We start from the raw sequence: 60,948 nt of genomic DNA, 5'->3' as shown, positions 1-60,948 counted from the left end.
TCCAGAGTAGTGATGCTGGTCGGTTGAAGAGCATGCATTTCGTTTTACTAGCATGCTAGCATAAGAGAAGTTGGATGCCACGTAAGGAGTGTTGTATGGCATTGAAGCTCATTTGGAGGTTTGTTAAAAGTGTCCAAAGGGGAAAATGTATACAGAATGGTGTCGTCTGTGTTGACGTGGATCAAAGATTCACCCGCAGCAAATAAATGGTATAATTGATGTTATAAACTGGGTGGTTTGAGCCCTGAATGCAAGTTGTCTGACAGCCGTGGTATATCAGACCGTATACCATGGGTATGACAAAACATTTATTTTTACTGCTTTAATTACGTTGGTAACCAGTTTATAATAGCAATAAGGCACCTTGGGGATTTGTGTTATATGGCCAATATACCACGGTTAAGGACTGTGTCCATGCACTCCGCGATGCATCGTGCTTAAGAACAGCCCTTAGCCATGGTATATTGGCCATATTCCACACCCCCTCGTGCCTTATTGCTTAAATACTGTATATTACTTTAGTATGGTTACATTTAATTTGCTCTGTTTACGCAGTGTCTAGTCATTGTGCAAACGCACGGCAGCTTTATATTGCTATAGAATGTTTACAAATCAAATTTATTTATATAGCCCTTCGTACATCAGCTGAAATCTCAAAGTGCTGTATAGAAACCCAGCCTAAAACCCCAAACAGCAAGCAATGCAGGTGTAGAAGCACGGTGGCTAGGAAAAACTCCCTAGAAAGGCCAAAACCTAGGAAGAAACCTAGAGAGGAACCAGGCTATGTGGGGTGGCCAGTCCTCTTCTGGCTGTGCCTTACAATACGTCATTCCCAAACATTTTATGAATTTATGATCACTAAGATATGGTCATTTTCAAGTTCTCACTTGTCAGAAGATATAAACGAAAAAGGGGTCACTCTTCCTGGGGGTGTATATCAACAGATTTTAATACCAAGGCTAATCAGAAGCCTGCGTCTTAGCTTATTTATCTTTGGGGTGTAATCAAGCTTAGCAGAGTCAATCATCTAGCTGTTATCAATAACAGACACTGTTAGTGTTATATACCTTTGGTTGGCCCGTTTGAATAGGACAAGAAAGCTTAAAGGTGCAATAAGTTAGATTTTCATGCCCAAATCTTCCAATATATTATATGTAAGTAGTCACTAGTAGCTAATGTGGCTCAAGCTAACCACTAGCTAAGGTCAATGGAGAAAGAGTACCTTAAACTAGCCACCAGCTACCGCACAGTTTGTAAACACATTTTTGTGAGACCTTTTGGCTGCTTTTACACAGGCAGCCCAATTCTGGTCTTTTGTCCAATTGTAGGCAAAATAGCTGATCTGGTTGGTCAAAATACTAAACAGTGGAAAACGATCCAAATTGGGTTTCCTGTGTAAATGCAGTCTTGTTGTTTCAAATTTCATTCAACAACTGGAACCACTAATGGAGGGAAGTAGGCAGTCAAACTTCCACTCCTGCTGGAGCTAGCTACTTAGTGGTAGTTATTTGTTCTAGCTAGCAGATGGTTGCTAAGTATGCTTACTAGTCATATAAAAACATATCCACAAGGGTATATATTAGTGTCAACTACTGATAACATTAGCTAGAAAACTGATTGACTTTGCTAAGCTTGGCAACAGCTGTCCATTCCCAGACAAGGTAGGACAGCAAGCAAAAACAACAAGCATTCTGTACATACATAATAGCAGTGCTTTGTATCAATCAATTACATTGTTGGATTGTAGAGCAATCAAATTAAACCAAACCATTGAGGGACTGGGTTCATCTCAGACCTGGCTCACAGTACAGCCGGTGAGGTAACCCATTTCAGCATGTTTGTCTAAAGTGGAGCATTTGTTCTAAGTCGTGCATAACATACATTAGGCCCAGACTCATTTCAGAGCCGGCTGACAGCACACAGCTGGTGAGGTAAGCTATTTCAGCATGTTTGTCTAAAGTGGAGCATTTGTTCATTTATAATAAGTCATGTATAATATACATTAGGCCCAGACTCATCTCAGACCCGGCTCACAGCACACAGCTGGTGAGGTGAAGGGTTGAGGGTGAACCCCACGGATGGTGTGAGGTCCAGATCATCCTCTGTTACTCCAGGAGGAGGAGAGAAATGAAAGCGCTGCAGGAGGGAGGTGAAGAAGAGGAAGAGCTCCATCCTGGCCAGACTCTGCCCCAGACACACCCTACGACCTGGAAGAAGATAAAATGAGGAAGACAACATATAACAATTAGGTCTACATAGATTTCCTACAGTTGACATAAATTGTACACACATTTCCATACCATAAACTCTCCCTGGGTCAAAGTAATTTCCCAAACTCTTAATTTTAGAGTATCATAGAAGGATTCACTTACCCAGTCAGTATGGATACAGAAACAGTGGAACTCACCTGCAGAGAAGGGCATGAAGGCATCCCTCTTGGTGAATCGACCTTCCTCATCCAGAAAGTGGGCGGGGTTAAAGGTGTGTGGGCTCTCCCATTCGCTTCCGTCTTGTAGGACAGACGTCAGTAGAGGAAACACAAGCGTCCCCTTCTTGATGAAATATCCCTGGAAGGTGATGTCTCGGCTGGTGGTGTGGGGGATGGCAATGGGTAAAATGTTGGCCAGTCTCTGGGTCTCATGGATCACTGCATCAGTGTAGGGCAGGTTCTTCCTGTCCTCTGCTAAGGGCTGACGACTTCCTATGACGCTGTTGATCTCCTCCAGGACCCGGTCTGAGATCGAAAGGAGGGAGGACCAAAGTTACTACCCTCAGAGAAAATGTCATCTTAATAATCTTTACCCTGGAGATTTTATAATTTAAACAAGATGGCTTGATAACTTCAACGGGGCTCCATGTGAACGATACCTTAACCTACGTACCAAAGCAGTCAACTTTTCTGTACAGTTCAAAGTTTTCACACTTAATGTATAACACCTTTTGTAAAACAGTAGTCCCACTTGTACTCAAGACACTTTTTGCCAAACAGTAGACAATAAGACAAAGTAAATTGTATACATCACGTCCAACAACACTGTTAATGGTAAAAGATATGGGAGTACTTGTTATTGACTGTGATATTAATTTAGTTTTGTTTGACATTCTGTACACAATAGGTTTGTGTCCTGTGCAGAGAGTTGTGTCTAGTGTTTTGCCAAACAGTGCTTATCAATTGCATTTAATGTGAAACAATGATAAATGACATACTGTTGTGTATAAAAGGGGATTGTTTTGGCCACGTGGATCCCAGTTTTTGCAGGTAGTCTTGTTATTTTGATGGTTGTATTTTAATTTTTAGGGTATCTTTAGTTCTGATGGCGCCGACAGAGATGGCAGCATCGCAACTAGCTCTTAGGAAACTGCAGTATTTTGTTTGTTTATGTACTATTTTTTTTACAGAATTAGCTCTAGAATTGTTTTCTGCCATTACATACAGCTGGGAAGAACTATTGGATATTAGAGCAGCGGTAACTCACCAGAACTACCAGCATCACGAGGATTACGACCTGGAGCAGATCCTTTGTTTGCTCTCCCTAGAGCAGTTGAACTTATTCCAGAGGCTGACCCAAAACAATGCGGATGGAGGAGAGGTACTCAGGGTGGTCTTCTGGTCCAACTTAGGAAGCATGCACATCACCCACCACTCCTGAGTATTTTACTCGTTAATGTCCAATCGCTGGATAATTAAGTTGACAAGCTCAAGGCGAGAGTTGCTTTTCAGAGAGACGCCAGGGATTGTAACATACTCTGCTTCACGGAAATACGGCTCTCAAGATATTCTGTCTGACTCCATAAAGCCAGTTGGGTTCTCAAAGCATCGTGCCGACAGGAATAAACATCTCTCCGGGAAGCAGAAGGGTGGAGGTATATATTTTATGACTAACGACTTACGGTGTAACTGTGATAACATACAGGAACTCAAGTCCTTCCAAACTAGAATATCTCACAATCAAATGCCGACCGTCTATATCCTCCACTCAAGCAAATACCACGACGGCCCTTAAAGAACTTCAATGGACTTTATGCAAACTGGAAACCACATATCCTGAGGCTGCATTGTTTGTAGCTGTGGATCTTAACAAAGCAAACTTGAAGAAAAGGCTTCCGAAAGTCTATCAACTCTATGTACTCGCACGGCTAAAACTCTCAACCACTGTTACATTACCTTACGGAATGCATAAGGCCCTCCCCCGCCCTCCATTCGGCAAATCGGACCATGATTCCATCTTGCTCCTCTCTTCGTATAGGCAGAAACTCAAACAGAAAGCACCCATGGTAAGGACTATTCAATCGGTATCCACGCTTCCAGATTGTTTTGATCACGCAGACTGGGATATGTTCAGAATAGCTTCAGATAATAATAAAACTCATTCACCGTATTGGTAAATGTGTCTATCGGGAAGTGAATAGAAGAGGTTGTACCCACTGACTATTAAAACCAACCCCAACCAGAAACCGTGGATAGATGGGAGCATTCGCTCAAAACTGAAAGTGCGAACCACCGCATTTAACCAGGGAAAGACTGGGAAAATGGAAAAATACAAACAGTGTAGTTATTCCCTCAGCATAGCAATCAAGCAGGTTAAACGTCGGTATTGGGACAAAGTTGAGTCTCAGTTCAACAGCTCAGACACAAGACATATGTGGCATGGTCTACAGACAATCACGGAAAACCAGCCACGTCGCGGACACCGACGTCTTGCTTCCGGACAGACTGAACACCTTCACTCGCTTTGAGGATAATACAGTGCCACTGACACAGCCCACCACCAAGGACTGTGGGCTCTCCTTCTCCGTTGCCGATGTGAGTAAGACATTTAATCGTGTTAACCCTCGCAAAGCTGCCAGCCCGGATGGTATCCCTAGCCGCGTCCTCAGAGCATGCACAGACCAGCTGGCTGGTGTGTGTACACAGATATATTCAATCAATCCCTATCCCAGTCTGTTGTCCCCACATGCTTCAAGAAGGCCACCATCTCTTTCTTAGGTACAGGGACAAAGGTAATTTAACTAACTTTTGCAGCGTAGCACTCACCTCTGTCATCATGAAGTGCTTTGAGAGACTAGTCAAGGATCATATCACCTCCACCCTACCGGCCACCCGAGACGCACTTCAATTTGCTTACCACCCCAATAGATCCACAGACGATGTAATCGCCACCACACTGAACACCTCCCTAACCCATCTGGACAAGAGGCAAACCTATGTAAAAATGCTTTTCATTGACTATAGCTTAGCATTCAACACCATAGTACCCTCCAAGCTCATCATCAAGCTCAAGGCCCTGAGTCTGAACTCAGCCCTGTGCAACTGGGTCCTGGACTTCCTGACGGGTCGCCCCCAGGTGATGAAAGTAGGAAACAACACCTCTTCGCTGATGCTCAACACTGGAGCCCCACAAGGGTGTGTGCTCAGCCCTCTACTGTACTCCCTGTTCACCCATGACTGCTTGGCCAAACATGCCTCCAACTCAATCATCAAGTTTGCAGATGACACAACAGTGGTAGGCTTTATTATCAACAATGATGAGACAGCCTACAGGGAGGAGGTGAGGGCTCTGGGAGTGTGGTGCCAGGAAAATAACCTCTCACTCAACATCAATAAAACTAAGGAGATGATCATGGACTTCAGGAAACAGCAGAGGGAGCAACCCCCTATCCACATCGACGGGACCTCAGTGGAGAAGGTGGAAAGATTTAAGTTCCTCGGCATACACATCACTGACAAACTGAAATGGTCCACCCACACAGACAGTGTGGTGAAGGCAGTGCAACAGCGCCTCTTCAACCTCAGGGAGGCTAAATAAATTTGACTTAACACCTAAAGCCCTCAAACTTATACAGATGCACAATTGAGAGCATCCTGTCGGGCTGTATCACCGCATGGAATGGCAAGTGCACCGCCCACAACTGCTCCAGAGAGGTGGTGCTGTCTGCCCAACGCCTTACCGGGGGCAATCGTCCCGCCCTCCTGGACACCTACAGCACCCGATGTCACAGGAATGCCAAAAAGAACATCAAGGACATAAACCACCCGAGCCACTGCCTGTTCACTCCGCTATCAGCCAAAAGGCGAGGTTAGTACAGGTGAATCAAAGCTGTGACCGAGAGACTGGAAAAACCACTTCTATCCCAAGGCCATCAGACTGCTGTCATGACGTTAGCCTCTTTGAGTATAGCAACCCCATCCCTCTCTCCCTGCCTCCCCCCTTTCCTCCTTCAACTAGGCTGCTGTGGTCAGAGGTCGTAAATTCCTGAGAAGACCTCATGGACACACAGTTATAGAGAGTAGTTTTTCATGGAGACAAAGGAAATCCTTCCACCTCACAGAACTTGAGGTACGAACAAAGTTCATGTTCCGGAGAAAATGTAAAAGATCGGTGAAGAATCCAGCTACGAACTAGTCCATTTGTCACAACTTGGGAAGGTCATGGGAGACAGTGTGGCCACATTACCATAATGCTGTTTATATAATAGCCCCAGATATAAGGTTTACATCTAATTGTTGTATAAGATGAATGAGTGAGTATGATACTGTTTACACAATTTTACAATGTGATTTTGGACTGTTTAATGAAGAAAAACTCAAAAAGGGAATTGGATTTGAACTAAGTCAGAGGACCGCCCCTGAGCCCAGTTAGGGTCAGACATCCTGGGACAGCCCTTTTCTCCCTTTCCGAATAAAACCCAACTTTGAGAAATTATCACCAGACCATGTTTTTCTCCATTAGGGGAGGACAAAGGTTGTAGACCATTGCTGAATATTTTAACCATACCACATGGTTAAACTCTTAGACTATCGATACCGACAGAATGAGAACAAGTCTTTGATATTAATTACTAGTCTGCAGCTAGGAATTCGGTGTCATTGAACGCGAAGAACGACAACAGCCGAAACATCCATTCTATAACGACTGTCACGTTGAGGGAGACGGACAATTCTACGAAAGAGACAAACTTTTAACCAGCGATCAAGACGACACACTGAGCGTAAATATATATATTGATTGCAATTGTTCCCGAATGAGTGAGCGTTCATGTGTAAAGTATTAGCATTTTAGTTGTTGTAATTATCACTCTGTAGTGACTTCTTGGTCGACCCCCCCCCCCCCCCCCATTTCCCCTTTGTCTAACAAGCCGCCATGCTGGTTCAGCCCACTAGGGCACATTTTCCTATCATTACATTTACCTTTGTTTGTTTGTTTATGCATTTCTGTGAATGACTTAGTAATAAATAAATTATTTAAGACAGTTGATGTATGGATGACTCATAGTGAAGACTGGGTTCGTGCAGATAACCAACCATTTACAACGTTTGGAATGAGACTAACTTGTGGTAAAGTAAATAATTCATTAATTCGAAGACTAATTGATCAGATAAAATACTTATTTTCCACCATAATTTGCAAATAAATTCATAAAAAATCCTACAATGTGATTTTTCTCATTTTGACTGTCATAGTTGAAGTGTACCTATGATGAAAATTACAGGCCTCTCTCACCTTATTAAGTGGGAGAACTTGCACAATTGGTGGCTGACTAAATACTTTTTGCCCCACTGTACACCTCTAGGAGACAGAACGCGTCTCCTTCCTGGGCGGTATGACGGATAAGTGGTCCCATGGTGTTTAAACTTGTGTACTATTGTTTGTGCAGATGAACGTGGTACCTTCAGGCGTTTGGAAATTACTCTCAAGGATGAACCAGACTTGTGGAGGTCTACAATTTTTTTTCTAAGGTCTTGACTGATTTCATTTGATTTTCCCATGATTTCAAGCAAAGAGGTACGTAGTTTGAAGATAGGCCTTGATATACATCCACAAATGCACCTACAATTGACTCAAATGATGTCAATTAGCCTATCAGAAGCTTCCAGAGCCATGACATCATTTTCTGGAATTTTCCAAGCTGTTTAAAGGCACAGTCAACTTAATGTATGTACAATTTTGACCCACTGGAATTGTGATACAGTGAATACTAAGTGAAATAATCTGTCTGTAAAGACTTGTTGGAAAAATTACTTTGTCATGCACAAAGTAGACGTCCTAACCGATTTGCCAAGACTCTAGTTTGTTAACAAAACATGTCTGTCGTGGTTGAAAAACTAGTTTTAATGACTCCAACCTAAGTGTATGTAAACTTCTGACTTCAAATGTATGTTATGAAACTGTTAGATATCACTTGTTAGATATTACTGCACTGTTTGAGCTAGAAGCACAAGCATTTCTCTACACCCACAATAACATCTGCTAAACACGCGTATGTAACCAATAACATTTTATTTGAATTAATGTATTGGCTCTTTTGAGAAGGCAACTACACTGAACAAAAATGCACCTTCGATGGCCACTGGTACGCTGGAGAAGTGTGCTCTTCACGGGTGAATCCCGGTTTCAACTGTACCGGTCAGATGGCAGATAGTGTGGGCTTCATGTGGGTGAGCAGTTTGCAGATGTCAACATTGTGAACAGAGAACCCCACCGCCACCATGGGGCAATGGTATGGACAGGTATAAGCTACGGACAACGAACACAATTGCATTTTCTTGATGGCAATTTGAATGCACAGAGATACCATGACGAGATCCTGAGACCATTGTCGTGCCATTCATCTGCCGCCATCACCTCACGTTTCAGCATGACAATGCACGGCCCCATGCCGCAAAGATCTGTACACAATTCCCGGAAGCTGAAAATGCCCCAGTTCTTCCATGGCCTGCATACTCCCCAGACATGTCACACTTTGAGCATGTTTGGGATTCTCTGGATCAACGTGTACGACAGCGTGTTCCAGTTCCCGCTAAAATCCAGCAGCTTTGCACAGCCATTGAAGAGGAGTGGGACAACATTCCACAGGCCACAATCAGCCGCTTGTTCAACTGTCACACTGCATGAGGCAAATAGTGGTCACACCAGATACTGACTGGTTTTCTGATCCACACCCCTACCTTTTTTAAATGTCTCTCTGACCAACAGATGCATATCTGTATTCCCAGTCATGTGAACTCCATAGATTAGGCCCTAATGAATTTATTTCAATTGACTTATTTCCTTATATGAACTGTACTTCAGTAAAATCTTTGAAATTGTTGCATTTATATTTTTGGTCTGTGTAAATTTTTAAAATGCATTTAAAAAAGCAACTGAGTTCTGTGTCTTGAAAATCTAAAACGATGTTCCAAAAAATGCTTAAAATAAGGAAAAGCTGCACACACAAAAATATACATCTGTCGAAGCTGGAGGCTGGGGAAGTCAAGATGGAGGCTGGGGAAGTCAAGATGGAGGCTGGGGAAGTCAAGATGGAGGCTGGGGAAGTCAAGATGGAGGCTGGGGAAGTCAAGATGGAGGCTGGGGGAAGTGCATTATTTGTTCGACATTGAAGGATGTTTTTGCAAGTGTCATTTTCTGAGAATCTTTCTGAAGACTTTTTGCAGACAATTTCTGGAGTCGTTTTTTTATTTGCCTTTCTGTTCTAATAATAAATATTTGTATTGTGTATTCTACTCCAATCACTGTCTCCTTCCAGGTATTTGCGCCACTCTTCTCCCTCCCAAGTTAAGAACCTGTTGTCCTCTATGGCTACGGTATCCTTTATTGCCACAAATACCACACCATAGTACAACTCCATTATATATCTATCACTCTGCTGCCTTACACATGTAGATTATCCCAATGAGAAAATCTGGTTGAAATGTCATCATTTATTTACATTCATGTAGATTACAGCTTAATTCACAGTGTTCAAGCATTTGAAACAAACTATAAACTGGTCTGTGGTTCAAGTGGGCAATTTGGAAATGTTTACAGCAAGTAACACCTTGATTGTCTTGCATTACTACAATCACTTGCAATGTCTGTACAAAGGTGTGTGTCTGTGTGCTCATTGATGCTTACCCTGTATAAGGGGGTACTTGACCATTAGCATCAACAACCAGCGTAGGGTTGTCCCTGTGGTCTCTGTACCAGCAGAAAACAGGTTGGCCACAGAGGATATCAGGTTGTTGTCATGGTAGTGAGAGTTCTTGTTGCCAGATTCCTTATACATACAGAAAAAGCATTTTAAAAGGGGAGAAAATATTTGTTTTCCCCTCAAAAGTCTTGGTCTAGCAGTCTTTGCATTCTTTTTCGAAGGTCAAAAATGTGCTTTCAAAAATGTGTTTTTACATATAACTTCTACACACATTTTACATACAAGGTGTAGCAGTCTTAGCTGCAGCCTCCAGAACACATACTCTGAGTGTACAGAACATTAAGAACAAATGCTGTTTCCATGGATTAGACCAGGGTGCAACTCAATATTAGGAAGATGTTCCTAGTGTTTTGTACACTCAGTGTATACCGCAGCAGCCTGGGCCCAATGCCATTTCAACATAATCTCTCCTATATTTTCTCCATTCTCTATCACATGGGCCATTTACCCATTCTCAATGCCCACTAAATTCCTAGGTGTTATTCATTCAAAGAATTAAAATGTTTTATTATTGGGGGAATAGATCAGCTTTAATATTGCAGATGGAAGCTACAATCTATCAATGTAAATGTCAGCATAATTTCCAATCCCCCATATTGTTTTTGTAAATATGAACAGTGCATTCGGAAAGTATTCAGATCCCTTGACTTTCTCCACATTTTGTTTATTTATAGCATAATTGTAAAATTGATTACAGAATTTTTTTCCCTCAATCTACACACAATACCCCATAATGACAAAGCAAAAACAGGTTTAGACATTTTTACACATTTATAATGAAATAGAAAATGGAAATATCACATTTACAGGGCTGAGATTCATTCCTACTACACCGGCTTCGATGCGCGTCTTATTTGGCAGGGCTTGCAAACTATTACAGACTACAAAGGGAAGCAGAGCCGCAAGCTGCCCAGTGACACGAGCCGACCAGACGAGCTAAATAACTTCTATGCTCGCTTCGAGGTAAGCAACACTGGGGCATGCATGAGAGCATCAGCTGTTCCGGACGACTGTGTGATCAAGCTCTCCGTAGCTGACGTGAGTAAGACCTTTAAACAGGTCAACATTCACAAGGCTGCGGGGCTAGATGAATTACCAGGACGTATGCTCTGGGCATGTGCTGACCAACTGGCAGATCTCTTCACTGACATTTTCAACATGTCCCCGATTGAGTCTGTAATACTAACAGGTTTCAAGCAGACCACCATAGTCCCTGTGCCCAAGAACACTAAGGCAACCTGCCTAAATGACTACAGACACATAGCCTTTTCCCATCTGGACAAAAGGAACACCTACGTGAGAATGCTATTCATTGACTACAGCTCAGTGTTCAACACAATAGCAGCCTCAAAGATCATCACGAAGCCAAGGATCCTGGGACTAAACACCTCCCTCCACAACTGGATCCTGGACTAACTGATGGGTCGCTCCCAGGTGGTGAGGGTAGGTAGCAACACATCTGCCACGCTGATCCTCAACACTGGAGCCCCTCAGGGGTGCGTGCTCAGTCCCCTCCTGTACTCTGTTCACCCACGACTGGTGGCCTGGCATGAATCTAACACCATCATTAAGTTTGCAGATGACAACAGTAGTAGGCCTGATCACCGACAACGACGAGACATCCTATAGGGAGGAGGTCAGAGACTTGGCCAGGTGGTGCCAGAATAACAACCTATCCCTCAACGTAACCAAGACTAAGAAGATTATTGTGGACTACAGGAAAAGGAGGACCGAGCATGCCCCCATTCTCACATCAACGGGGCTGTAGTGGAGCATGTTGAGAGCTTCAAGTTCCTTACTGTCCACATCACCAACAAACTAGAATGGTCCACACATACCAAGACAGTCATGAAGAGGGCACGACAAAGCCTATTCCCCCTCAGGAAACTAAAAAGATTTGGCATGGGTCCTGAGATCCTCAAAAGGTTTGACAGCTGCAACATCGAGAGCATCCTGACTGGTTGCATCACTGCCTGGTACGGCAATTGCTCGGCCTCTGACCGCAAGGCACTACAGAAGTTAGTGCGTACGGCCCAGTACATCACTGGGGCTAAGCTGCCTTGATTTGATTTGATTTACAGTGGCTTGGAAAAGTATTCACCCCCTTGGTAGTTTTCCTAATTTGTTGCTTTAAAACTTGGGACGAAAATATATTTTTTGGGAGGGTTTGTATAATTGAATTTACACAAGATCTATCACTTTGAAGATGCAAAATATTTTTTGTGAAACAAACAAGAATTATTACAAAAAAAAAGAACTAGAGCGTGCCTAACTATTCTTCAAGGCGAAACTGCTCCAGCTCTTTCAAGTTGGATGGGTTCCGCTGGTGTACAGCAATCTTTAAGTCATACCACAGATTCACAATTGGATTGAGGTCTGAGCTTTGACTAGGCCATTCCAAAACCTTTAAATGTTTTCTCTTAAACCACTCGAGTGTTGCTTTAGCAGTAGTTCTAAACTAGAAAACAGGCATTGTAGACAGGACAGGAGCAAGAGGGAAAACTCTGGTAGGTATGAATAAAACAAACTGGCAATAGACAAACAGAACACAGGTATAAATACACAGGGGATATTAGGGAAGATGGGCGACACCTGGAGTGGGGGTGAAAAATCAGGTGAAAGACAGGTGAAAGATCAGGGTGTGACAGAAGCTGGTTGAGAAAATGCAAAGCTGTCATCAAAGGCAAAGAGTGGCTTTTTGAAGAATCTCAAATATGAAATATATTTAGATTTGTTTAACACATGATTCCATATGTGGTAGTGGTAGTGTATATGAGAGAGAGCAAGTGAGCGAGAGAGCTTTTTGAAATACATTTTCTTTTATTGTTTCCCCTAACCCTACCACCCCTCCCCTAATTGAAGTAAATTAATGGACAACAACACTCGAGTGTTGTAAACACAAACACTCTATCATTTTGTTTCCTTGATAGCTACCTACACAAATAGCTAGCTAGAACAAAGTGTTAATAATACTTCCAGCTTATACAGTACATAATATCTACATTTTATGGACACAATGTATTTTAAAAATAGTCATATTTTGTTTGTTTTTAATCCTCTCCTTCAGCTACCCTCAAACCCACCCATCTATCCCTGAAGACCATTCAGTTTGATTTATATTTGCCATATATTTCTAACTGTGCTGTTTCACAAACGTTCTGAACCTATATACATTTTACCAACACAGTATATTTTACATGAGTTATCTTGTTTTTAACTGTAGTGAGATTTCATACCTCCAGGGTTTGCTTTCGGACGAGGAACGAGTCCACAAAGCCTCTACACATGTGAGGGTTGAGAGTCTCCTTCAGCCCCCGCACCAGCTCCTCCATCTCCTTCTTGTTGTTCTCAATATTCTTCAACAAAAGCTTCTTGCTTTTCAGCCAAGGGCCCAGCCAGGGGAACATGTTGTACAACTATCTCCCCGTAAACATAAAGTTAAGCATGAATTACCCTCTTTTAGTCTAGTACAAATTTGAATAATTATTTAATTAAGTGTGACCAGTTTGCCATTATTCTCTGAGTGAGAAACAAATTAAACATAATGTACCTGTATTGAAACGGAGCCACTAATTCGGAGGTTGTCGTTGGCTCGTTTTACAGTGGCTTTGAACTTGGGGTCAGAGTATTCAAACCTGCTGCCGTACACAATGTTGGAGATTATGTTGGAGACAGCATAATTCAATGGCTGGGACGTGTCGAATGCTTTACCTGTTACAAAGGACATCAGAAATTGAATTAGCAAACCTAGGGGGGGGGGGGAATTATGTAACCTGTTTTTTGGTTTTCAAATCAGAACTACAAATTCTTACCCTTGTGATTTTCAAACACTTCAATCAGGTAGTGAGATTCCTCTAAGATTTTCTCTTCAATTCTTTTTTTGCCCATCCCAAAGTCTCTAAGGTTTGCCAGGGCAAAGCGCCTCATCTCTGTCCATGATTCGCCATTGGCAAACAGAATACCTACCAGTATTGAAAAATAATATTGTTCAGGTGTCAGGAATGAATCATGTAAGGAGAAAATAAATTTGTCAACTATTTGGGTCTGTTGTTGTAGCACCAAATATACTTGCTTGACAGAATATTGTCTAGAATGCAACCGTTAATCAGATTACAAGTTTCACATATACTACATTACCATGTCCATTGGTGAAGTCATAGAACACAGGAAGCATGCCCCTGTCCCCAAACTCCTCTGCATGGTTGACCAGCGCCTGATTGACCGTCTTGTATCCTGCCAGGATGACCACTTTTGTGGGTCCAAAATGAACCGTGAAAACAGACCCATATTTCTTGGACAGCTGTAGAACATAAAATAAGACTAAATGCATGGTTTATTAAAGGTCCAGGACAGTGAAAATCATGTTGTTGGTCAAATTGGATGATATTTGGATGTAACTAGTTCATAGCAGTTTGACCCAAGAATGAAAAAGTATTGTAGCTGGTACATTGGAAAAGCTGATAAAGTTACTGGTCCCTTCCCCCCATGTCAAACACTTAGATTCATGAGGCAGGCATTACCTCTGGCTTTATGCCATGTCACGTAAAGCCGGAGATGTTAAACACCAATGGTAGAGTCTTATAATATTAACTAATTTAAATATGTTACACCTTAAAACCATCATCACATGTACGCATCATGCGGCTTTGTTTACAAACAGTAACATAGCTTAAGCGGAACTTGGCAGAACTAAACTGGTAACTAAGCCCTTTTTACCTGCGTTGTGACTTTTAGCTAGCAAACTACTTACCAGAATTCCAAGTCAGTGTTAATTTAACTACACTGATTTCCAGAAAATGAAGACAAACAGCATTGGCTGCACCGAAAGTTATGACCATGTCAAGCGAGTGCAGTGCACATTTTGAGCTAAGTTGCTTTATCAATTGGGGAGAACATTCAATGGGTCTTGTCAGGATGCTACTCCTGAAGACAGATGCTATACCATCATTGACAGTGGATCTTTCAAGTGCAGTCCATAATGTAGTCTGATGCGGTTGCTGTAACTGTTTTGACTTGTGAACGGTATATTTTCTGTTACACACCTGATAGGGATGGAAGAACAAAAACCATATAGACTAAGACTGAGAACTGCCAACATACAGCTGACATGAAGGAATGTTGTCTTCAAAAGGAGTATAGTCAGGAGAGCAACTTTGGTTAGGCTACTATGGTGACCATAGGTTAGGCTACTATGGTGAGCGAGCCTTTTCATTTTCAATACGTATCGATTACCCATTTGTCTCTGCCTGCAAATTGTTCTCCTAAAAAGGTAGACTGTAACTTATAGGACTATGCAAAACGTAGCAAGTGTCGCTGTCATTGTTGCTGCTTCCAGTTCAGTAGCCATACCTGTGAGATCAGGTGCGCATGTGGTATCAATTAAATAGAGTAGGCTATAGCCGGTGATTGTCACACAAGTAAATGTAGGTCTCATGGTAATGGAGGTTCATTAAGATAAACCCATTTACCATATCCTGCCTTCCACACAGCCTATAATTCACTGATGCAGACCTTTGGAACATCTACATTTTGAAAAAGTCTAATAAATCCATGTAATATAGCCTACACCTTCACAATAAATCCATTATCTATTTTAAAACAGGTCTAAAGAAACATGAATAAAATGTAGTCTATTTCAGAAGAACAGATTAGCATACTCTGAGTTGTCCTTATGTTAGGCCCTGTTATGGCTATGCCATATGGCTGTGGGCTCACTAGTTCATTTAGCAGACAAGATTTACTTAGAATTCCAAGGCATTATTTTATAATATGTTATAGTATAAAGAATACAACTGAACAAAGCTATATTCTCCAAACGATTTGAGGTAGTGCACACGTGGATATTCTGTGTTGAGCGGTTAACATAGAAATAGCTACTCCTATATGCTTCATTTAGATGTTCTTTAGTTGTTCTACAAAACGTTGTGCTATATGTTTTGATTTTTAATACGGTAAGGCTGCATGATGACTGATGATTTGAAAAAAGGTGCTTGAAGGGCATGACCTCTGCTTTGTGCACATTTCATTAATCTCTCATTCACAATTTGACAAGCACTTGATAATGCCTTGAATTTCACAGCGGCATCCCCTTTGTGGCTGTAAAGCACCCTAAAAATTATCCATGCCTTTGTTGTGCCCTTCTGAGTGCTGCATGCTCTCCATCCCATCACGTGTTCGTTCGGGTCTTTCTCACAGGCTAGATGTTGGAAGAACTGTCCACATTTACTTTTCGTCAGCCAACAAGATGAGTAGGCCTAACGAACAGCAAAAGCACTAGCCTATGTCAATCTACTATCCCCCATATTACAAAAGTAAACCTATTCTATATACGAGAAATAAGTATTCCGGACAGTTGTGGGATGCAATAGATCCCAAATTAATACAACCACTAACATTAAACTTTTTTTTTTTACGCAATGTGGCTGACGCAACAGATCAGAATGTTTACCTTGAAATGTTAAACCATTAGGCTATTTCTTCACATTAGAAGCACAGCAATGCTGTTCCTCCTTCACTCACACTGTCAAACATACCCTCGTAAAACTGCCTATTCTACCGATCCTCGACTTCGGCGATGTAATTTTCAAAATAGCCTCCAACACTCTACTACGCAAACTAGATGCAGTCTATCACAGTGCCATCCGTTTTGTCACCAAAGCCCCATATACCACCCACCACTGCGACCTGTATGCTCTAGTCGGCTGGCCCTCGCTACATATTCCCACTGACCCTCGCTACATAGCTACATAGCTACTGGCTCCAGGTCATCTATAAGTCATCTATAAGTCTTTGCTAGGTAAAGCCCCGCCTTATCTCAGCTCACTGGTCACCATAACAACACCCATCCGTAGCACGCGCTCCAGCAGGTATATCTCACTGGTCATCCCCAAAGCCAACATCCACTTTGGCCGCCATTCCTTCTAGTTCTCTGCTTCCAATGACTGGAACGAATTGCAATTTTTTTTTATATATAATAATAAAAAATATATATATATAATAATTAAAAAAAAATATATATATATATATATATATATAAAAATGAATTGCTGAAGTTGGGGAATTATCTCCCTCACTAACTTTAAACATCAGCTATCTGAGCAGCTTACCCATCGCTGCAGCTGTACATAGCCCATCTGTAAAAAGCCCACCCAACTACCTACCTCATCCTCACATTGTTTTAATTTCCTTTTTTGCACACCTGTATTTCTACTTGCACATCATCATCTGCACATCTATCACTTCAGTGTTAATTTGCTAAATTGCAGTGTCAAGTGTGATGCAGTGTCAAGTGTGCTCCCTCTCTCGCCTCTAGGTCATCAGGCTGCTCATTATCCCTCACACCTGTCACCATCGTTGGTTTTCCAGGACCAGATAGGCTACACAAGTGGCACACATTGAGTTGTAATGACTCCAGTGATATCGCCATTTCCACATATTTATTGTATCAAAATGGTAGCCTATAATGGCATATACTTGAATAGGCTGAATGGCCAACAGAGGCAAATGTATCATTCTCCATATTTAATGTCAGTTTCATTGAGGATTTCTCTAAGCAGTCAACATTAGAATGCAGTTTAAACCCCCTCTGAGTCGTTTTCCAGTGCTTCGTCTCCATTATTTCTTGATGTATCCAGGCTGTATCACAACCAGCTGTGATTGTGTGTCCCATAGGGTGCTGTCATGTATTGTCATGTTGTGTCTTGTTTCTGTCCTTTCCCTTCACCCTGTCTCCCTCTGCTGGTCGTACTAGGTTACCGTTTCTTCCCCTCTTTCCCCCAGCTGTTCCTTGTCTTCTCTGACTACCTCATTCACCCCTTTTCCCACCTGTTCCCTTTTTCCCTCTGATTAGGTCTCTATATCTCTCTCTGTTTCTGCTCCTGTCTTTGTCGGATTCTTGTTTGTGTTTCATGCCTGAACCAGACTATCGTCATGTTTGCTGCAACCTTGTCCTGTCCTGTCGGAATCTGCCGGTCCATCTGAGCCTACGTTTGTTTTGTTATTAAAGAAGCTCTGTTTACGTTAATTCGCTTTTGGGTCCTCATTCACGCACCTTAACAGAAGAATCCGACCAAGAATGGACCCAGCGACTTCGGATCCTCTCCACTCAGCCGTCGAGATCCAGGGAGCGATGCTAGGCAGACACAAGCAGGAATTGTCTGCTGCTCGACATGCCGTTGAGACCCTGGCCACCCAAGTCTCCAACCTCACAGAACAGGTTCACCATCTCCGCCTCGATCCACCGGCCACTTCCAGGGCTTTCGAATCTCCGGAGCCCAGAATCAATAACCCGCCGTGTTACTCTGGGGAGCCCACTGAATGCCGCTCGTTCCTCACCCAGTGTGATATTGTGTTTTCTCTCCAGCCCAACACTTACTCCAGGAGCACTGCTCGTGTCGCCTACGTCATATTTCTCCTTACTGGACGGGCTCGTGAGTGGGGCACGGCAATCTGGGAGGCAAGGGCTGAGTGTACTAACCAGTATCAGGACTTTAAGGAGGAGATGATACGGGTTTTTGATCGATCTGTTTTTGGGGAGGAGGCTTCCAGGGCCCTGTCTTCCCTATGTCAAGGTAATCGATCCATAACAGACTACTCTATTGAGTTTCGCACTCTTGCTGCCTCCAGTGGCTGGAACGAGCCGGCTTTGCTCGCTCGTTTTCTGGAGGGTCTCCGCGCAGAGGTAAAGGATGAGATTCTCTCCCGGGAGGTTCCTTCCAGCGTGGATTCCTTGATTGAACTCGCTATTCGCATTGAGCGACGGGTTGATCTTCGTCACCGAGCTCGTGGAAAGGAGCTCGCGTTCTCCGTTGCCCCCCTCTCCGCATCACTACCATCTTCCTCTGCCGGCTCGGGTGCTGAGCCTATGCAGCTGGGAGGTATCCGCATCTCGACTAAGGAGAGGGAACGGAGAATCACCAACCGCCTCTGTCTCTATTGCGGTTCTGCTGGTCATTTTGTCACTTCATGTCCAGTAAAAGCCAGAGCTCATCAGTAAGCAGAGGGCTACTGGTGAGCGCTACTACTCCTGTCTCTCCTTCAAGATCCTGCACTACCTTGTCGGTCCATCTACGCTGGACCGGTTCGTCAGCTTCCTGCAGTGCCTTAATAGACTCTGGGGCGGAGGGCTGTTTTATGGACGAGACCTGGGCTCGGGAACATGACATTCCTCTCAGACAGTTAAGGGAGTCCACGGCCTTGTTCGCCCTGGATGGTAGTCCTCTCCCCAGGATTCAGCGTGAGACGCTACCTTAAACCCTCACTGTTTCTGGTAATCATAGCGAAACCATTTCTTTTTTAATTTTTCGTTCACCTTTTACACCTGTTGTTTTGGGCCATCCCTGGCTAGTTTGTCATAATCCTTCCATTAATTGGTCTAGTAATTCAATCCTCTCCTGGAACGTCTCTTGTCATGTGAAATGTTTAATGTCTGCTATCCCTCCTGTTTCCTCTGTCTCTTCTTCACAGGAGGAGCCTGGTGATTTGACAGGGGTGCCGGAGGAATATCACGATCTGCGCACGGTGTTCAGTCGGTCCAGGGCCACCTCTCTTCCTCCACACCGGTCGTATGATTGTAGTATTGATCTCCTTCCGGGAACCACTCCCCCCCGGGGTAGACTATACTCTCTGTCGGCTCCCGAACGTAAGGCTCTCGAAGATTATTTGTCTGTAGCTCTTGCCGCCGGTACCATAGTCCCCTCCTCCTCTCCCGCCGGAGCGGGGTTTTTTTTTGTTAAGAAGAAGGACGGGTCCCTGCGCCCCTGCATAGATTATCGAGGGCTGAATGACATAACAGTGAAGAATCGTTATCCGCTTCCTCTTATGTCTTCAGCCTTCGAGATCCTGCAGGGAGCCAGGTTTTTCACTAAGTTGGACCTTCGTAACGCTTACCATCTCGTGCGCATCAGGGAGGGGGACGAGTGGAAGACGGCGTTTAACACTCCGTTAGGGCACTTTGAATACCGGGTTCTTCCTTTCGGCCTCGCTAACGCTCCAGCTGTCTTTCAGGCATTAGTCAATGATGTCCTGAGAGACATGCTGAACATCTTTGTTTTCGTTTACCTTGACGATATCCTGATTTTTTCACCGTCACTCCAGATTCATGTTCAGCACGTTCGACGTGTCCTCCAGCGCCTTTTAGAGAATTGTCTTTTTGTGAAGGCTGAGAAGTGCTCTTTTCATGCCTCCTCCGTCACATTTCTCGGTTCTGTTATTTCCGCTGAAGGCATTAAGATGGATCCCGCTAAGGTCCAAGCTGTCATTGATTGGCCCGTCCCTAGGTCACGCGTCGAGCTGCAGCGCTTTCTCGGCTTCGCGAACTTCTATCGTCGTTTCATCCGTAATTTCGGTCAGGTGGCAGCCCCTCTCACAGCCCTTACTTCTGTCAAGACGTGCTTTAAGTGGTCCGTTTCCGCCCAGGGAGCTTTTGATCTCCTCAAGAATCGTTTTACATCCGCACCTATCCTTGTTACACCTGACGTCACTAGACAGTTCGTTGTCGAGGTTGACGCGTCAGAGGTGGGCGTGGGAGCCATTCTTTCTCAGCGCTCCCTCTCTGACGACAAGGTCCACCCTTGCGCGTATTTTTCTCATCGCCTGTCGCCGTCGGAACATAACTATGATGTGGGAAACCGCGAACTGCTCGCCATCCGCTTAGCCCTAGGCGAATGGCGACAGTGGTTGGAGGGGGCGACCGTTCCTTTTGTCGTTTGGACTGACCATAGGAACCTTGAGTACATCCGTTCTGCCAAACGACTTAATGCGCGTCAGGCGCGCTGGGCGCTGTTTTTCGCTCGTTTCGAGTTCGTGATTTCTTATCGTCCGGGCTCTAAGAACACCAAGCCTGATGCTTTATCTCGTCTCTTCAGTTCTTCAGTAGCCTCCACTGACCCCGAGGGGATTCTCCCTGAGGGGCGTGTTGTCGGGTTGACTGTCTGGGGAATTGAGAGGCAGGTAAAGCAAGCACTCACTCAAACTCCGTCGCCGCGCGCTTGTCCTAGGAACCTTCTTTTCGTTCCCGTTCCTACTCGTCTGGCCGTTCTTCAGTGGGCTCACTCTGCCAAGTTAGCCGGCCACCCTGGCGTTCGGGGTACGCTTGCTTCCATTCGCCAGCGTTTTTGGTGGCCCACCCGGGAGCATGACACGCGTCGCTTCGTGGCTGCTTGTTCGGTCTGCGCGCAGACTAAGTCCGGTAACTCCCCTCCTGCCGGCCGTCTCAGGCCGCTTCCCATTCCCTCTCGACCGTGGTCTCACATCGCCTTAGATTTTGTCACCGGACTGCCTTCGTCAGCGGGGAAGACTGTTATTCTTACGGTTGTCGACAGGTTCTCTAAGGCGGCTCATTTTATTCCCCTTGCTAAAGAGACGGCACAAATCATCATCGAGAATGTTTTCAGAATTCATGGCCTTCCGTCAGACGTCGTTTCGGTCAGAGGTCCGCAATTCACGTCTCAATTTTGGAGGGAGTTTTGCCGTTTGATTGGGGCTTCCGTCAGTCTCTCTTCCGGCTTTCACCCCCAGTCTAACGGTCAAGCAGAACGGGCCAATCAGACTATTGGTCGCATCTTACGCAGTCTTTCTTTTCGCAACCCTGCGTCTTGGTCAGAACAGCTCCCCTGGGCAGAATACGCCCACAACTCGCTTCCTTCGTCTGCGACCGGGCTATCTCCTTTTCAGAGTAGCCTCGGGTACCAGCCTCCGCTGTTCTCATCTCAGTTCGCCGAGTCCAGCGTCCCCTCCGCTCAGGCTTTTGTCCAACGTTGCGAGCGCACCTGGAAGAGGGTCAGGTCTGCACTTTGCCGTTATAGGGCGCAGACTGTGAGGGCTGCTAATAAGCGTAGAACTAAGAGTCCTAGATATTGTCGCGGTCAGAGAGTTTGGCTCTCCACTCAGAACCTTCCCCTTAAGACCGCAGCTCGCAAGTTGACCCCGCGGTTCATTGGTCCGTTCCGTATTTCTCGGATCATTAATCCTGTCGCAGTTCGACTTCTTCTTCCGCGATATCTTCGTCGCGTCCACCCGGTCTTCCATGTCTCCTGTGTCAAGCCGGTTCTTCGCGCCCCCGCTCGTCTTCCCCCCCCCCCCCCCCCCCCCCATCCTGGTCGAGGGCGCACCCATCTACAGGGTCCGTAGGATTCTGGACATGCGTCCTCGGGGCCGTGGTCATCAGTACCTAGTAGATTGGGAGGGGTACGGTCCTGAGGAGAGGAGTTGGGTTCCCTCTCGGGACGTGCTGGACCGTGCGCTGATCGATGATTTCCTCCGTTGCCGCCAGGTCTCCTCCTCGAGTGCGCCAGGAGGCGCTCGGTGAGTGGGGGGGTACTGTCATGTATTGTCATGTTGTGTCTTGTTTCTGTCCTTTCCCTTCACCCTGTCTCCCTCTGCTGGTCGTACTAGGTTACCGTTTCTTCCCCTCTTTCCCCCAGCTGTTCCTTGTCTTCTCTGACTACCTCATTCACCCCTTTTCCCACCTGTTCCCTTTTTCCCTCTGATTAGGTCTCTATATCTCTCTCTGTTTCTGCTCCTGTCTTTGTCGGATTCTTGTTTGTGTTTCATGCCTGAACCAGACTATCGTCATGTTTGCTGCAACCTTGTCCTGTCCTGTCGGAATCTGCCGGTCCATCTGAGCCTACGTTTGTTTTGTTATTAAAGAAGCTCTGTTTACGTTAATTCGCTTTTGGGTCCTCATTCACGCACCTTAACAGGTGCGGCGCACAATTGGTCCAGCGTTGACCAGGTTTGGCCAGTGTAGGCCGTCATTGTAAATAAGAATTTGTTCTTAAATACTGGTAGGTATTCAACTGACTTGCCTAGTTAAAAACGTATTAACACGTTTTATGGACAAAAAGGGTTGGAAATAGGTGTCTCCATAATGACTATTTAAATAGCTTTCCTACAACTGGTAAAAAGATGTCAACGTGCACTGCTCTCTTAGCTCAGACAATAACTGCAGTGCTCTCTCAACATCCCTCTGGCCCTCCCTTTGGGGGCAGGAGGGGGGGGTGGTAAGTGACAGAATTAAGTGTGGCTGTGTGGCGACAGACATAATAAAAAAAATACAAGCGACAGATGGGATTTTCTAGAGTGCCTGCCCCAGATACTTTCATTAGAGACAATGTTTGTTTTTTCGCATTGTTGGTAATTTTGTACATAATGTCCTGCTCCCGTCTCTTATGCCTGAAAAGAGCTTAGGTATATCAGAACAGCGATTTCTCACCTCGAACCGGACGCAGATTTTAGTGAAGAGAGCACGACAACATCTTTCCCTCTCAGGAGACTGAAAATATTTGGCATGGGTCCCTAGATCCTCAAAAGGTTCTACAGCTGCACCATCGAGAGCATCCTGAATGGTTGCGTCACCGCCTGGTATAGCAACTGCTCGGCATCTGACCATAAGGTGCTACAGAGGGTAGAGAGTACGGCCCAGTACGTCACTGGGGCCAAGCTTCCTGCCATCCAGGACCTATATACTAGGCGGTGTCAGAGGAAGGCCCAAAAAATTGTCAAAGACTCCAGACACCCAAGTCATAGACTGTTCTCTCTGCTACCGCACGGCAAGCAGTATCCGAGCGCCAAGTCTAGGAACAAAAGGCTCATTAACAGCTTCTATTTACATTACCCCCCCCCCCCCCCCCTTGTTTTTACACTGCTGCTAATCACTGTTTATTATCTATGCATAGTCACTTTACCCCTACCTACATGTAAAAATGACCTCGACTAACCTGTACATTGCGTCGGTACCAGTATCCCCTGTATAATGCCTCGTTTTTGTTATTTTGTTGTGTTACTTTTGTTTATTTAGTAAATATTTTCTTTACTCTATTTCTTGAACTGCATTATTGGTTAAGGGATTGTAAGTAAGCATTTCACAGTAAGGTGAATGAATGAAGAGGAGGGAGTAAAATGTAGGCAAGTAATAAACATTTCAGAACTACTAGTCGAATAGGACATGGGAGAGATGACGAATTTTGTTTGAACTGCTGATTGTCCCTTTAACTAAGCTCTAAAAGCATCTAGAAGTTATTCAAAATAAATCCACCAAACAGACTGTGGAGATCAGTGTGTGACTTAAAACAATGCAGGTTCTACGAAACGCCCTGTGAAGTAAACTATGCATGAAATGAAAATACAAAAACCTGAGCTAAAGGTTGTTGGAAGCAGTTCTGTAACAAATAAAGTATAATTCTATGTTGACACATATCTTCAGGAGTGATATTGTTGCAATATAAGTTGGATTAAAGTATGTGTGAGCTATTTTGGTGAGTTGTTTGGTCTGTGACAAGAAAACTATTAAGATAGGGGTAAAAACACACACAACAATCCCTTTTAACATTTATGACAGATACGATTTTCAAGCCAAATGCCTCTATTATGTGAGTGAATGCACGGTGGTCATCATTTCACCTGTATTATTTGACAACACTTAACATTTAAAAACAACTGAAATGGAACATTAATGGAGGAACATTCTCTGAAAACATTCATGAACTCAGAGCGAGTGTGGAAAGTAGGGCCACATCAAAATAAAAACATTTTAGAGGGCTCCTGTGTTGACAAAAGCTATTGCTAACTGGTTGAAACACCATGTACTCAACATATTGCTTTGACAATACATGCCTATTGAAACTAACTGGAAGTTTTATACCTGCTAAAATACCAACATTTTGAAAATATTTAGCCAGATAAAACAATGTCACAGATCATATCAACAACCACAACATAGTTTAATCTCAGGACTTCCTCTCACCTCACAGAGGCTGCGATAGGGCCTCTTGAGATCCAGCTGGAGCATGTTACCAAGCAGGGGCAGAGGCCTGGGTCCTGGAGGCTGCTTCCCCTGTTCCTCAGAGTTGGAACCAGAGGAGAGGCGGTAAAGGGCCAGCAGAAACAGCAGAGCCCCCAGCAGTGTCACTGTGCTCGATGTCTGTAGAAGACATTCTAAAAGAGACATCTTCAAACAGCTCTAACAGGGCTAAAAATAGTGACTACTTCCTGCTCATTGATCTGCCTGCCAATGGAGGCTCACCTTTTATAGAGCATGGAACAGCCTCAGGGGAGGGACTAAACATTCTGAAAAAAATTTGCTCTTATCTATGCGAAGGTTACTCGTCCTATGAGGAATTCCCATAGTTTATTAGACCATGATCAACACTAGATACAAGAAGGCAAGTGTAAAAATAAACATTTACAGACCTTTGAGGTTTGACTCTGTTAACCACCATCTTTTGAATATCATTTAGCAACTATTAGATGCATATTTCCAAATCTTTTTTCACAAATGCACACATTTTGGGGGCTTTCACATTTGACACTTTAGTGGGGTGTAAAAATATAAATGGCATGGAAACAACGTTGATTCAACCAGTGTGTGTGCCCAGTGGATTGATAGATCACGGTGATGTGCCGACATAGACATAACCTGAACGACCGCTCAGCAAGAAAGAAGCCACTGCTCCAAAACCACTATAAAAAAAGCCAGACTACGGTTTGCAACTGCACATGGGGACAAAGATTGTACTTTTTGGAGAAATGTCCTCTGGTCTGATGAAACAAAAATAGAACAGTGTTTCCATAATGACCATCGTTGTGTTTGGAGGAAAAGGGCGAGGCTCGCAAATGGGTCTTCCAAATGGACAATGACCCCAAGCATACGTCCAAAGTTGTGGAAAAATGGCATAAGGACAACAAAGTCAAGGTATTGGAGTGGTCATCACAAAGCCGTGACCTCATTCCTATAGAACATTTGTGGGCAGAACTGAAAAAGTGTGTGCGAGCAAGGAGTCCTAAAAACCTGACTCAGTTACACCAGCTCTGTCAGGAGGAATTGGCCAAAATTCACCCAACTTATTGTGGGAAGCTTGTGGAAGGCTAGTTTACTTTTGAGGTAGAAGAACACAAGTCATGTTTAGTGCATAAACTGTGTCAGAGGTCTTTTCTGTCGACAAACATTTATTTGTAAAACTGTAGCAAACGGAACACTATGTACTTGGCGCTTGAGTCATGACGTCCATTGGGAAAAAAACATTAGCCAACTAAATGCAGGCATAATGTGCTGAAATCCATTCTATAATTTTAGTTACTGAATGTTTGAAAACTGAAAACATTAGCCAGATAAAACAATCTTACAAATCACATCAACAACCTAGGACTGGGTGGTATGGCCAAAATATATATGATTATTTATTATTATAATAATTATTATTATAATAAAAGTTCTACATTTGCTGTATGACTTGTGCATTACTCTAGGGAAGCCACATACATTCTAATTGATTTCAGTGGGGCTTTTCCATTTGGATTATTTTATACTCTTCAACTAAACTTCAACCAGAAGTTGAACTCATTTGAGATCATTCCCACTCTGCCACATAGTGCTGCACGATACAGGCAAAAAATCTAGGCCTTATTTTTTCAAAAACTTTGCAACTGTGATTTGACTTGCAATTTAGATCAAAACACTTGGTTGAACTGTTGGTACATGTTCTAATTCTATATTTAGAATGTGATAGTGGGCAAAGAGCCAAGAGGTGTTCAAAGAATTAGAATACTAACAGGATCTCTATGGAGGAAGTACACTAAATATGCAAAAGTATGTGGACACCCCTTCCAATTAGTGGTCTCGGCTCTTTCAGCTACACCCATTGCCGATAGGTGTAAAAATCAAGCACACAGCCATGCAATCTCCATAGACAAACATTGGCAGTAGAATGGCCTCACTGAAGAGCTCAGTAACTTTCAATGTGAACCGTAATAGGATGCCACCTTTCTAACAAGTAAGTTTGTCAAATTTCTCCTAGAGCTGCCCCGGTCAACTGTAAGTGCTGTTATTGTGAAGTAGAAATGTCTAGGAACAACAACAGCTCAGCCTCGAAGTGGTAAACCACACGGGACTGCCGAGTGCTGAAGCGTAAAAACTGGTTGCAGCACTTACTACCGAGTTCCAAACTGTCTCTGGAAGCAACTTCAGCACATTAACTGTTTGTCGGGAGCTTCATGAAATGGGTTTCCATGGCCGAGCAGATGCACACAAGCCTAAGATTGCCATGGTGTAAAGCTTGCCGCCATTGGAGTCTGGAGCAGTGGAAACGTGTTCTCTGGAGTGATGAATCACGCTTCACCATCTGGCAGACCGACGGACGAATCTGGGTTTGGCGGATGCCAGTAGAACGCTACCTGCCCGAATGCATGGTGCCAACTGTACATTTTGGTGGAGGAGGAATAACGGTCTGGGGCTGTTTTTCATAGTTTGGGCTAGCTAGGTCCCTTAGTTCCAGTGAAGGGAAATCTTAACGCTACAGCATACAATGACATTCGAGACGATTCTGTGCTTCCAACTTTGTGGCAACCGTTTGGGGAAGGTCCTTTCCTGTTTCAGCATGACAATACCTCATTGCACAGATGCAGAAGAGTAGGGAGGTAAGGCAATAAATAGGCCATAGAGGCGAAATAATTACAATTTAGCGTTAACACTGGAGTGATAGATATGCAGATGATGATGTGCAAGTAGAAATACTGGGGTGCCAAAGAGCAAATGGATAAGTAACAATATGGGGATGAGGTAGTGGGGTGTGCTGTTTACAGATTGGCTGTGTACGTTCAGGTACAGTGATCGGTAAAGGAAGTGTTGGCTTTGGGGATGACCAGTGAAATATACCTGCTGGAGCGCTTGCTACCGGTGGGTGTTGCATACACACCCACACACAGGTCCAGAGGAAGAGAGACAGAGAGCGCCTGAGATTTCATTAAAGGTCAATTACATTTTAAAACCCTTCATTTTCCTCAAAAATGTTACTACTATTTCTCAATACCCACTGAACCCCTAGACCACAGGTGTCAAACTCATTCCACAGAGGTCCGAGTGTCTGCAGGTTTTTGCTTCTCCCTTGTACTTAATTGATGAATAATTTAGATCACTAATTAGAAAGGAACTCTCCACACCTGGTTGTTTAGGGCTTACTTGAAAGGAAAAAACAAAAACCTGCAGACAGTAGGCCCTCCAATGAATGAGTTTGACACCCCTGCCTTAGATGCAAGTTATTCATTTCAAGAATTTTAACCCTTGTATTATCAAAAAGGTTGGACACGGTTGAAGTTCTGGGTGTCCTTCAGCCCACACACCAGCTCCCTCATTTCCTTCTTGTTGTCAATATTCTTTAACAAAAGCTTATTGGTTTTCAGCCAAGGCCCCAGCCATGGGAACATGTTGTACCACTATCTCCCCATAAACAAAAAGTAAAGCATGAATGTAGCCTACAAATGGAATATTTATTTTATTTTCCTGGTTTAGTCAAGTGTGAACAGTTTGGCATTATTCTCTAAGAGTGAGAAACAAAGTAAACATCATGTACCTGCATTGAAACAGAGCCACTAATTCTGAGGTTCTCATTGGCTTGGATCTTGGGGTCAGAGTATTCAAACCTGCTGCCATACACAATGTTGGAGATTACATTGGAGACATCATAATTCATTGGCTGGGTTGTGTCAAATGCTTTACCTGTCACAAAGCCCAACAGGAAGAGAATTAGCAAAACTAAGAACATGTATATATTTGTTATCTTATTTGGGTATTCAAAAATCGTAACTTCAAATTTTTCCCTCATGTTTTTTCTAACAATTGAATAAGGTAGCGAATTTCCTCCTGACTTCCTTTCTTGCCCATGCCAAAGTCTAAGGTTCGCTACGGCAAAGCATCTCATCTCTTTCCATGAGTCTCCATTGGCAACCAGAATTCCTGTAGAAAAAAGTCACATTGTGCAGGTGTCAGGAATGAATCATGTCAGGAGAGAATAATATCTATGTCAAATATTTGGGTCTGGAGTTACAGCACCAACTATGCCTGCTTGACAGACAATTGTGTAGAATGCAACAGTTAACTGGATTACAGGTTTGGACATTACCATGTCCACTGGTGAAATCTTAGAACACAGGCGGCGTTCCCCTGTCCCCAAACTCCTCTGCATGGTTGACCAGCGCCTGCTTGACCATCTTGTATCCTGCCAGAACAACCACTTTCTTGGGTCCAAAGTGAACCATAGATGGAGCCATATTTTTTGGATAGCTGGAGGGATAAAGCATACAGATAAAGTCTACCTATAGATACTGGTGTACCGGACTGTAACGAATCTATTCTTCGTCTGAGGAAGAGTAGTCAAGATCAGACCAATATGCAGCGTGGTAAGTGTCCATGTTAATTTATTAGAACTGAACACACAAAACAACACCGTGAATGAAAGAAAGAAACAAACCAGTCCTGTCAGGTGAAACAACACACTAAACAGAAAATAACTACCCACGAATCATAGTGGGAACACAGGCTGCCTAAGTATGGTTCTCAATCAGAAACAACGATTGACAGCTGCCTCTGATTGGGAACCATACCAGGCCAAAAGCAGAAATACAAAACATAGAACAAAAACATAGAATGCCCACCCCAACTCACGCCCTGACCAAACTAAAATAGAGACATAAAAAAGGAACTAAGGTCAGGACGTGACACGGACAGCCGCACAATAAAAATCACAGTAAATTGAACTCTTACTGAAGAAAATGTAACTCTGCCTCAAATAACATTTGGTCCCAGTCTAAAGAGAGTAAAACCTACTCTGGTCATTTTTTTCAGAGATGTATATGTTAAATTTATTGTTGAGATTTAACTCTGCGTCATTGCATTTCCCTCTGTACACTATTAATTGTAAATATCTCTTACTTTTTTGTTCACTATTCTAAAGTTTATTATTTAGAGTAATGTTGACTCATATAATCACAACAGTTAATTCAACTTCTATTTTGTCAAACTCAAAACTATTTTGGGTTTATATGGTTCCATTTGAGTTGTAAAATCTAATTGATGTATTTCTTAATGTGTCGTATTATGGTGGCTTGGTTGTGAAATCCAATCTCTATTGGTATCCATTGAAGATAAATCATTTCCAGCAATTTTACATTTCCCACAATTTACATTCAGAATGCAAGTCAGCCTTCTCAGTAAAGGTTGCAATAAATCCAACCACTTACAGATTAGATTAGGAAAATGTACAGTATGTTACATATCATTGTGTAGCATAAGATAAAAAACAATCAACGTATAGTACCAGTCAAAAGTTGACACACCTACTCATGCAAGTTTTAATTTAATTTTTACTATTTTCCACATTGTAGAATAACAGTGAAGACATCAATACTATAAAATGGCACATATGGAATCATGTAGTAACACAAAAGTTAAACAAAACAAAAATATATTTTATAATTTTGATTCCTCAAAGTAGCCACCCTTTGCCTTGATGACAACTTAGCACACTCTTGGTATTCTCTCAACCAACTTCAATTGGAATGCTTTTCCAACAGTCTTGAAGTTGAGTTGAGTTCCCACATATACTGAGCACTTGTTGGCTGTTTTTCCTTCACTCTGCGGTCGGACTCATCTCAAACCACCTCAACTGGGTTGAGGTTGGGTGACTGTGTAGGCCAGATCATCTGATGAAGCACTCCATCACTCCTTCTAGGTCAAATAGCCCGTACGCAGCCTGGAGACGTGTTTGGATCATTGTCCTGATGAAAAACAAATGATAGTGGGACTAAGCGCAAACCAGATGGGAAAGTGTATCGCTGCAGAATGCTGTGGTAGCCATGCTGGTTAAGTGTGCTTTGAGCACCCCCTCACCATCATACCTACTCCTCCATGCTTCACGGTGGGAACTACTACTCCTCTCCATCTCACAAAGACACAGCGGTTGGAACCAAAAATCTCACATTTGAACTCATCAGACCAAAGGACAGATTTCCACCGGTCTAATGTCCACTGCTCGTGTTTCTTGGCCCAAGCAAATCTCTTATTATTGGTTTCCTTTAGTAGTGGTTTCTTTGCAGCAATTTGATCATGAAGGGCTGATTCATGCAGTCTCATCTGAACAGTTGATCTGGAGATGCATCTATTATTTGAACTCTGTGAAGCATTTATTTGGGCTGCAATTTCTGAGGCTGGTAACTCCAATGAACTTATCCTCTAACTCTGGGTCTTCCTTTCCTGTGGCAGTCCTCATGAGAGCCAATTTCATCTTAGTGCTAGATGGGTTTTGCGACTGCACATGAGGAAATATTCAAAGTTCTTGAAACGTTCCAGATTGACTGACCTTCATGTCTTAAAGTAATGATGGACTGTCCATTCTCCTTGCTCAGTTGAGCTGATCTTGCCATAATAAGGGCTTGATCTTTTACCAAATAGGGCTATCTTCTGTATGCCACCCCTACCTTGCCACAACACAACTGATTGGCTGAAACGCATTAATGAAAGAAATTCAACAAATTAACTTTTAACAAGGAACACCTGTTAATTGAAATGCATTCCAGGTGACAACCTCATGAAGCTGGTTGAGAGAATGTGTGCAAAGCTGTCATCAAGGCAAAGGGTGGCTAATTTGAAGAATCGTAAATATAAAATATATGTTGATTTGTTTGACACGTTTATGGTTAATACATGATTCCAAGTGTTATTTCATAGTTTTTATGTCTTCACTATTATTCTACAATGCAGAAAATAGTACAAGTAAAGAAAAACCCTGGAATGAGTAGGTGTGTCCAAACTTTTCACTGGTACAATACATGCGAAGACACAGACATTGAAACAAACAATTCAAAGAATCTACCTGCAACAGAGCATGCTGGGAAATATGACAATAACGCCCCTCCCACATATGTGGATACTCCATAGTTTTTAACTCCCTGTCTCTGATTACTCTTAAAGACAGGAAGCAAACCAAAAAGGTGGAGCAAAATCAAATCAAAGAAATCAGACAAAATAATGTTTTTCTAGAAATCATCTTCTGAGAGCCCACTAAAGGTGTTGACCCTCCACATCTCTCAAGACAACTGGAGCACTGTAACAGCCAGTCTTAAATTGCACCTTGGCCAGCACAGGTGAAATACCTTCCTTCTAAGAAGATAGCAACCAACACAGGTGTAACACATACTGACTAACGAGGTGACACCAATTGGTGCGCCCTACGTGCTGAAGTCCAACCTCAAAACATATATGGAAAAACCAAAACCTTTAATATTACCTATTTTGGGGTGGTGTGTAGGTTTGGAGTGGTTATAGTCGGTTAGAGTGAGTACTATATTACTGTAGTACTATATATATATATATATATATATATATATATATATATACTGTTTTTAAAACAAACATGTTTTAAGTTAGAAGACGGCATTGGTCTGAAACCAAAAAAGAAAGGAAATTCACAAGCACCAAAATGCCTACTCCACCCATGCTCTACCAACGTTTTCCAGCCCATAGTTTTGGTATATTGTACTATAAACAATGTGTATGCAGGTTTCTCAGGATTCAAACCTCATCAAAAAATCAGGAAAATACATATTTTAAACTTCAGGAAAATACGTATTTTCACCTTTCATTCAAAACTTAAAATGAGCCCAACTTCAACATCTGGAATAGACGTATTTTGAACGCTTACTGCTTACTGGGTTCAGATTTCTGGGAACACACTGAAAACTAACATCACACTGTTGATCAGTCAGCGCAAATTGGGATTAAAATAGCATGAGGAAAATGGCATTGACTGAAGAGAAGAGGGTGTACTGAATCAATGCATCATAAAGATAGGGCTGGAATTTGTTCTGGATGCTCGAGCAGGAACGTGTCTGTCTCGTGTGTTTATCTAGATAATTAGGTAGCTAGCATGTGTACACTCACTGCAATGCACAGCCAATGCGCTACTTGCTTGTACATTGGCTGGGTTTAGATTCAACTTTGCCAACTGTTTCTTATCAAGAAGATTTGTTTAATTATTTTCAGTTTGTGTTGTGAGAGGTTGAAATTGGTTGAGGAAATGTAGAATATCTATCAGTGTTTGTGCTGAAACTTACATCTGGCTGCACACGTAGCCATCTAGCCAATTTTGAGCTTAAACGATTTAAGCTATTAAAAACCTCTTCAGGATTGGTGGGTCCCCTGCTGGATGGTTGCGCTAAAGTAGGCTAATGCGATTAGCATGAGGTTGTAAGTAACAATAAAATGTCCCAGGACATAGACATATCTGATATTGGCAGAAAGCTTAAATTCTTGTTAATCTAACTGCACTGTGCAATTTACAGTAGCTATTACATTGAAAGAATACCATGCTATTGTTTGAGGAGAGTGCACAGTTTCACAGTTTTGAACATGCACAGTTATTAATGAACAAATTAGGCACATTTGGGCAGTCTTGATACAACAAGAACAGAAATGCAATGGCTCATTGGATCAGTCTAAAACGTTGTACATACACTGTTGCCACTAGTGGCCAAAATCAAAATTGCACGTCGGCTGGAATAATACATGTTGTACCGTTTCAAAGATGGTACAAAAAAATACAAATAAACTAGTTTTTTTCTTTGTATTATCTTTTACCAGATCTAATATGTTATATTCTCCTACATTCCTTTCACATTTCCACAAACCAAACTTCAAAGTGTTTTCTTTCATATGGTACCAAGAATATGCATATCCTTGCTTAAGGTCCTGAGCTACAGGCAGTTAGATTTGGGGATGTCATTTTAGGTGAAAATTGAAATAAAAGGGTCCGATCCTTATAACCAACTTTCAAATGTCCAACTGCCCCAACTCGGATTGCTTGAGAAAAATTTTTGATAGACATATCACAATTTCAGAACCATGGACAGTGATATGTATACTATACTTGTGGCAGGCGTCATCCGAATACCCATACTAGCATACCACATACTTAAACGGCATACTATTTCGCATCGCCACAACGTAGTAGTGGCTCCTAATTGGCTGAGTAGCTGGGGCGGGGCCGAATGAGGAAGGATTCTTCCATATTCAACAGACATGAATCGCATTAACCAGCCTGATAACTAATTTCCAAGTTAGAATAGAATAGGAATGGAGTTATAGGCCTACTCAGGCTGGTTATAGACAGACTATCACATTCGACCTATACCGTAGTAGACAATAAATATAGCCCATCTAGCCTATTTAAAAAGGACTGAAGACAGAAACAGATTTGGTTCCATTTCAACATATTTATTAGTGAAACATACACTATATGACCAAAAGTATGTGGACACATGTCATTGAACATCTCATTCCAAAATTATAGGTATTATTATGGAGTTGGTCCCCCCTTTCCTGCTATAACAGCCTCGACTCTTCTGGGAAGGCTTTCCACTAGATGTTGGAACATTGCTGCGGGGACTTGCTTCCATTCAGCCAGAAGAGCATTAGTGAGGTCGGGCACTGATGTTGGGCAATTAGGCCTAGCTCACAGTCGGCATTCCAATTCATCCCAAAGGTGTTCGATGGGGTTGATGTCAGGGCTCTGTGCAGGCCAGTCAAGTTCTTCCACACCGATCTCGACAAACCATTTCTGTATGGACCTCACTTTGTGCATGGGGTATTTTCATGCTGAAACAGGACAGAGCCTTCCCCAAACTTGTGCCACAAAGTTGGAAGCACAGAATTATCTGAATGCAGAATGCTGAACCATCAAAAACAGCCCCAGACCATTATTCCATTTCCACCAAACTTTACGGTTGGCACTACTATGCATTGGACAGGTAGCATTCACCTGGCATCCGCCAAACCCAGATTCATCAGTCGGACTGCCAGAGGGTGAAACGTGATTCATCAATCCAGATAACGCGTTTCCACTGCTCCGGTACAATGGCGGTGAGCTTTACACCACTCTAGCCTTGGCATTGCGCATGGTGATCTTAGGCTTGTGTGCGGGTACTCGGCCATGGAAACCCATTTCATGAAGCTCCTGGTGAACAGTTATTGTGCTGATGTTGCTTCCAGAGGCAGTGTGGAACTTGGTAGTGAGTGTTGCAACCGAGGACAGCGGATTTTTACACGCTATGCGCTTCAGCACTCAGCGGTCCCACTCTGTGTCCTTGTGTGACCTACCACTTCGCAGCTGAGACGTTGTTGCTCCTAGGCCTTTCCACTTCACAATAACAGCACTTACAGCAGCTCTGGCAGGGCAGACATTTCACAAACTGACTTGTTGGAAAGGTGGCATCCTATGACGGTGCCACGTTTACAGTCACTGAGCTCTTCAGTAAGAACCATTCTACTGTCAATGTTTGTTTATGGAGATTGCATGGCTGTGTTCTCGATTTTACTTCCCTGTAAGCAACGGGTGTGGCTGAAATAGCCAAATCCACAAATTTGAAGGCGTGTCCACATATTTTAGTATATATAGTGTATATACATTAAATCAAATAGCCTAGTACAAACACTAAAACTTTTCAAATCAAAAGGCTAATGCACAGAACAACGTGGACAGTCGGGTGCATCTCAAATTCAGTACCATTGGACAGCAAGATAATAAACTAAAGCACTGATCATCAGGAATGAGATCAGAATGAGTGCTAAGGCCTACATTTGAACACAACCGCGGAAGCTTCAGGTATTTGTGGTGCTAACGAACAGGGATGTAAACACATTTGTGCTCAGATTTTATGAAAAATAAGCTTTTTCTGCATACGGAACATTTCCGGCATCTTTTATTTCAGCTCATGAAACATGGGACCAACACTTTACATGTTGTGTTTATATTTTTGTTCATTATATTTACGATGCAAGTGTGGGTATTCAGACCTTGAGGGGAGTGTCCACAGAAACTACTTGACACGTTCTATAGATACTGATAAAGACAACTTGAAGTCAGTTTACTTTTGAGGTTAAAGAACACAAGTTATGTTTTGTGGATAAAATGTGTCAGAGGTTTCTTCTGTCAACAAACATTATTTTTTTAAACTGTAGCAAATGGAACACTTTGTATTTGCCACTTCAACATTTATTAACAAATGCAATTGGAACACTTTGTATTTGCCACTTCAACATTTATTAACAAATGCAATGCTTGAGTCATGAAGTTCTCGGGAAGAATAATCTCTAGTCACTCAAAAGCCAGAGATGTGGATCTGATTACAAATTAAATGAAAAGCTGCCATACCTTTGTAGATTTGTCAGTAGCACCATGGGTAGTGAACCTCATTTGATCAATTTAAAGGAGAGATGAGAAATACTAACCCATCGAGAGTGGGAGGTTGGGGAAGCAGATCTCCACTCAAATCCTTGAAAATCTTAAAAAAGAAATGACAAAAACTTTTGGGGAGCAAATTAAATCGTGGGTCGACTTCTGGCTTAGACTACACATGATATACTTATATAGGACTATGATGAAAAAGCATATTTTAAATGTTGTATTTTAATGAAGTATCTGTATATGCAGGGCAAGGTGACTTCTGTTAGTTATGCTTCCCTCTATTCAAGAAGCGGTTTTCAGACTTTTACAGAGATTGGAAATGTATTCTGTCTTTGGAATGTGTAAACTGACCTTTGTAACCTCGTGGCAGAGGGATTATTGGGATCCAGCCTGACCTGTTCTTTCTCCCACTGTCTGAACTGAAGATAGTTTTACCAGACCATTTACCTGATCATCATTGACTCACACTAAACAAATAAAACATCAAATGTGGAACACCTTCAAGTGTCTAAAAAGTTATGATATATGATTGGAGATATAAATATATGTCAATCAGTAATTTATTATCGTTTTTATATGATATTTACAGAGTTTTCAAAGTATATAGACAACAGAGGGGGATTTCTGAAGATCTTTAGTAACACAATCAAATCCCAAATATGATTAGATTTAACCTCATTCTATCTATGTAACCCTCACCATCCCTTTGGTGATGGAATAAAGTTTGTGTTAATCTGGTCTATCAGTCTAATTCCATTTCACCGGGCGTATAAATGCCTTTCGATATATTACCTTTTTTGGAAAGACCAGGACACAAATCATATGGAGAGTTTGTCAATGACCTGCAGGTGAGATCATGTGAGTTTCACAATTATATGTTGACAGACCTGCTGGAGTTGCATTGTTTAGCTCCTCCTCTGAGGTTGTAACATCCCTCTTCTCATCTTGCTCCAATAGGGTGGTGTGGGGAGGTTATACAAATAGCATTCATTGGAGTTCTGTTGTCGTGGAAGTTCTCTGAGCACACACACTTGTTCCATTAAGGAGCATCAGTGTGTTGTCTTTTTAGCCCAGTATAAGGTGTATGAGCTCAGTCTGAAGATGTCTCTTATAGAAGGTCTTCTACAGACATCAAGCACAGTGACACTGCTGGGTACTGTGCTGTTTCTGCTGGTCCTCTACCTCCGCTCCTCTGGTTCCAGCTCTGAGGAACAGGGGAAGGAGCCTCCAGGACCGAGGCCGCTGCCCCTGCTTGGTAACATGCTCCAGCTGGACCTCAAGAAGCCCTACTGCACTCTCTGCAAGGTAAGATTAAGTCATCCTTTGCTTTCAAAACAAAACATGTTGATGTTGACTTGATCTGTGAGATTTGATCTGTTTTTTGCTATTTCACCTGGTTTGAAAAGTTCAGTAAGCAAACTGATGAATGAACTCTGGCACATTGTACATGCTTTTAGCTGTTTAATGTTGTTTGTTTTTTCTGTTGTGTATTTCAATAGATCAATCAATCAAATTTATTTTATATAGCCCTTCGTACATCAGCTGATATCTCAAAGTGCTGTACAGAAACCCAGCCTAAAACCCCAAACAGCAAGCAATGCAGGTGAAGAAGCACAGTGGCTAGGAAAAACTCCCTAGAAAGGCCAAAACCTAGGAAGAAACCTAGAGAGGAACCAGGCTATGTGGGGTGGCCAGTCCTCTTCTGGCTGTGCCAGGTGGAGATTATAACAAAACATGGTCAAGATGTTCAAATGTTCATAAATGACCAGCATGGTCGAATAATAATAAGGCAGAATAGTTGAAACTGGAGCAGCAGCACAGTCAGGTGGACTGGGGACAGCAAGGAGTCATCATGTCAGGTATTCCTGGGGCATGGTCCTAGGGCTCAGGTCCTCCGAGAGAGAGAAAGAAAGAGAGAATTAGAGAGAGCATATGTGGGATGGCCAGTCCTCTTCTGGCTGTGCCGGGTGGAGATTATAACAGAACATGGCCAAGATGTTCAAATGTTCATAAATGATCAGCATGGTCGAATAATAATAAGGCAGAACAGTTGAAACTGGAGCAGCAGCACAGCCAGGTGGACTGGGGACAGCAAGGAGTCATCATGTCAGGTAGTCCTGGGGCATGGTCCTAGGGCTCAGGTCCTCCGAGAGAGAGAAAGAGAGAAGGAGAGAATTAGAGAACGCACACTTAGATTCACACAGGACACCGAATAGGACAGGAGAAGTACTCCAGATATAACAAACTGACCCTAGCCCCCCGACACATAAACTACTGCAGCATAAATACTGGAGGCTGAGACAGGAGGGGTCCTACCCAAGTAGCCTGGTCCCAGATGTCTTTTTGTTGGGAACCAGGCTATGGACAAAATACTTTGTGACAGTGACCAATGTGTTGCAAGGAAAGAGATGAGGTCACTTTAGAATATTGAAAGTAAAGGGGGATACCTGGTCATTTGTAGAACTGAACTCATTCAACTGAAATGTGTCTTCCGCATTTAACACAACCCTTCTGAATCGGAGGTGCGGGGGGCTGCCATAATCAACATCCACGTCTTCGGTGCCCGAGATGTACCCTTGGAATATCCCTTCAGGGATCTTGTTATAACAGACCTGGGTTCAAGTACATCGTATACTTAAGTATTTGACATTTTTGTGTTTGAGTATTTTGTAATACACAGCCAAAAACAACTACATCAAATAAAACAACAAGTAGTTGTAAATACATGTCACTTGTAACATAGGTGCAGTTAATGACCGGTGCAGTTAATGACATGACCAGACTTCTGACATGGAAACATAAACAATACTATCTGATGACAGATAACAGAAGAGAGCTATATAAAGGGTAAGTAATCAAGGGAGTAATGAAGTCCAGGTGTGACTGACGATGAGTCGCAGGTGTGCGTAATGATGGTTGCCAGGTGTGCGTAATGATGGTTGCCAGGTGTGCATAATGATGGGTTGCCAGGTGTGCATAATGATGGGTTGCCAGGTGTGCGTAATGATGGTTGCCAGGTGTGCATAATGATGGGTTGCCAGGACAAGTGGTTAGTAGTACAGTGACGATGGGAGCGAGAGCTTGACACCAATACTTTCCAAATGTATTTCCAATTAACCTTGTCTAAATACTAATTGTTTGTAAGTAATTCAATTACATTGACTGGTATTTGAACCAAAGCCTGACCAACTGTAATCCACTGTCTTCACTCTATTTCTTGACTGAAACATGTTAAACAAGTTGTATAGGATGTCCAGTTATGTGCTTAGTCATATAATATTACGAGACATAACTGAGTCTATGGTGTACTTTCATGTATACTTTCTGTCCAGCTCTCCAAGAAATATGGTTCCATCTTCACGGTTCACTTTGGATCCAAGAAAGTGGTTGTTCTGGCAGGATACAAGACGGTCAAGCAGGCGCTGGTCAACCAGGCAGAGGACTTTGGGGACAGGGACATCATGCCTGTGTTCTATGATTTCAACCAAGGACATGGTAATGACATTTTACTCTTATGCTGGCTATGTCCTATTATTAAAGGGATAGTTCACCCAAATTACAACCTGTCTTATTGATTTCCTTAATCTGTAAGCAGTCTATGAACAAGCTAAACAGTAATCCATGTGTTTGTTCTCCAATGTATGTGTTGGCCACATATGAGCATAGGATGAGTCAACAACATTGTGGGTATAAATTAACAAATTATGAACTTTTAAAAGTGAGATTTTCACCTAAGTTACTTTAAATAAACTTTATTGAGCTACACAATCAATTTCAGACACTTTGAGATGAATGTAATGCATTTCATTTCCAAATCTGTTGAGTCTTATTCTAGCCTGGTGGAGCAAGTCTGATTGCTGCATTCACCAATTTGTTTTAATGCATGTATCAGCCTGCCCTTTATCCAATAGATTGGCGTTTGGAATAAGCCAGAAAATGTCTGGTCCAATCAGTGCCCTCGCAGAAACTGATTGTTGTCCTAAACCCAACCACTATGTTGCCAAATACTGTTTGAATTAGGCTGTCCTCTGATTGCTTGAAAGTGATCCTGTAACGGTTTTCTTCCTGGGAAGGAGAGGAGGACCAAAATGCAGCGTGATTATTTCTAAACATCTTTCATGAAAGATGAAACCGTGGACACTATACAAAATAAGAAAACGTGGAAAAAAACCAAAACAGTCTTAACTGGTGCAAAACACAGAGAGAGGAACAATCACCCAGAAGATACCTAAAGAATATGGCTGCCTAAATATGGTTCCCAATCAGAGACAACGATAAACACCTGCCTCTGATTGAGAACCACTCCAGGCAACCATAGACTTACCTAGAACACTCCACTGAACACAACCCCATAGACTACAAAACCCTTAGACAAAACAAGACACATAAATCACCCATGTCACACCCTGGCCTAACCAACATAATAAAGAAAACACAGAATACTAAGGCCAGGGCGTGACAGATCCAATAGCTGAAGTTCATTTTTAATAATACCACTCATTTCTGACATTTTGAGACTAGAATGGTGAATGCAGAGTTCATGCTAAAATGGTGAATGCAGAGATCAGACTATTTCCACAATTCATCAAATGTTCTTACTCTAATCCTCTGCAAATAATATAAATGTCTAAAATAGTTACAGATGATCATGACCAGAAAGGATGCAGAGATCATTTGGCATATGCACTTGATGTGCCAGTAAACTTATTATAAACCATTATTGTACCGTTTATAACCCATTACTATGCTGCTTATAAATCATTATATACAATATTCATGATGTATAACATATAAAATAAAATCCTCATAGCCCAGTCCAAGCTCTTTGTCCTGGCACACCAATGGTGGATCCAGCTTCCCCTGAAGCTAGGACAGCAGAGACCCTGCCCATCTTCCGAAAGCACCTGAAACTCCGTCTCCTCAAAAAGTATCTTAAAATAAAACCCTCGCCCCCACCCCCCCCAAAAAAGTTGCTCAACAACAGGTTTCTAGCTCTGACTTTGCTCATAACTACTTTGAGAAAAGTGCACTTACTATGTCTGTGACATGTGATTGTCCCACCAAGCTATCTTAAGATGAACGCACTAACTGTGAATCGCTCTGGATAAGAGCGTCTGCTGAATTGATCAAATATTTTGTACAATTAATTATATCATTGTAATTAAACCTTCAGCGAGCAGGCATATCTAATAGACCTGGCCGTGGTATCCTGGAAGGATATTGATCTCATCCCGTCAGTAGAGGATGCCTGGTTATATTTTCAAAATGCCTTCCTCACCATCAGCTGCAACCCTTTGTTCTCAATTTCCGCCTGAAGACCCAAATCTAACTGCCTGTAGCTCAGCCCCAGAGGCAAGGATTTGCACATTCTTGGTATCATTTGAATGGAAACATTCTGAAGTTTGTGGAAATGTTAATTGAATGTAGGAGAATATAACACAGTATATCTGGTGGAAGAAAAGAGAAAGAAAGAGCATACGTTTTCTGTTTTTTATTGTTGTAGTATCATCTTTCACATGTATTAGAATAGCCACACAGTCAGATAGGATGCTGGAGATCATTTTGATGGATAACACAAGAGGGCAACTGTAGGTGTGCAAAGTGTGAGACTGATAACTTCAGGAATGGGTGAGCTACATGACATTTAGCATGAAGTCACCCAGGTGTCCCACACAAGTTGCCCAAATGTACCCAAGTGGCCGAATTGGTGAAATGACCTATAACTATATACAGCAGTGCAAATAACTATATACAAATCAAAAAGCAATTCTAACACACACACACAAAAAAAAAATGTAAATATGAGAAAATAAATATAAAAAAAAAAACAGTACATACATCTTGGAAGTCCTCGTCATAATATTTTGCTGCCTGTGCCATGTCCCATAGCAGTCTCTTTCTGATGTAAAGCAGAGGCAAACTGAACAAGTGGTGCATTTCATGCGACACAGAACACAACGACACCTCCATGCTGTGCCCTTTTGGCTCTGAGGCACAGTCATGCCTGCAGTAATGAACTGTGGCATATGAACACCACTGGGGGCAGAGGTACAGCGGGCAGCTTGGCACCGGGGGCTCCCAGTCGGAGTCGCTATCACTGTGAAAGAAAACATTTAAAAAATATTTGTATTGTATGAGCCTTTTATCATCACATAAAATATACAGATATGTATTGATTGTATAGAGCAGAGGGAACAGTCACTAAGGTGTTCCATTCAACTCCGGCCATTGTTGTGTGTGTGTGTGTGTGTGTCTGTATGTGTGTGCACACACACCCAAACAAACCAACACACACACACACAAAAACAAACTACACATTTCATTGCAAAAAAAAATATTTAAAAAATTCTCAGTTTCACTTTTACTTTAGAGTTTGACTTCGCTTTACATGAAGTATTCGCCAGGATATCTTCAATGAAATTGTTGAAACTTAAAAAGCCTTACAGCAACCCCTCTGATCGTTTCCTGCGCGTGCGATTACAACCAAGGAATTGTGGTCCAACCCCAAACCATTACATGCTGGCGTTTACCTCAGCTCATTGGCTATCTACCCAGCTAGATTTCAAGAAGATCAGTGGTCATTGGGCAGAAATATAGTCAATCAATGAAGCTTCGCTAAAATGATTGGTGCGTCAGGTAGTCATTTATCGTTGTCTTCAAATCAGCTCACTTCGTCAATTCTCCCTGCAAAAAAAACAAAGTTGTTTGACTGTGTTGCGAACATCCAGAGGAATGCACTGAAACCCACCATGACTATATAAACGATTGTTTACATGGGCGAATCACGCCGAATGCTCCGTAAAAAAATGGAATTCCCGGCACAAATAGTTTACAAAATGTTTAGATTTAGGCTATAAAAATGGATTTTATCAAAGAAAACGGCACTTCATTTGATCAATGGGATACTCAGGAAGAGAAATAAGAGCAAGATATCAGAATGTAAGTCATAATTTTACCTTCAGATGTGAAAGTCTAAAAACTGTCATGGCGGAAAATGTTTCTGTTCTTGATTGCTCTTCTCAAACAAAAGCATGGGATTTGTTCTCTGTAATAGCTATTTTAAATTGGAAAACGTAGTTTGATTACCAAGATTCTAATCTTTTGAAGGGTGTAAGACACTTGCATTTTCAAGAATGTTTAATGTCACGAAATTGTATTTTTATTTGTCACTCTGAAATTTCCCCTGATGTTGGTCCCTGTACGGGGACAGCAGCCGTAACAGGTTTGTTGAATCTAGGGGTCATTTTTTGGGGGGGGGGGAAATAACGTTCCCAAAGTAAACGGGCTATTTTTCAGGACCAGAAAATAGAATATGCATATAATTGACAGTTTAGGATAGAAAACACTCAAGTTTCCAAAACTGTAAAGATATTGTCTGAGTTTAACAGAACTGATATTGCAGGCAAAAGAATGAGAAAAATCCAATCAGGAATGCAGCGGTTTCTAAATAAGAGTCCCTTCCTATGCTTCCCTATTGAGCAGTGAATGGGATATCAACGAGATTCCCTTTTCTATGGCTTCCTTAATGTGTCTAGTATCACAAGACATAGTTTCAGGATTTTATTTTGAAAAATGAGCGTGGTCAACAACATTGCGTCAGTGTCCACCTGATGGCTCTTTGTGTATTTCTCGCGCAAAACACAGAGGTAGCCATTTTTCCACCCGGGTCTTACTGAAAAAAGGTCTGTCCGGGTTGATATATTGTTAGTTGCGTAAATTCGAATCTGGTATCAGGGTAAATATAACAATGAGTCACCAATTTTATACTATGTATTTTTTATTAGCTAACTAATAAATGGCAAATGCAACTTTCGTATATACGGGCTCACTGTAATGCCACGCAGGGCAGAACAGAGAACTGACAAGATGTATGTAAACAGTGTTCTTATACTGTGAAGGACACAGTAGAAATTGGGCGTGGTTTAAACTTGCCCAGCCTATCGCAGGCGCTCAGGCGGGTCCCCGCCTCTTGGCGCTTCTTGGAGTCTTCCCTCCTTCGATGTATAGATCCTTACTGTTCTGGTATCGCAGCCTAGTTATAACAGTTGCTCAGTTCCTGCTATTGTGTTGTTCAGTATTTTTCCATCTCAGTTAAACCTCGTGATGACCACCCCTCCCTATCACAACTTTGTAAGATACAGCAAGTCACACCATGTGCTCAATATTGTTACATACAAACACAAGGACAAAGCATCTGCTGGGCTGTTATCTACAGTTTTGCAGCATGCAGGTCACACCATGTTACTCAGTTCTTGTCACACACAAACAGGCAAGTAGCAAGCAGTTGTTTAATCTCATAATGATGCTCCAGTGCACAAATGCAGACACCTCACACAACCAACATCAGATAATATTTAATCATATATATATGCTAATGGCTATAATGTAAAATACAGAATCCAACAATATTATCGAATAGATATTTGAAAAACACCTTGGGGATTGATTATAAACAACGTTTGCCATGTTTCTGTCGATATTATGGAACTAATTTGGAATATTTTTCGGCATTGTCGTGACCGTAATTTCCGGTCGTTTTCTCAGCCAAACGTGAAGAACTAACGGAGCTATTTTTGGCTACAAAAAAAACATTTCTGGAAAAAAGGAACATTTGCTATCTAACTGGGAGTCTCGTGAGTGAAAACATCCGAAGCTCATCAAAGGTAAACGATTTAATTTGATTGCTTTTCTGATTTTCGTGAACAGATTGCCTGCTGCTAGCTAGGCATAATGCTATGCTATCGATAAACTTACACATGCTTGTCTTGCTTTGGCTGTAAAGCATATTTTCAAAATCTGAGATGACAGGGTGATTAACAAAAGGCTAAGCTGTGTTTGAATATATTTCACTTGTGATTTCTTGAATATGAATATTTTCTAGTAAGATTTTTTTGTCCGTTGCGTTATGCTACCTAGTGTCAGTTGATGACAATTCTCCCGGATCCTGGATGGGTAGATCCAAGAGGTAAATGAGCATGCCCCATTCATGAAATTTAAAACCAGGAACAGATATAGCCCTTGGTTCTCTCCAGACCTGACTGCCCTTAACCAACACAAAAACATCCTATGGCGTTCTGCATTAGCATCGAACAGCTATAATTGAGATTTTCAATAAGCATTTTTCTATGGCTGGCCATGCTTTCCACCTGGCTACCCCTACCCCGGTCAACAGCACTGGTCAACAGGCTCTAACCAATGATGCCAAAAAAGGTGTGTGTGTGTAAGTAAAGAAATAAAACAACAGTAGAAAGACATTTGAAAAAAGAGTAGCAAGGCTATATACAGACACCTGTTAGTCAGGCTTATTGAGGTAGTATGTACATGTAGGTATCGTTAAAGTGACTGTGCATATATGATGAACAGCAGAAGCGTAAAAAGAGGGGTTGGTGGGTGGTGGGACACAATGCAGATAGCCCGGTTAGCCAATGTACGGGAGTACTGGTTGGTCTGGCCAATTTAGGTAGTATGTACATGAATGTATAGTTAGTGACTATGCATATAAGATAAACAGAGAGTAGGGGGGGGGGGGTCACACAATGCAAATAGTCCGGGTAATCATTTGGTTACCTGTTCAGGAGTCTTATGGCTTGGGGGTAAAAACTGTTGAGAAGCCTTTTTGTCCTAGACTTGGCACTCCCGTACCGCTTGCCATGCGGTAGTAGAGAGAACAGTCTATGACTGGGATGGCTGGGGTCTTTGACAATTTTTAGGGCCTTCCTCTGACACCGCCTGGTGTAGAGGTCCTGGATGGCAGGCAGCTTTGCCCCAGTGACGTACTGGGCCGTACGCACTACCCTCTGAAGTGCCTTGCGGTTGGAGGCCGAGCAATTGCCGTACCAGGCAGTGATGCAACCGGTCAGGATGCTCTCAATGTTGCAGCTGTAGAACCTTTTGAGGATCGCAAAAGGTCTTCGAAAGCCAAGTCAACAAACAGATTACCGACCATTTCGAATCCCACCATACCTTCTCCGCTATGCAATCTGGTTTCAGAGCTGGTCATGAGTGCACCTCAGCCACGCTCAAGGTCCTAAACAATATCTTAACCGCCATCTATAAGAAACAATACTGTGCAGCCGTATTCATTGACCTGGCCAAGGCTTTCAACTCTGTCAATCACCACATCCTCATCGGCAGACGCTATAGCCTTGGTTTCTCAAATTATTGCCTCGCCTGGTTCACCAACTACTTCTCTGATAAAGTTCAGTGTGTCAAATCAGTGTTGTCTGGGCCTCTGCCAATCTGTATGGGGGTGCCACAGGGTTCAATTCTTGGACCTACTCACTTCTCTATACGTCAATGATGTCGCTCTTGCTGCTGGTGAGTCTCCGATCCACCTCTACGCAGACGACACCATTCTGTATACTTCTGGCCCTTCTTTGGACACTGTTAACAACCCTCCAGACGAGCTTCAATGCCATACAACTCTCCTTCCGTTGCCTCCAATTGCTCTTAAATACAAGTAAAACTTAATGCATGCTCTTCAACCGATCGCTGCCTGCACCTGCCCGCCCATCCAACATCACTACTCTGGACGGTTCTGACTTAGAATATGTGGACAACTACAAATACCTAGGTGTCTGGTTAGACTGTAAACTCTCCTTCCAGACTCACATCAAACATCTCCAATCCAAAGTTAAATCTAGAATTGGCTTCCTATTTAGCAACAAAGCATCCTTCACTCATGCTGCCATACATACCCTTGTAAAAATGACCATCCTACCGATCCTCGAATTCGGCTATGTCATTTACAAAATAGTCTCCAATACCCTACTCAATAAATTGGATGCAGTCTATCACAGTGGCATCCGTTTTGTCACCAAAGCCCCATATACTATCCACCACTGCGACCTGTACGCTCTTGTTGGCTGGCCCTCGCTTCATACTCGTCGCCAAACCCACTGGCTCCAGGTCATCTACAAGACCATGCTAGGTAAAGTCACCCCTTATCTCAGCTCGCTGGTCACCATAGCAGCACCCACCTGTAGCACGCGCTCCAGCAGGTATATCTCTCTGGTCACCCACAAAACCATTTCTTACTTTGGCCGCCTCTCCTTCCAGTTCTCTGCTGCCAATGACTGGAATGAACTTCAAAAATCACAAACTGGAAACACTTATCTCCCTCACTAGCTTTCAGCACCATCTGTCAGAGCAGCTCACAGATTACTGCACCTGTACATAGCCCATCTATAATTTAGCCCAAACAACTACCTCTCCCCCTACTGTATTTATTTATTTATTTTGCTCCTTTGCACCCATTATTTCTATCACTACTTTGCACATTCTTCCACTGCAAATCTACCATTTCAGTGTTTTACTTGCTATATTGTATTTACTTCACAACCATGGCCTTTTTTTTGCCTTTACCTCCCTGATCTCACCTGATTTGCTCACATTGTATATAGACCTATTTTTCTACTGTATGTTTGTTTTACTCCATGTGTAACTCTGTGTTTTTGTATATGTGTCAAACTGCTTTGCTTTATCTTAGCCAGGTCACAATTGTAAATAATAACTTGTTCTCAACTTACCTACCTGGTTAAATAAAGGTTATTTTTTAAAATATTTTTTTTATATATAATAATGTCACGGTCGTTGTAAGGAGGAGACCAAGGCGCAGCGTGTTAAGCGTACAGTCTTCTTTATTAAAGAATGGAACACTGAACAAACTAACAAAACGATACGTGAAGCTAATATGGATAGTGCAGCCAGGCAACTAAACATAGAACAAGAACCCACAAAACCAAAAGGGAAAATGTCAACCTAAATATGATCCCCAATCAGAGACAACGATAAACAGCTGCCTCTTATTGAGTACCAATTCAGGCCACCATAGACTTACATAAACCTAGACCTCCCAAAACAAACATTCACACCCTGACCTAACCAAAATAAAACAGAGATATCAAAGGTCAGAGCGTGACAAATAACTAGTGATGGGCACCGATTTATATAGAAAATTATATCACTATCGGTACCATTTTTGTGATTCCATATCGTAGTGGTTTGTATAAAATATATTGCAACTGTATGTTCACTTTTCTGTTCACTTCCATGGCTCTTTGAAGTTCAGACAACTGTTAGCAGATTGTCCGTTGGGCCAGGCGTGAATATTCTGATATTATAATATTCTATTCAAACTGGCTAGTTGGGAGGCCTATATTATAGGACCATCAACAGGCAATTAATGAAATATGCTAAATTGAGAGCCTGTGAGGTCTGTTAGAGTTTTGTGTATGCAGGAAAAGTATGTTATAAATTGTGTTCTTTTTACAGAAAAGTAAAAAATAATAAACCGACATTACAATATGCCTTGCTCATAACGATATCAAATAATATTGAATATCACTATTGGTGCTCACAACTAATAATTACATATTTATTCATATGTGTATTTAATAATCTAATCATAGTTGTGGTGTTATGTTATAATTAATATAATATTGTTTTATGTGTATTCTACCTGAATCTTTGTGTAGATGTACAACATGTTTCCCTGGTTGGGTCCGTGGATAAACAACCTGACACGTCTGAAAAAGAATATTGCTGATATGAAGATGGAGGTGATAGAGCTGGTGAGGGGCCTGAAGGAGACTCTGAACCCTCACATGTGTAGAGGCTTTGTGGACTCGTTCCTCGTCCGAAAGCAAACCCTGGAGGTATGAAGACTTCATGCAGAATCTGCATCTCACTCATTCATAACAAAGTGTTGCATTAATATTGCTCAGTATGACTATACAGAGTATAATTAATCAATAAGGTCAGAGGGGGTGTGGTATAAGATCAATTTACCACAGCTAAGTGCAGTGCCTGTACACAGCCCTTGTATATTGGCCATATTCCACAAAACCCTGAGGTGCCTTGCTGGTGTTATAAACTTGATACCAACATATTTAGAACAGTAAATTAATAATTTTGTATCACACCTGTGGTATATTGTCTAAGTTACCAAGACATCCGGACAATCAGTATCCAGGAACCAAACTGCTGGGTTTATAATACTTATTACACCACCTTGTGGTTCACTTTACTGCTGAAAAACACAACTAACTTGAGTTGTCCAACACTAACATCCCACTGGGCACAGAAGTCAATTCAACATCTATTTGACGTTGATTCAACATAATTTAATTAAAATGATGTGGAAAATGTTGATTCAACCAGTTTGACTGAATGCCAGCTGAGGGAGGATCTAACTAGTTCTCTGTATCAGTAGAATCACATGTAAACTCAGACTCAAACACTAAAACAGTTCCTCAAGCTGATTTAAAAGAATGTGTTGATTATCTGTTTTGTTTGCTTTTTTGTCATTTTCCATATTATGTCTATCTCTGATAAGCTACACAGGAAATGGCAAACAAATAGCCCATATTAACCTCTCTTGGGTAGTGAGCAGTATTTTTACGTCCGGATGAAAAGCCCAAGGTAAACTAACTGCCTGTTACTCAGGCCCAGAATCTAGGATATGCATATCATTTTATAGGTACATTTGGATAGAAAACACTCTAAAGTTTCTAAAACTGTTCAAATTACGTCTGTGTATACAGAACTTATATGGCAGGCGAAACCCCGAGGACAAACCATCCCCCCAAAAAATTCAGCCTACCACTATTTTCAATGGAAATAACTTTTTATTATAAGTCCTCCCAGATTGCAGTTCCTAGGGCTTCCACTAGATGTCAACAGTCTTTAGAAAGAGTTTCATGCTGGGTTTTTTGAAAAATTATCCAGAAATTGTAGTTTTTCTAGGTGGCTCCCATTTGGCTGTAGTGTTTCCAAGCGTGTGAAAAGTGTGCCTTCTTTGGTATTTTTCTCCGGTAAAGACAATAACGATTCTCCGTCTTAAATGTTAGTTTATTTACGTATTAGGGTACCTAAGGTTTGATTATAAACGTTGTTTGACTTGTTTGGAAAAGTTTATTAGTAATGTTTGGGATGCATTTTGATGGAGGGAAACTGGGTGGATTATTGACTGAAGCGCGACAGCCAAACTGAGTTTTTATGGATATAAAGGACATTATCGAACTAAGGGACCATTTGTGATGTGACTGGGAAGAAGATCATCAAAGGTAAGGCATTTTTTACATCGCTATTTCTGACTTTCGTGTCGCACCTGCCTGGTTGAAATATGTTTTTCATGTGTTTGTATGCGGGGCGCTGTCCTCAGATAATCGCATGGTGTGCTTTTGCCGCAAAGCCTTTTTGAAATCTGACACAGCGGCTGGATTAACAAGAAGTTAAGCTTTATTTTGATGTATTACACTTGTGATTTTATGAAAGTTAAATATTTATAAGACTGTAGTTTGAATTTCGCACTCTGCAATTTCACCGGATGTTGGCCAGGTGGGACGCTACCGTAGCCTTAGAAATAAGGTTAATATAATTAATAACTTGCTAACATCAGATATATATTAGCCATTTATGAGACTCATGTCAATAATTCATTGGATACATCATTAGCAATCCAATGATATAACATCTACAGAAGACACAGGAATGCGTATGGGGGAGTTGTTGCTGTACATATTCAGAGCCATATCCCTGTAATGCTTAGAGAGGATCTTGTGTTATTGAAGTGTTGTGGTTGCAGGTTCACCTGCCTCCTCTAAAGCCTATTTTAGTGTAGCTCCTATAGGCCACCAAGTTCTAACGGTCAGTATCCAGATCATGTGTGTGAAATTCTTGATGGGGGCTCCTGAGTGGCGCAGAGGTCTAAGGCATTGCATCTCAGTGCTAGAGGCGTCACTACAGACCCTGGTTCGATACCAGGCTGATTCACAACTGGCCTTGATTGGAGTCCCATAGGGCGACGTACAATTGGGCCAGCATTGTTAGGGTTTGGCCGGGGTAAGCGGTCATGGTTAATAATAATAAAAGATGGGACTAAAATAGTGTATGAGATCATACAAACGATTTTCAATTCAAATGAAATTGTATTTGTCACATGCCGAATACAACCGGTGTAGACCTTAGAGTGAAAGACGTACTTACAAGCCCTTAATCAATAATGCAGTTTTAAGATTTAAAAAAAAAAAACATTTTGCTGTGACTCTTATGTGGATGATGTTAAAAAATATTTGTTGGTCTGATGTGATTAATAAGGAGCATCCAGACGCTACACTTGATGCATTTATGAAATTGCTTCTTCTAGTTATTGATAAATATGTACCTTTTTAAGAAACTGGCTCCGTGGATTGATGAAGAATTTAATAACTGTATTGTTGATAGATATGGGGCAAAAGGAGTGGCTAATAAGTCTGGCTGCACATTTGACTGGCTGAAGGTGAGGTGAAGAAATTATTGTTGATCAGTAATGACAAACCTCCTGGCATTGACAACTGTCATGCCTTTAATCTGAGCCTAGAGAAGTGTTTGTCCTCAGGCCTGGTTCTAACAGCCAACCTATCATCTTACTGCCAGCATTTAGTAAACTGTTGTAAAAAATGGTGTTTGACCAAATACAATGCTATTTCTCTGTAAACAAATTAAGACTTTCAGAATGTTTATAGAGAAGGCCACTGAACATGCACTGGCACAGATGACTGATGATTGGTTTAAAGAAATGTATAATAAAAAGATTTCGGTGCAGCCTTTAATATTAGTGACCATAACGTGTTGAAAAATCCTATGTGTTATGGCTTTTCAACCTCCAGCTCTGAATCCACAATATGGCAATCTATCTAATAGAACCCAAGGGGGGTTTCTTTAATGGAAGCTTCTCTAATGTTAAACATGTAAAGTGTGGTGTACTGCATGGCAGCTCTCTTGGCCCTCTACTCTTTTCTATTTTTGTCCGTGATAAATACTGTAGATGCTCTGCTTTTTTTAATCAATCAAATGTATTTATAAAGCTCTTCTTACATCAGCTGATATCTCAAAGTGCTGTAAATAAACCCAGCCTAAAACAGCAAACAATGCAGGTGTAGAAGCACCACTTTCCACAAAGCAAGCTCTAGTTTGGTCTTATCTTAATTATTGTCCAGTGAAAAGAAGGGGCAACTTAATCTGCCCAGAACAGCATGACACATTTATCTTTTCATTGTAATCAGAGGGCTAATATCAATACTATGCATGCCAGTTTCTCTTGGCTAAGAGTTGAGGAAAGACTAACTGTACATAACTCATGTCATCTGAGGGTCTGTTTCTGTTAGGAATCTGGCGATATGGATTCTTTCTACCATGACGACAACCTGGTATTTAGTGTTGGTAATCTGTTTTCTGCTGGTACCGACACCACCGGGACAACCCTGTGCTGGGGTCTGCTGCTAATGGCCAAGTACCCCCATATACAGGGTAAGGATTGATATAAACACAAACGCATGCACGCACACACACCACAGGAGGCTGCTGAGGGGAGGATGGCTCATAACGGCTGGAATGGCGTGGTATCAAAAATATGGAAACCATGTGTTCAATTCCAGCCATTACTATGAGCTCGTCCTCCCCAATTAATGTGCCACCTGTGACACACAGACATGAAACAGTAAAGCACTCATGGTATTACATGTAAACATTGGCAAAGAGCCAGATTGAATAATATATTATGAAACTAGATAAGGATGGCTTGGTTAATGAAGGTTAAACGTTAACTGACTAACATCTTCCTCAGAACAGCCTCAATTCGTTGGAGCATGGACTCCAGAAAGTGTTGAATGCATTCCACAGAGATGTGGCCCATGTTGAATCCTGGTTGGCTGGATGTCCTTTGGGTGGTGGACCATTCTTGATACACGCGGGAAACTGTTGAGTGTGAAAAACCCAGTGGCGTTGCAGTTCTTGATACAAACCAATGCGCTTGGCACCTTCACCATACCCCATTCAAAGGCACTTAAATCTGTTGTCTTGCCCATTCAACCTCTGAATGGAACGCATACACAATCCATGTCGCAAGACCCACTGGTTGACGCTTATTTATAAAACCCTCTTAAGCCTCACTCCCCCCTGAGATATCTACTGCAGCCCCCATCCTCCACATACAACACCCATTCTGCCAGTCACATTCTGTTAAAGATCCCCAAAGCACACACATCCCTGGGTTGCTCACCTTTTCAGTTCGCTGCAGCTAGCGACTGGAACGAGCTGCAACAAACACTCAAACTGGACAGTTTTATCCCAATCTCTTAATTCGAAGACTCAATCATGGACAGTCTTACTGACAGTGTCTGCTTTGCGTGATGCATTGTTTTCTACCTTGCCCTTTGTGCTGTTGTCTGTGTCCAATAATGTTAGTACCATGTTTTGTGCTGCTAGCATGCTGTGTTGTCATCTTAGGTCTCTCTTTATGTAGTGTTGTGTTCTCTCTTCGTGATGTGTGTTGTCCTATATTTATATACATTTTTATCCCCCGTCCCTTCAGGAGGCCTTTTGGAAGGTGCAGCAGCGCCTCTTCAACCTCAGGAGGCTGAAGAAATTCGGCTTGTCACCAAAAGCACTCACAAACTTCTACAGATGCACAATCGAGAGCATCCTGGCGGGCTGTATCACCGCCTGGTACGGCAACTGCTCCGCCACAACCGTAAGGCTCTCCAGAGGGTAGTGAGGTCTGCACAACGCATCACCGAGGGCAAACTACCTGCCCTCCAGGACACCTACATCACCCGATGTCACAGGAAGGCCATAAATATCATCAAGGACAACAACCACCCGAGCCACTGCCTGTTCACCCCGCTATCATCCAGAAGGCGAGGTCAGTACAGGTGCATCAAAGCTGGGACCGAGAGACTGAAAAACAGCTTCTATCTCAAGGCCATCAGACGGTTAAACAGCCACCACTAACATTAAGTGGCTGCTGCCAACACACTGACTCAACTCCAGCCACTTTAATAATGGGAATTGATGTAAAATATATCACTAGCCACTTTAAACAATGCTACTTAATATAATGTTTACATACCCTACATTATTTATCTCATATGTATATGTATATACTGTACTCTATATCATCTACTGCATCTTTATGTAATACATGTATCACTAGCCACTTTAAACTATGCCACTTTGTTTACATACTCATCTCATATGTATATACTGTACTCGATACCATCTACTGCACCTTGCCTATGCCGCTCTGTACCATCACTCATTCATATATCTTTATGTACATATTCTTTATCCCTTTACACTTGTGTGTATAAGGTAGTAGTTTTGGAATTGTTAGCTAGATTACTCGTTGGTTACTACTGCATTGTCGGAACTAGAAGCACAAGCATTTCGCTACACTCGCATTAACATCTGCTAACCATGTGTATGTGACAAATACAATTTGATGTGATTTGGAAATCAAATGTATCAACCCTTGGAGGTATGGATTTGGAGTCACACTCAAAATTAAAGTGGAAAACCACACTACAGGCTGATCCAACTTTGATGTAATGTCCTTAAAACAAGTAAAAATGAGGCTCAGTAGTGTGTGTGGCCTCCACGTGCCTGTATGACCTCCCTACACCGCCTGGGCATGCTCCTGATGAGGTGGCGGATGGTCTCCTGAGGGATCTCCTCCCAGACCTGGACTAAAGCATCTGCCAACATCTGGACAGTCTGTGGTGCAACGTGGTGTTGGTGGATGGAGCGAGACATGATGTCCCAGATGTGCTCAATTGGATTCAGGTCTGGGGAACGGGCGGGCCAGTCCATAGCATCAATGCCTTCCTCTTGCAGGAACTGCTGACACACTCCAGCCACATGAGGTCTAGCATTGTCTTGCATTAGGAGGAACCCAGGGCCAACCGCACCAGCATAAGGTACCTAATGGCAGTCAGGCTACCTCTGGCGAGCACATGGAGGGCTGTGCGGCCCCCCAAAGAAATGCCACCCCACACCATGACTGACCCACCGCCAAACCGGTCATGCTGGAGGATGTTGCAGGCAGCAGAACGTTCTCCACGGCGTCTCCAGACTCTGTCACATCTGTCACATGTGCTCAGTGTGAACCTGCTTTCATCTGTGAAGGGCACAGGGCGCCAGTGGCGAATTTGCCAATCTTGGTGTTCTCTGGCAAATGCCAAACATCCTGCACGGTGTTGGGCTGTAAGCACAACCCCCACCTGTGGACGTCGGGCCCTCATACCACCCTCATGGAGTCTGTTTCTGACCGTTTGAGCAGACACATGCACATTTGTGGCCTGCTGGGGGTCATTTTGCAGGGCTCTGGCAGTACTCCTCCTGCTCCTCCTTGCACAAAGGCGGAGGTAGCGGTCCTGCTGCTGGGCTGTTGCCCTCCTACGGCCTCCTCCACGTCTCCTGATGTACTGGCCTGTCTCCTGGTAGCGCCTCCATGCTCTGGACACTACACTGACAGACACAGCAAACCTTCTTGCCACAGCTCGCATTGATGTGCCATCCTGGATGAGCTGCACTACCTGAGCCACATGTGTGGGTTGTAGACTCCGTCTCATGCTACAACTAGAGTGAAAGCACCGCCAGCATTCAAAAGTGACCAAACATCAGCCAGGAAGCATAGGAACTAAGAAGTGGTCTGTGGTCACCACCTGCAGAATCACTTCTTTATTGGGGGTGTCTTGCTAATTGCCTATAATTTCCACCTGTTATCTATTCCATTTGCACAACAGCATGTGAAATTTATTGTCAATCAGTGTTGCTTCCTAAGTGGACAGTTTGATTTCACAGAAGTGTGATTGACTTGGAGTTACATTGTGTTGTTTAAGTGTTCCCTTTATTTTTTTGAGCAGTGTATATTCGATAATATATCAACCGGGAGTGTAGGTTTTTCAATAGGACAGGGAGAAACAATGACCCCTTTACTCTTTTGTGCAAAACTCACTCTGAGAGGCCCCACCTATCCACTTACGCAATGTGATCTTTCTCGCTCATTTTTCAAAATAAAAGCCTGAAACTGTCTAAAGACTGTTGACACCTTAGGGAAGCCATAGAAAAAGGAACCTGGTTGATATCCCCTTAAATGGAGGATAGGCATGCATAGGAACAGAAGTTTCAAAATAAGAGGCACTTCCTGATTGGATTTTCCTCAGGTTTTCACCTGCAATATCATTTATGTTATATTCACAGACAATATTTTGACAGTTTGGACACTTTAGTGTTTTCTATCCTAATCTGACAATTATATGCATATTCTAGTTTCTGGGGCTGAGAAATAGGCAGTTTCAAATGGGTACGTTTTTTCCAAAAACGAAAATACTGCCCCCTACACGCCAAAGGTTAATGGAACATCTACATAGGCGTAAATAGGCCCATTATCAGCAACCATCACTCCTGTGATCCAATGCCACATGTTAGCTAATTCAAGTTTATAATTTTAAAAGGCTAATTGATCATTAGAAAACCCTTTTGCAATTATGTTAGCACAACTGAAAACTGTTGTACTGATTAAAGAAGCAATAAAACTGGCCTTCTTTTGACTAGTTGAGTATCTGGAGCATCACCATTTGTGGGTTCGCTTACAGTGTTACGTTCGTAGCCGGAATGAGGAGACCAAGGTGCAGCGTGGTAGGCGTACATCTTTCTTTTATTGATGACACCGAAAAAATAACAAATACAAAATGAAACGCACAGTTCTGTAGGGCTGGAAAGCAACAATACAAAAACAAGATCCCACAAACTAAGGGAAAAAGGGCTGCCTAAGTATGATCCCCAATCAGAGACAACGATAGACAGCTGCCTCTGATTGGGAACCATATCCGACCAACCAAGAAATAGACAAACTAGAATGCCCACCCAAATCACACCCCAACCTAACCAAATAGAGAAATATAAAGGCTCTCTAAGGTCAGGGTGTGACATACAGGCTCAAAATGGCCAGAAACAAAGACCTTTCTTCTGAATCTTGTCAGTTAAATCAAATCAAATTTTATTTATCACATACACATGGTTAGCAGATGTTAATGCGAGTGTAGAGAAATGCTTGTGCGTCTAGTTCCGACAATGCAGTAATAACCAACAAGTAGTCTAACCTAACAATTCTTGTTCTGAGAAATGAAGTCTATTCCATCCGAGAAACTGAGATCTCGTACACCGCTGTGTACTTCTCCCTTCACAGAACAGCGCAAACTGGCTCTAACCAGAATCGAAAGGAGTGGGAGGCCCCCGGTGCACAACTGAGCAAGAAGACAAGTACATTATTGTCTAGTTTGAGAAACAGATGCCTCAAGTCCTCAACTGGCAGCTTCATTAGATAGTACCCGCAAAACACCAGTCTCAACGTCAACAGTGAAGAGGTGACCACGGGATGTTGGCCTTCTAGGCCCGTTCTGTGAGCTTGTGTGGCCTACCACTTTGCGGCTGGGACAGGTCTGGCAGGGCAGAAATCGAACGAACTGACTTGTAAAGGTGGCATCCTATGACGGTGCCACATTTACAGTCACTGAGCTCTTCAGTAAGGCCATTCGACTGCCAATGGTTGTCTATGGAGATTTTATACCCCTGTAAGCAACGGGTGTGGCTGAAATAGCCGAATCCCCTAATTTGAAGGTGTGTCCACATATTTTAGTATATATAGTGTATATACATTAAATCAAATAGCCTAGTAGAAACACTAAAACTTTTCAAATCAAAAGGCTAATGCACAGAACAACGTGGACAGTCGGGTGCATCTCAAATTCAGTACCATTGGACAGCAAGATAATAAACTAAAGCACTGATCATCAGGAATAAGATCAGAATGAGTGCTAAGACTTGATACATGAATTAAATAGGTCGCCAAGAATACAAAACTAAAACAATCTGTTCCAATTCAAAGGCCTGATTAACATGACATCAATAACGCAGCCACATCCTGAGTCCCCGGTGCCGACACATTCAGGAATCAGAAGATGGTTTACCATTTAGTTTAACAGCTCTAACAAAGGCCAAGAGAACAAGTAACACTTTCAGTGGAAAACAAAAATCCACTTTGGCCCCAAAGACTTCTGTTTTCAAAGATGTAGACTACGCTGCAATACTTGGCCATTTTAAGGAGAAAAACTACTTAGCCTACATTTGAACACCATCGCAATAAGCTTCAGGCATCTGTGGCATTGTGTTGTGTAACAAAAACTGCACATTTTAGAGTGGTCTTTTATTGTCCACAGCAGAAGGTGCACCTGTGTAATGATCAAGCTGTTTAATCAGAATCTTGATATGCCACACCTGTCAGGTGGATGGATTATCTTGGCAAAAGAGAAATGCTCACAAACAGGGATGTAAACAGATTTAGAAAAAAATTAGCTTTTTCTGCAAATGGAACATTTCCAGCATCTTTAATTTCAGCTCATGAAACATGGGACTTGTTGTGTTTATATTTTTGTTCAGTATATTTAGGATGCAAGTATGGGTATTCAGACACATTCTATTCATTTTATTTAAGGGAGGTGGGGGGGATGAACTCCGACCTTGGGGGGGGGGGGGGGGGGGTCCACAGAAACTGTTACGCCAGTGTCTATAGATACTGATAAAGACAACCTGAAGTCGGTTTACTTTTGAGGAAGACCACAAGTCATGTTTTGTGGATAAAATGTGTCAGAGGTCTCTTCTGTCGACAAACATTTATTTTTAAAACTGTTGCAAATAGAACATTATGTATTTGCAACTTCAACATTTTTTAACAAATGGAATGCTTGAGTCATGAAGTCCTTTGGGAAGAAAACATTAGCCAGCTAAAAGCAGGGATAATGTGCTGAAGTCCTTTGTGAAGAAAACATTAGCCAGCTAAAAGCAGGTATAATGTGCTGAAGTCCATTCTATAATTTTACTTACTGAATGTTTTCAAACCTGATGAAAATGAACATTTGAACAACATTAGCCAGATTAAACAATCTTACAGATCACATCAACAACCTAGGACTGGGTGGTATGGCCAAAATATATATGATTATTTATTATTATAATAATTATTATTATAATAAAAGTTCTACATTTGCTGTATGACTTGTGCATTACCCTAGGGTGGCCACATACATTCTAATTGATTTCAGTTAGGCTTTTCCATTTGGATTCATTTTATACTGTTTATAGTTCAACCAGAAGTTGAACTCATTTGAGATCATTCCCACTCTGCCACATAGTGCTGCATGATACAGGCAAAATATCTAGGCCTTATTTTTTACAAAATATTGCAATTGTGATTTGACTTGTGATTTAGATCAAAACACTTGGTTGAACTGTTGGAATCATGGACATATAATACCTGTTCTAATTCTATAGTTAGAATGTGATAGTGGGCAAAAAGCCAGGAGGTGTTCAAAGAATTAGAATACTAATAGGATCTCTATGGAGGAAATACTGTAGATCCATTCTTGTGTTACTGTTCTATTATTCTTAAACTCTGCATCAATGAAAAGGGCTCGTAAGCAAACATTTCTCAGTAAAGTCTACACCAGTTGTATTCGGCACATATGACAAGTACAATTTGATTTGATTTCATCTTGAATGACAAACCAAGAAACTGACCCTGGGACTGTATTCTTGATTGACAAACCATAAATATGATCCTTTGTGTAGGGGGTGGGGGAATAACTTCATTGGATCTCTGTGGGGGTAAGGGCACATCCAATAAAGAATAGGATTCTAACATCCAAGTTTGGTCTCTCAAGTTTAGCTGGAATTTAGCCCGAAAGGATTTGAGAAATATTGGTTGATGATAGGTTGATGAAAGCAAACTTTGTACATACAGTGGAGAGAACAAGTATTTGTTAACCTGCAAAATCGGCAGTGTTTCCTACTTATAAAGCATGTAGAGGTCTGTAATTTTTATCATAGGTACACTTCAACTGTGAGAGACGGAATCTAAAACAAAAATCCAGAAAATCACATTGTATGATTTTTAAGAAATTAATTTGCATTTACGGGGTCAGTGTATTCAAACCTGCTGCCATAGACAATGGCCAAGATTATGTTGGAGATTGTGTAATTTAGAGGCTGGGTGGTGTCAAATGCTGTACCTGTGATAAAAAACAAGGAAAATGAAAATAATCATGAGGCCTACTGCCTGGATTCCATAAACCATGTGATTCAAACTAGAAAAGTGGATTCTTGACCAGGCCCGGTTGAAAAATGTGCCATTTTAGCAATACAGCCCAATGATTCCTGGTGATCTCTGTGAAAATGTTCTTATTCAAGATAGATTGGGTGACAACATAGTTACTGTTTGCAGGCCTATGAAATCACATAAGTCTATGGCCAAAGGGGTTCAGTCATAGGAGCAGCACACCACCCTGCATCCCACTGCTGGCTTGCTTCTGAAGCTAAGCAGGATTGGTCCCTGGATGGGAGACCAGATGCTGCTGGAAGTGGAGTTAGAGGGCCAGTAGGGGGCACCCTTTCCTCTGGTCTAACAAAATATCCCAATGTCACAGGCCAGTGGGGACGTTGCCCTGTGTAGGGTGCAGTTTTTCAGATGGGACGTTAAACGTGTGTCCTGACTCTCTGTGGTCACGAAAGATCCCATGGGACCAGTGGAGGCTGGTGACTTGAAAAATTGAGGAGGATGGGAGTGAGAGGGCTACTTACATTGTTGGAATGGGATCACATCAGTGATTGAATGAGGGTATGTGGCATGAGTTGAGGTGTTCAGAGGCTTGACCAGTGCAGGACAGGATTTTACTGGGAACTAAAAACAATAACACAAGACACTACACAGTTAGACAAAAGAGCTAAGAATGAGGTAGTCCAAGCAAGGAGTAAAATCTTTGATGTGTAATAATGTGATTGTGTATGAGATTGACTCTACATACAGTAATGAGAGGAAATTGATAGGGGTACTCACAGTGCTTGGAAGGGAAACATTCAATGTTCAGTGGATGAGAGGGCAGTTGAGACGTTGTGGCTTCAGTTCATGTCAGGAGAAAGTTAACAATGGTAGTGGAGTATTCATCACCTCATAAATCAGGTAACGAGGGGACATAGCTGTAAATCCAAATAGCAGGTACGTTCCATTACAGCTGTGCCTTTGTAGGTTTGGACGAGTTTCTCTATGAAGTTAAACTCAGACATCTCAAAATTCATAAAGTCAAAACACAGACTG

General features: G+C 42.3%; 2 protein-coding genes and 1 long non-coding RNA gene across 3 annotated transcripts; 1 reads left to right on the top strand and 2 right to left on the bottom strand.

Annotated features, from left to right (window-relative positions):
• Positions 1-963: 963 nt before the first annotated feature.
• LOC110486985 (cytochrome P450 2K1-like) lies at positions 964-24,952 on the bottom strand. Its single transcript, XM_021558866.2, has 8 exons — positions 24,713-24,952; positions 14,107-14,269; positions 13,782-13,931; positions 13,520-13,680; positions 13,206-13,385; positions 9,894-10,035; positions 2,408-2,734; positions 964-2,207 (listed from the first exon to the last, which is right to left on the bottom strand). The coding sequence occupies exons 1-8, from the start codon at positions 24,914-24,916 to the stop codon at positions 2,020-2,022; spliced, it is 1,515 nt and encodes a 504-aa protein (XP_021414541.2). The 5' UTR covers positions 24,917-24,952; the 3' UTR covers positions 964-2,019.
• Positions 24,953-28,228: 3,276 nt separating this feature from the next.
• LOC110486990 lies at positions 28,229-36,478 on the bottom strand. Its single transcript, XR_005035624.1, has 3 exons — positions 36,023-36,478; positions 28,863-29,023; positions 28,229-28,696 (listed from the first exon to the last, which is right to left on the bottom strand). It is a non-coding gene; the product is annotated as an uncharacterized LOC110486990 (long non-coding RNA).
• Positions 36,479-48,523: 12,045 nt separating this feature from the next.
• On the top strand, positions 48,524-52,332 carry LOC118938340 (cytochrome P450 2K1-like). Its single transcript, XM_036941781.1, has 2 exons — positions 48,524-48,634; positions 52,127-52,332. Exons 1-2 carry the CDS (start codon positions 48,527-48,529, stop codon positions 52,277-52,279), a joined length of 261 nt encoding a protein of 86 aa, XP_036797676.1. The 5' UTR covers positions 48,524-48,526; the 3' UTR covers positions 52,280-52,332.
• The last annotated feature ends 8,616 nt before the right edge of the window (positions 52,333-60,948 follow it).

This window comes from Oncorhynchus mykiss, chromosome 13 (genome assembly GCF_013265735.2).
Source record: "Oncorhynchus mykiss isolate Arlee chromosome 13, USDA_OmykA_1.1, whole genome shotgun sequence".
NCBI classification, from domain to species: Eukaryota; Metazoa; Chordata; class Actinopteri; order Salmoniformes; family Salmonidae; genus Oncorhynchus; species Oncorhynchus mykiss.
Note: the sequence above shows the minus strand (reverse complement) of the source record. Positions and strands in the feature narration are given on the sequence as shown.

Excerpts from the sequence above, each read along its gene's own strand:
- LOC110486985 (XM_021558866.2), bottom strand. The coding sequence starts at position 24,916 with ATGTCTCTTTTAGAATGTCTTCTACAGACATCGAGCACAGTGACACTG. Across the intron at positions 13,932-14,106 it reads TGACTTCACCAATGGACATG|GTATTCTGTTTGCCAATGGC; the intron begins GTAATGTAGTAT and ends CAATACTGGTAG. Across the intron at positions 2,208-2,407 it reads CTTCATGCCCTTCTCTGCAG|GTCGTAGGGTGTGTCTGGGG; the intron begins GTGAGTTCCACT and ends ATCTTCTTCCAG.
- LOC118938340 (XM_036941781.1), top strand. The coding sequence starts at position 48,527 with ATGAAGATGGAGGTGATAGAGCTGGTGAGGGGCCTGAAGGAGACTCTG. Across the intron at positions 48,635-52,126 it reads TCCGAAAGCAAACCCTGGAG|GAATCTGGCGATATGGATTC; the intron begins GTATGAAGACTT and ends TGTTTCTGTTAG.